Raw genomic sequence first — 72,089 nt, 5'->3', positions numbered from 1 at the left:
ATAGAATGTTTGAGCAACCTCGGCTTTCCCTTGCATGAGCAGCTTGGGAAAGATGCAACACTAAACTCGCTGTCTAAGTCTTATCTCCCATTTCTCACTCATTATAGAATGTCAAAGCCTAAAGTAAACTACCACGGGTTATTGGGGTTGCTTCAGAACTTTGAGAAGGATCACCAACTCCACAAGGAGTCGGTGAACTTAGTGGGAGGTTCATCTTCCGATTCTCGATCCTTTGATAAAGGGAAGAAGAACAAGAAGAAAAAAGTGAAGAAGGTACAAGTTCAGGCTGGGACATCTGTACAGGGTCAGACCAGAAAGATCAAGCCCGATAAGAGTCAAGCTGAATGCTTCTTTTGCAAGAAGTGGAGGCACTAGAAGAGAAACTGTCCTCAGTACATTGCCTCCCTGGATCCGAACAGGCAGAGAAAGAAGCAAACTGTTGCTGGGCAAGGTATTTAACTCCTTGCAATTTTTTTATTTGTGATATAACTGACTGGGTATTGGATACCAGTAGCCCTTACCATATTTGCAATTCGTTGCAGGGGTTGTAGGTCAGTAGGAGATTCGAGCAAGGCGAGAGGTTCCTGAATGTTGGAGATGGAAGATCAGTTTCAGTTCTAGCATTAGAAATCTAGAAACTTGTATTTGAGTCCCATACCATTATTCTTAATGATTATCATTTCTATCCCAGTTTTCTTTTAAATATTATTTCTGTAGGCCTTCTGGTCAAAAATAATTATAAAATTTCAATAAAGAAATAAGTTTGTAATATCATTATGAATAGTGTTACTATATTTTATGGATATTTGAACAATGGTGTGTATATGTTATCACAACCTGTTAATGTAGTATATTCTATTAGCAAGCACCCTAGATTAGATAGTGTATCAGATATCTATTTATGACACTGTAGGCTAGGTCATATAAACAAGAATAGGATAAATAGGTTGACTCAAGAGGAAATCTTCGAAGTCAGTGATTGTGAATCACTTTTAACCTGTGAGTCCTATCTTCTTGGTAAAATGACCAAGTCACCTTTTACTGAAAAAGGTGAGAAAGCTACTGAGCTCTTGGGCCTAGTACATACTGATGTATACGGGCCCATGAACACAAGTGCTAGAGGTGGATATTTCTACTTCATCACTTTCACGGATGATCTATCCAGATATTGATATGTCTATCTGATGAAACATAAGTCGGATTCATTTGAAACATTCAAACGATTTCGAAGTGAAGTAGAAAAATAAATTGGGAAGAGTATTAAAACTCTTCGATCTGATCGAGGAGGAGAATACCTTTCTGATGAGTTTCTCACATATCTAGGAGAGAATGAAATTCTCTCCCAATGGACTCCTCCAGGAACACCATAGCATAATGGTGTCTGAAAGGAAAAATTGGACTCTGTTAGACATAGTCTGATCCATGATGGGTTTTGCCAGCTTGCCGATATCCTTCTGGGGATATGCACTCGAATCGGCCTGTTATCTGTTAAATAGGATTCCAAATAAGTCTGTAATTAAGACTCCATATGAGATATGGATAGGGCGTAAGCTAGCACTTTCACACCTTAGGGTCTGGGGGTGCCCAGCCTATGTCAAACGGTTAGTTACAGATAAACTCAGACCTAGGTCTGACAAATGCACATTCATAGGGTACCCCAAAGAGACCAATGGATATTTTTTCTACCATACTAATGAACAAAAGGTGTTTGTCAGCCTTAAGATAATATTTTTAGAAAAGAAGTTCCTTAGTGAAGGAACCATTGCCTCTAAGGTGAAACTTGATGAAGTTCAATAGGTAGAAGGATCGACACTAATAGTTGAACCTAAGTCGTATTTGATTAGATCATATTCGGAGCCCAATTTACCTGCACCATTAAGGCGATCCGATAGAGTACTGCGTTAGTCGGACAGATACTATGATTTCTTAGTCTGAGATGGTGATCCCATCGAACTCGATGAGAATGATGAGGATCCGATTACCTATATGGATGCAATGCAGAGACCTAATTCTGAGAAATAGCTCGAAGCTATGAAATTCGAAATGAAGTCCATGTAGGTCAACGATGTATGGACATTGGTTGACCCACCTAAAGAGGTTAAACCCATTGGGTGTAAATAAATCTTCAAAAGAAAGAGGGGTGCAGACAGAAAGGTGGAGACCTATAAAGTCCGTCTGGTTGCCAAGGGGTATCGTCAACGTTATGGTATTGACTATGACAAGATATTTTCTCCTGTGACAATGTTCAAATCCATTCAGGTAATGCTTGCAATAGCTGTCCATCTGGATTATGAGATCTGGCAGATGGATGCAAAGATAGCTTTCCTGAATGGAGAGCTAACTGAAGAGGTGTATATGATACAACCTGAGGGGTTTACATCCACAGATGAGTCCAAGGTGTGCAAGCTTCAGAGATCCATTTAGGGATTGAAGCAAGCTTCTCGAAGTTGGAACATGCGTTTTGATAAGATGATCAAAACGTATGGCTTCGTTAAGAATGGAGAAGAGACAAATGGTCCAGTTGTGATATTCCTTGTTTTGTACGTGGATGATATTCTCTTAATCGGAAATGACATCCCAGCACTACAAGAAATAAAAGTTTGGTTGTCATCGCAGTTCTCCATGAAGGACTTGGGTGAAGCATCCTATATCCTAGGGATGAAGATCTATAGGGATAGATCTAAAAGGATGCTTGGGTTATCCCAATCCACGTACATAGACATTGTGCTGAAGAGGTTCAACATAGAGAATTTCAAGAAGGGCTATCTACCGATAGGCCATGTAATTTTTCTCTCTAAGAAGGATTGTCCGACAATTCCTAAAGAGAGAGAGCGTATGAGTAGAGTTTCATATGCTTCGACCATGGGATCTATCATGTACGCCATGACATGTACAAGGCTAGATGCGGCATACTCACTAGGAGTAGTGAGTAGATACCAATCTGATCCTGGAGAAAATCACTGAAAAGTAGTTAAAACCATCCTTAAGTATTTGAGAAATACTAAGGACCAATGGTTGGTTTATGGCGAGTCAGATCTGAAACTTATGGGATTCACAGACTCCAGCTTTCAATTTGACTATGATGACAGTAGAAGCATATCGAGTTATATCTTTACTCTGAATGATGGAGCCATCTGCTGGAAGAATTTCAAGTAGCATATTGTGGCAGACTCTGTTTGTGAGGTGGAGTACATCGCAGCATCGGATGCCACGAAGAAAGCTATGTGGCCGAGAAAATTCATTATCGAGCAAGGAGTAGCACCCTCCGTCAATGGTCCGATCCTGTTCTACTGTGACAACACTGGTGTCATAGCTCAAGCGAAGGAATCCAAAGTACACCAGCAGATGAAGCATATTTTGCATCGCTTCCACTTGGTCCGGGAGATCGTGGATTGAGGTGATGTCGACCTTCAGAAGATCGACGGAAAGGAGAACCTGACCGACCCCTTCACTAAAGCCCTGGCAATAAAGGAGTTCGACAACCACAAGTCAAAGATGGGTATTAGATACTGTGTCGAGTGGCTTTAGGACAAGTGGGAGTTGTTAAAAAATATGTCTCAAAAGTCAATCGTCAAGCTGTTGACGGTTGAGCAACCTTGTATTGTAATTGATTTATTTATAAATAAAATATATTTTTAGTATTTTCATCATAAGTTTTCATCTTCTAATGAACTCTATTGTTGTGATGAAGTCCTTAAGACTATTTAGGTTCAATAAAGAGAGAATTTATCGATTAGTCCTTAAAACTATTCACGACCAAATGATGGGCTGTTAAAAAGGATGACAGCTACTATCGAGCATAGGTCACTGTAGGCCATATGGGTTGGTTGTCCTCTTAACCAAAGAGTGTGGAGACAATGGTATGGCATACAGGTGAGATGTAAGGGTACATCATCATTGAACGTGACTAACTCCAGAGTATTTTGCTGTCGAAAATGTCTCTGATGGGATATAGGTATAAGTGTCCCTTAGACCTGAGATCACCTCAGTGACTTACAAGCAACTCACTGTGCTTTGGTACTGGACTAACTAAATTTTTAATTCAGTGATGGAAGGCTTTTGGGTATAGTCAAGTACTTGCAAAGTCAGAGTGTGATCAAGATGGGATTGACCACTCCAAGAGTTGGAGAAGAATGAATCACTGTATTTCAATTTAGCAAAATCTTGGTCAAAGTAATCCATCAGATGGATTTGATATTTTAAAATACAATGTGGACAACCTGATCAGAGTTGACAGTTGAACTCTGAGGTGTCCTATGAGCATTTTGGTCAATGAGATGAATTATATGGAAACTATATCCGTATGGGTTCTAAGCATGTTGTTCCACACATTCGACATATCCGACCATCGGGTTCCATTGCTAGATGGTCACTTCGACTGGTATAAAAATTTATTCCTGTACTACCGACTTAGGTTTAGACCTATGAGGTCACACACATTAGAGTTCAAGATCCGATCAGATGGTTGATCAATGATTAAGAATCATTCTAGGGTTAAACAATCAATATGATTGATATTTAACCTAGTGCAAGCGTTGCAAGAGGATCGATTAGCAATTCGATTGCTAATTGACTTAATATGATTAAGCCAATGGGTTAAGATTAAGTCTAATTGAATATGATTTAATTATATTTGGTTTGGGCTTGATTGGATCAAGTCCAATTGGTTTATTGGATAAGTCAAATACAAGGAAATAACTAGTCCTAGTTCAATTATGACTTGGGTCAACCTAATTTCTAATTTGATTAAAAAATTAAATCTAATTTAAATATAATTTAATCTGATTAAAATAGGTTTTTAATTAGGTTAATACCTATTTTAATTTGATTGATTTGGTTTTGGTTTGATTTGGTTTGAGAAACCAGATTGGAACAAGACATAGATTGAATCCTAGTAAGATTAGGATTCCACCTTGCGCCAATTTAGCCCCCACACCCACTCTCTCTTATCCCACACCCTCTCTCTCTTATTTTGTGTGACAAAACTTCTCTCCCAGGTCTTCACACATCCAAAATTTTTCTCTTTTTCTCTCTTATATGGAAAGTGGTTGTGAATCATGTCAAAGTAGGAATTAGTTTGGATTTCAAATTCTATGAGATAGAGTTTTAGGAAACCAAAACTCTTTCCTTATGGCACTGATTTTATCCAAATTTTTTTTAGAATTTTTACGACTTTTATGGCACATAATATGCACCTATTACTAGTGGTCCACACATAAAAAGAAAGAGGGAGCACCCTAGAGTTGGGTGGCCCTTGTCTTGCCATGTTTGGATAATCCTTGACTAGGTATTTGACCTAGACAAGGACTCTATCATATCTCTCTATTTAAAATAAATTTGTTCATAAAATTTTTGTATAAAATAAAGAAAAGAGAGACCTTTGGGGTGTGCAACATTAGAGATAAAGAAGGTTGGGGCATGGAGATACAATAGACACAAGACTAGGTGTCTAGGTGAGAGCAAAGAGAAGAAGAAGAGGATCTTCTTCTAGGGTTGCTGTGTTCACCTCTTTCCTTCCTCCATCTTGAGTTTTCTAAGAGTATCTCAGATCTAAAATTTCTTCTCCTACTTCTCATCTTTGGAAGTATCCTAATCAAGAAGAAGGAGGCATCTGATCAACCATCGAAGAAGGATGAGTGCAGTACTAGCATACTGTGCTGATTTTCTGGACCAGGACTTCTGATCATGATTCGTGGGCTCGTGTGATTGACTTCTAGAGGCTGGATGCATATGTGGCTCACAACATCATTCTCAAGCCTGAATCAGCAAAGTTAGAACATCTAACTTGCAAGGTAATAGATCTGATCTATTATATTTTACATATATTAGATGTAGTATGGAAACATATTGATATGATCAACATGTTGTTCTTGCTCTTTATATTTTAATTTTTGATTTAATACCATGTAATAATCATGTAATAGGATCTTAGATCTAGGGATTCTCTAATTTTATAAGATAAATTTTTATTTATTTTAGTCTTCCGCTACCTGATCTTGAAAAAGTTTCAAGATCTAATCCTGAAATCCTAGATCTGGTTCCTTCAAGAATAATATAGCAGACCCAATCACTATGGCCTTGTCATTGCAGCAGTTTGATCGCCATCTAGAATGCATGGATATCAAGTATAGGGGCAATTGGCTTTAGTACAAGTGGGAGATTGAAAGAATAATATCTTATAGGCCAATTGTATATGGGATGCGATGGGATATTTATCTATTATTTATTTTCCAAACTTATGTACTTGATATTGTTATTTAATAAAATAGACTTTTTGATTCATTACATGCTGTATCTTATTATTATTTTTAAGATGATAATGAATCCCATAGGTCTGGACAATAGTTTTAGGACCATGATGAGATCACGCCAGTAAAATCTAAATCTTTGATAGCCCTGACCTAAAATATTTCAGTCATTGATTCATTGAGTCAGAGATCAATGATATCGATAAGACTGGCATATCCTATGTATGCTCAGTGGTGAGGATGGTTGATTTCACAACCACTTATGTGGCGATACTAATACAAAGATGTGGGTTCTCATTAAAGAATGACTTTACTGAATAGACCTACGAGAGATCATCTGATAGAGTCTTATTTATATGTTAGTTGATTATTTTTTAGTGGGAGTTGTGCAAGTGATCTTTTGATCTGAGATCATCATGGTACCTTATGTACGTGAATTCATATTTTAGTTTACTTCCTAACTTGATTCTCTTATCCTTGTATGCGGTGTTCTGGGTGTGATGAGGTGTGCATGGAAGTTGTAAGTGGTCAATAAGGGATTAATCGCTCCTAATAAAGGGGGCAAACATCCTATGTGATCTCATAGGTTGATGATTCTGAAAATCTTCGACCAAAGCAGGACGATAAGTAGAAATTTTTTTTTAATATATCATCAACTAAATCATCATCTTCTGATCAAAATATATTTGGATAAGCAATTGGGCTTGACATGATTGCATGCCCACAGTTCATCTGAAATATTATTTGACTGAAAGATTGAATTACACAATAACTTAATACTGATGGATATTTTAATAATTTTTATTAAATTTTATATCTTTCATATAGTCAGACACGTTGTTAGATATCAATCTTGACTTATGAACTTGTTAGAATTAAAAAAAAATTAATTCAAAAATTAATTAGAAAGAGTCTTAGTTAATTGAGACTCTTGAGCTGACCTAATCTGATCGAATTAGGGTTAGGTCAAGTTTGTATCTACTGCTAGCTAGATTTGAAATCCAATAGGTCACACATTTTGACATTTGATCTTGATCTGATTTAGTTAGAATTTAATATAAATTCTATTAAAAATTATGTCCTAAAGTCAATCATGAGCCTGTTGACGATTATTCTCATATTTATAAATTATATATGAATTTTTAATTAATAAAAGTTATTTAGCCTTTTCATCATATTTTGTCCATCTTCTTTGAACTTCTGTGTAAGACTATATTTAATCGGTAAAGGAAGATTTATCGTATAGTTCTTAAAATATATTTACGACCAAATGATATGCTATTAATAGGATGATAGCGATATCAAGTATAGGTCGTTGTGTGCCAAATGAGTTGGTTGTCCTCTTAACCAAGGAGTGTGGAGATACTGGAATAGTATGCAGGTAAAATGTAAGAGTATATTCACACAAAATGTGATCAATTGTGGAGTACTCTGCTGTCAAGAGTAGCTCACAAAGGGTATGGGTATAAGTATCCTTTCGACCTGAGATCACCACAGTTACTTGAAAGCAACTCACTATACTTTGATATCGGGCCATCTGAATTTCTAATTCAGTGATGAAAGATTTTTGGATGCAGTCAAATACTTATCAAGTCGGTGTGTGAGTCAAGATGGGATTAACCCCTTTGAAAAAGTAGGAGTTAATGCATCAGTGTATTTCAATTTAGTAAAATCTTATCCTGGATAATCTATGTGATGGATTTAAATGGTTGAAATATAATATGGTTGACTATTTTAGCATTAACAATTAAACCCTAGGTCACCTTGAGCATTAGGGTCAAAGAGATGAATTATACGGTAATCATATGCCAATAGGTTCTAGAATATTGCTTTACAATCTTTCGACCTATTTGGATATTTGGATCTCATTGCTAGATGGTTACATCAATTAGTATAGAAAGTTATTCTTATACTAATGATTTAGGTTTGAACCTATAGGATCACACACTTTAGAAGATTCGATCTGATCGGATGGTTGAAGAGTCTCATTGGATTGGGACTCTAATGTAGAGTCCCACTGGGTTGGGACTCTGGAGGAGAGTCCGATTGGACTGAGACTCTACCATTAATAGAGAATTTATTAGCAATTAAATTGCTAATTGACTCAATTTAATTAATTAAAGAGGTTGGAATCAAGTTTAATTGAATTGGATTCAGTTTGACTTGGATTGATCTTGATTGGATCAAGTCTAATTGTAAGGAAAACTTATTTCTAATTTGATCAGGACTTAGATTTAGTTATTTCTTAATTAGATTCAAAATTTATTAAAGTGATTGTGTTTTTAATTAGATTAGATTCTTTTCTCTCATGGGATTCAAGCCAGATCTGATTTGATTTGAAATCAAATTGGAAACTAAGAGTCCTAGCCAACTGGGACTCTCTCTCTTGCGTAAGCCCTTGGTTCCACACCATCTCTTCAATACAAAAATATTATTTGCATGAGATTTTTGGCTATGAGAAAGGAGGGCACAGAGAGGGGTGGGCGGCACTCTTGATAAGTCATAGATCTTATCTCTTTCTTGATTTGAATTCAATTTAAATTAAAGATAAGGAGATAAGATGGAAAGAAATCGATTTTGTTTGGAAAGATGGGTGGCACCAAATGATTTGTTTTCTATGTGCGTTGAGGTGTTGGTTGGCATGAGAAAGATCTAATTTCTTTCTCATGCCATCACACAAATTAACAAAAAATGGGATGCCCCATATGGTGGTTGTTGCTCCTAGATTGATTTTGATGATTACAAAGCAGATTGAAGGGATACAAATAATTTTAAATTGAAAAAGTTCTTATACTCTTCAAAGGCAAAATCATAATTTTACTAAAATCCTGATTTGATAGTATCATTTGGTAGAACAAATGATTTGTAATCTATTGGTAAAAATTTCATTATTTTTGGACTTATATTTTTAAAGTTATGAAGGTTTGAAGTGCATGAGTCGACTCATGAGTCAACTCATGGCACTATGAGCTGATTGGCACGCAAAAAAAAATTCTCATGGCATGCTGGATTTTTGGCTTGGCACGACCTGTGAGTCGACTCATGAGTCGACCCACAAGGCATGAGTCGACTCATGAGTCGACCTCTGCTGATTTGGGCCAAAAAATCTAGAAATCCAAGTTTCTGGTCTATGCTTCAGGAGTCGACTCATGAGTCGACTCCTGAAGCATGAGTCGACTCATGAGTCGACCCCTGCGACGGAAATCGTCCGCAACGGCTAGTTTTTTGCCCATTTTAATTGCCTTTTATGCTTCCTAAAAATGCTCTAACGGCTCTTTTTCTGCCTAATATGTTTTCTCTTGCTTCTTAAGGTTATAAAAGGTTTCAAATGGTGAAAGAAACAGTAGATCAAACGAGAGATCAAATACAAAAGAGAGGATCCAAAATATACACGAAGTGATCAACGAGATATTCGAGAGAAAAAGAAAAGAGGATCCAAAATCCACACGAGAGATTGTGAAAGAGATTCAAGAGCATTCAAAGAGAGGATTTTTCACGCCTATTGTTTCAACCTTGATCTAGAGATCCTTCAAAGCCTTCAAGAAGTCTTCAATCAAAGATCATTCCCTTCTCAAGCATTCATTCAAGCATTCATCCACCTTGAGAAAATCCAAAAAGGGATTCTTCATTTGAGTAAAGTATTTTTATTGTTATATTCGCTCATTTAAGGAGCTGTTATTGTATTAATTTGTGCTCTAAGCTATTTTACTCTTTGTGAGTATTTGTTCTTATTTTTGGAGGATTTCCAAAACAAGGGAAGGTTGATCCGAACCTAAAATCGGAGTATTTTGGGTTGACTTGTACCCGGAAAATAAGTAGACTAGCTTGGGATAGCTAGTGTCAGAGTTTCTGACGTTTGTATTCAGGTTGAATACAAGTATAGTGGATTGAAATTCCCAAGTAGGAGCTTGGGGAGTGGATGTAGGTGCAAGGTTGGCACCGAACCACTATAAATTCTTATGTTTGTGGTGTGCTTTATTGTTTCTCTTTATTTCTTTATTATATCCTTGCATTCTTGCTTTAGAAAATTAATCTTAATTTAAAGTCTTTGTTCTCATTCATCATAAGTAATTAATTAAGCCTAAAATTTTTAGAAACCCAATTCACCCCCCCCCCTCTTGGGTTGCATAGCTGGGCAACAAGTGGTATCAGAGCCCGGTGCTCTAGCCCTTCTTTGATCTAACAATCAAAGAGCCAAAGATCTATGGCAACCCATGTCGGTACTTCTCTAGCCGAGGGGCAATCTACAAACCGACCTCCACTTTTCAATGGGTCTAATTACACCTATTGGAAAGCTCGGATGAAGATATTCATACAAGCACTCGACTATGATATGTGGAGTATCATAGTGAACGGTCCTCACACACCCACCAAGATTATAAATGATGAGGAGTCAACCAAACCCGAGAAAGAATGGGATGGGGTTGATAAGAAATTGGCACAATTAAATGCCAGAGCTATGAATGTTCTTTATTGTGCACTAGATGCAAATGAATTTAATCGCATTTCTACTTGTGCATCTGCTAAAGAAATATGGGATAGGTTAGAAGTAACCCATGAGGAAACAAATCAAGTAAAAGAGACTAAAATAAACATGCTAGTGCATAAATATGAATTGTTCAAAATAGAGCATGATGAGTCCATAACTGCTATGTTTACTCGTTTTACTGATATAATCAATGGTTTGAAGAGTCTTGGCAAATCTTATACTAACAGTGAGCTTGTAAGGAAGATTCTCAGGTCATTGCCTAGATCTTGGGAAGCCAAGGTGACTGCCATCCAAGAAGCAAAGGACTTGAACACTCTACCTCTAGAAGAGCTTCTTGGATCCTTGATGACTTATGAACTTAACATGAAGCAACATCAAGAGGATGAAGTCAAAAAGAAAAGAATCATTGCCCTCAAATCCATAACTTCGCCTGATTATGAAACGGATGACACTGAAGATGAAGAACAGGATGAAGAGATGGCACTCATCACCCGAAAATTTAAGAAGTTTCTAAGAAAAAGGAAACAGGGGATGAGAAAGAAGTTCACAAAAGGGGAACAAAGCAAAGAAAAAGAGAAAGATCAACCCCTTATATGCTACGAGTGCAAGAAGCCGGGATATTTCAGATCCGAATGTCCACAACTGAAGAAAGGTACCAAAAAGTTCAAAAAGAAAGCAATGATGGCGACTTGGAGTGCGAGTGATGACTCATGCTCCGACGAGGAAACCTCAACAGAACAAGCCAACCTGTGCCTGATGGCACACGAAAATGAGGTAACTTCTGAATCCACTAGTGAATTTACTTTTGAAGAATTGCATGAAGCATTCTATGATTCAATTGATGAATTAAAGAAACTAGGGAAGAAAAACAAAGAACTGAAATTGGAAAATCAGTCCTTAGTGAAACAAGCTGAAAACCTTTCAATTGAAAAATCCACCTTGATTCAAGAAAATCAAAACTTAAAGAATGAAATTAACAAGCTGAAACCTATAGTAGATAAGTTCACCTTAAGTTCAAACAAACTAAATATGATCCTTGATAATCAGAAAGCTATATATGATAAAGCTGGACTTGGCTATAAACCTCTGAAGAAACAAAAATTTCTGAAGGATATTTATGTAAATTATTCAAGTAACAAGTCTACAAATATTACTTGTTTCAAATGTGGAAGAATAGGACATAAATCATACACATGTCTTATTAACAAATATGCAAACACAAAGAAAATATGGGTTCCAAAAGGAACCATTTTGACTAACCTAAAAGGACCCAAGAAAGCTTGGGTACCTAAGACAGAAACTTGACCTTTGCTTGCAGGTGTGTCTAGCATCCCAAGAAGGAAACAGAAAATGGTATCTTGACAGTGGATGCTCGAGACACATGACTGGTGATGAATCACAATTCATCACGCTTGATGCTAAGGATGGAGGGATGGTCACCTTTGGAGATAATGGCAAAGGAAAGATCATCGGAATAGGTAACATTGGTATCACTCCTTCCAATTACATTGAGAATGTTTTATTAGTTAAAGGTTTAAAGCATAACTTACTTAGCATTAGTCAATTCTGTGATAAAGGGTATAAAGTAGTTTTTGAATCATCTGTTTGCATTGTGACTAGTCCTATTATCGATGGCATTAAATTTATAGGACATAGGCATGGCAATGTTTATATGGTAGATTTGAATGACTTAGCCAAATTAGACATGCAATGCCTAGTATCCTTGAATGCTAAAATTAATGAGACTAGTTGGCTGTGGCATCGTAGACTTGCACATATTAGCATGCATTCTCTTTCAAAATTAATTAAGAAAGATTTAGTTCTTGGTTTGCCAAAACTGAATTTTGAAAAGGATAGAATTTGTAATGCATGCCAATTAGGTAAACAAACTAGAGTTTCATTTAAATTCAAAAATACTGTTTCAACTACTAGACCCTTAGAGCTCTTACATATGGACTAATTTGGACCAACAAGAACCACTAGTCTAGGAGGAAAACGATATGGCTTTGTAATTATAGATGATTACTCTCGTTTTACTTGGGTTTTCTTTTTGGAACACAAAAATGAAACTTTTCATATTTTCACTAAATTTCACCGAAAAGTCACTAATGAAAAAGGGTTTTCAATTCAAAATATTAGAAGTGATCATGGAACTGAATTTGAAAATCAAGACTTTGAAAATTTTTGTGATGAAAATGGAATTGGTCATAACTTCTCTGCTCCTAGGACACCCCAACAGAATGGGGTAGTTGAAAGGAAAAACAGAATCTTAGAAGAAATGGCCCGTACCATGCTCTGTGAAAGCAACCTTCCAAGATATTTTTGGGCGGAAGCCATTAACATAGCATGTTACATTTTAAATCGTGCATTAATTAGACAATTTTTAAAGAAAACCCCCTATGAACTTTGGAAAGGAAGAAAATCAAATATTGCATATTTTCATGTTTTTGGTTGCCGATATTTTGTATTAAATAATGGTAAAGAAAGACTTAGTAAATTTGATGCAAAATCAGATGAAGCAATCTTTCTAGGTTACTCCTCCACTAGTAAAGCATTTAGAGTTTTCAACAAAAGAACTTTAGTAGTTGAGGAGTCCATACATGTTGTTTTTGATGAATCTAACGATCTTCCTTCAAGGAAGAATGAGGGTGTTGATGATGCAGATCCACTAATAGAAGGTATGAAGGAGATCAATCTGAAAGATTCAGCAACTCCAGAAGACAAGGATCAAGAAGACGAACAAGATGAGAGAGGTGAAGAAATTCAAGAACAACCTCAAGGTACAAATGACCTACCCAAGGAATGGAGGTATGTTCACAACCACCCTAAGGAGTTAATTATTGATGATCCTATGCATGGGGTAAAAACTCGTTCTTCACTTAGAGATGTAGTTAATCATTGTGCTTTTGTATCCCATCTTGAACCTAAAACTTTTGAAGAAGCTGAAAATGATCATAATTGGATTAATACAATGCAAGAGGAACTTAATCAATTTCAAAGAAATAATGTTTGGACCTTAGTATCAAGACCTAAAAATTATTCAATAATTGGCACAAAATGGGTCTTTAGAAACAAATTAGATGAGCATGGAAATGTAATTAGAAATAAAGCAAGACTGGTTGCTAAGGGATATAATCAAGAAGAAGGAATTGATTTTGATGAAACCTTTGCACCTGTTGCTAGATTAGAAGCTATTAGACTTCTACTTGCATATGCTTGCTTTATAAAATTCAAATTATTTCAAATGGATGTTAAAAGTATATTTTTAAATGGATATATCGCTGAAGAAGTATATGTAGAACAACTCCCTGGATTTGAAAATCATGCTTTATCCTAATCATGTCTTTAGATTAAATAAAGTCTTATATGGATTAAAACAAGCACCTAGAGCATGGTATGATAGGCTAAGCAAATTTTTACTAAATAATGGTTTTTCAAGAGATAATGTAGATACAACCCTCTTTATTAAAAGAAATCAAAATGATATGCTAGTTATACAAATTTATGTTGATGACATAATTTTTGGGTCTACTGATGAATCTCTTTGTCAAGACTTTGCTAAGCTTATGCAGGGGGAGTTCGAGATGAGCATGATGGGAGAACTCACCTTCTTCCTCGGACTCCAAATCAAACAATCAAAAGAGGGAATCTCCATCACCCAAAGCAAGTACACCAAGGAACTACTCAAAAGATTTGAAATGGAGAACTGCAGACCAATTGGCACACCAATGAGTCCCTCATGTAAGCTTGACAAGGATGATGAAGGTAAATGTGTAGACTTAAAATACTATAGAGGTATGATTGGCTCATTATTATATTTAACTGCAAGTAGGCCTGATATCATGTTTAGTGTATGTTTATGTGCTAGATATCAATCTAATCCTAAAGAATCTCATTTGAATGCTGTTAAAAGAATCCTTAGATACTTAAATGGTACTCAAACTCTAAGGTTATGGTACTCTAAGGACTCACAAATTAATTTATTAGGATATTCAGATGCTGATTTTGCTGGATGTAAATTAGATAGAAAAAGCACAAGTGAAACTTGCCAATTTCTTGGAGTTAACCTAATCTCATGGTTTAGCAAGAAACAAAATTCGGTGGCACTATCTACGGTTGAGGCCGAATACATTACAGCCGAAAGTTGTTGTGCTCAAATCTTATGGATTAAGCAACAACTCGAAGACTTTGGAATCAAACTTAATGAAACACCAATAAGATGTGACAACACAAGTGCCATAAATCTATCTAAAAATCCAATTCAACACTCAAGATCCAAACATATTGAAATAAGACATCATTTTATAAGAGAACATGTTCAAAACAGAAATATAATTCTTGAATATGTTTGCACTGAAAATCAATTAGCTGATATCTTTACAAAGGCCCTTAGTGAGGATAGATTCTGTGAAATTAGGAGAAATCTAGGAATTCTAGATCCATATGCCTAAAATTTCTCAATTTCCAAAGAATTGATGTCAAAAACTCTTAGAGCTCAATTTCCAACATCTATCCTGGTCCCAAAAGCTAAAATTTATCATCCTAAAAATTTATCATTGAGCAAAACTCCTTCTCCCAAAATTTCAAATTTTTTGGAATTTATTCATATTTTTCCTGATTTTTTAAACTTCATGAGTCGACCCCCATGAGTCGACTCAATGGCAAACTTATAAATCCCACCAACTTCCAACGGGCTCATTGTTTTTATATGGGTTACTGTTCGTGAGCCGACCCATCCTCTCATCTTCCTCCTTCCAAAAGCCGACTTCTCAAATTCCTTTTGCTCCAAATCCAAGGATCTAGTTCGAGGCATTTCTCCCTCCTCCTCTCCATCAAAAATCGCCTCCTTGAAAAGGGATTTTTTTGTGCTTTCTCACATTGTTTGGCGCGGTTGGAACGTGCCCTAGCACTTCACCGATCTTTCCAAATCCACTTCTTTTTTCCACCAAAATCCCTCTTCACTCTCTTGTGATCCCTCCTCCACTCAATTCAAGTCTCCTTGCCTGCTACTATATTGAATATGGCTCCAAAGATGAAACTTCCCCAAAGAAGGAAGTCAATCCGTGAGCCTGAAGAAATTATCCGAAAGAAAAGGCATGCTCAGTCTTCAACTGCTCCCACTCCAGTTTCAGTATCTGCTCAAGGTCCCTCTCAATCCTTCCCAAGCCACAGTGTGAATCCTCTTTCTGATAGAAAAGTCGAAACCGGGAAGAATATAGATTTTCGGTTCTTTGAGAAAGAAGGTTTTACTTTTGCAAGTAAGATTAAAAACCAAGGATGGGATTTCTACTGCTCCCTTAAGGAAGTCACCTATGTTGACCTAGTTAGAGAATTCTATCAGAACCTACATTATGAAAATGGGTCAGTGACTTCAACAGTCAAGGGAATTGATATCTGCTTGGATTCTAGGATATTGGGAGAAATACTTCAGTTGCCTAGTGAAGGTTACTCTTATATGGAACTTCCAGTAAAAGAAGAGGGGATCAAAATTATTTTAGGAGAAACTTATTCAGAAAGTTTAAACAAATTGGAAGCAAAGATTTTGTCCATTGAGATGAGGGTCCTGCATCAGATGGTAACAAAGCTCTTCTTTCCTAGGAGTGGTAGGCATGACTTACTTTTCAGCAGAGATGTATGTATCATGTTTCATGTCATCACTCAGACCCCCCTGAACCTCCCTGCCTTATGATAGAGGCCATGAGAGAAACTTTGAACAGATCCAAGGCACACTTGCCTTATGGTATGGCCCTTACTAGAGTATTTAGGAGGTTTGGAGTTAGCTGTGAGGGGGAGGCTTCTACTAAGCTCTCTCATGTGGACACTTTCAACCAACACACCCTGCACCGAATGGGATTTACAAAGACTGATGGTGGTTGGATCAAGGGATCTGAGGAGAGAACTGAAGAGAGAACTGAGGAGAGAGCTGAAGACAGAACTGAAGGCAGAGTAGAAGAAGAAGATCCATCATCTCCTGTCCATGACTTCAGGGTAGCATCACCACATATTCAGTTCATTCCTGATACAGAGGCTGGCCCTTCAGAGTTTACTAGAATGCCCACACCAGTGTATCAGCCAGAGAGTAGAGTACCTCATTCAGAGTTCAGACTGGCTGACGATCAGATTGAGCTTATATCACAGCATGTGGCTTCTCTGCTATCTAGTCAGTGGAGTAGTACTTCTTTTGCACCTGGAGCCACTTCTTCTGATCAGACCATTACTCCCCACATCTCCACTGTGTTTCAGATGATATCAGATCAGTCCATCCGGATCCAGCAGTTTGAGGACACAGTCTGGAGACTGACTGGCAGAGTTCTTGACTTGCAGGGGCAAGTCCTTGCTTTGGCCCATCCCAAGCCACAGGAGTCAACTATTGAGGTCACAGACCTCACTGCAGAGGCTGGCAGGCTCAGAGGAGCACTAGAAGGTGGATATGAATTACTGAGGAAAGAGATCCGAGGATCGAGTGAGCATGCTACCACTCAGTTCACTGCTCTACTACAGTCTGTTTCCAGAGCACTGAATGTACTTGATTCCATTAGACTCACCCTTTCTGTTCAGTCCTTAGCATCTCAGCGTACTCAGCCTCCCAGTTCATCTCGCTCTCCTGCTCGTGCCAGAGGCAGACGGGGTAGAGGACGCACTACTGATCCATCAGCTTCTCATCCCATATCTGATGACTCCGATCCATGACTTCTCATGATCTTTACTAGATCCTAGGTATTAGTGTCTTGTTCTAGGATCTGTATTTTGGGGCCATGTATTGACAATTAGCTGGTTGACTTTTATAATATGAACTATGTATTGAAACAATTATGGTTTTAATGGAATCATCTTTTACTTATATTTCTACCTTTTGTAATGATATCGATCATATTTTGGTTATATATATTCTCCTTGTTGAAATATTGTCTTCTCTTTGTTGTTGTTTGCTGTTGATAATTGCTATATTAAGGGGGAGCAAACATCTGTGATAAACTCTAAAGGGGGAGAAATTAAAGAATATTTCAAAAAAAAGAAGAGTTAACCATGTTTGATGATGTCAAAAAGGGGGAGAAATTAAACAAAAATTGGAGAAATTAAACAAAAATTTGAAAAATTTGGTATCAGACAGAAATTAAACAAAAAGCCATCCATCAAAAGCAAAATCATAAATTATGAGCAATTAAAGAAAAAGCAATCAAAACTACAAATTATGAGAAATTAATGAATGAATTGAAAATTTAAAGAACAATATCAAAAATACAATGCTAAGTATAATGCAAATAAGTAACTTTTAAATTACTTCTTTACATATGCTCTGATTTGCTTTAAAAATTTTAAATATGCTCTGATATACTTCAAAATTCCAACTTGCTCTAATATATCTTTTGAAATTTTATTTACCTTGATACATCTTAAGAAATTTACCTTACTCTGATACATCCTAAATTTTTTTTTAACTTGCTCTGATACATTATAAAATTTTCTCTGATACAATGTGAAATTTTCTCTGATACATCATAAAATTTGCTCTGATACAGTGTGAAATTTTCTCTGATACATTGAAAAATCTTTTCTGATAACATTGTAAAAATTATTTTTCTTGCTCTGATACATTGCAAAACTTATTTTTCTCTTGCTCTGATATATCTTAAACTCAAAATGATCTAATACTCTTTTCAAATCTTTATGAAAATGGACAAACTATTTTTGCATATGACCATTTATACCACATGCCAAAAGAATCATTTTTTTTCAAGCATATACACCTATAATGCATTCTTTTGAAATTAGTGTTTTCCATAAATGCTTTTGTTCAAATGTTTTGTCATCATCAAAAAGGGGGAGATTGTTGCTCCTAGATTGATTTTGATGATTACAAAGCAGATTGAAGGGATACAAATAATTTTAAATTGAAAAAGTTCTTATGCTCTTCAAGGGCAAAATCATAATTTTACTAAAATCCTGATTTGATAGTATCATTTGGTAGAACAAATGATTTGTAATCTATTGGTAAAAATTTCATTGTTTTTGGACTTATATTTTTGAAGTTATGAAGGTTTGAAGTGCATGAGTCGACTCATGAGTCAACTCATGGCACTATGAGCTGATTGGCACGCAAAAAAAATTCTCATGGCACGCTGGATTTTTGGCTTGGCACAACCTGTGAGTCGACTCATGAGTCGACCCACAAGGCATGAGTCGACTCATCAGTCGATCTCTACTGATTTGGGCCAAAAAATCCAGAAATCCAAGTTTCTGGTCTTTGCAACAGAAGTCGACTCATGAGTCGACTCCTGAAGCATGAGTCGACTCATGAGTCGACCCCTGCGACGGAAATCGTCCGCAACGGCTAGTTTTTTGCCCATTTTAATTGCCTTTTATGCTTCCTAAAAATGCTCTAACGGCTCTTTTTCTGCCTAATATGTTTTTTCTTGCTTCTTAAGGTTATAAAAGGTTTCAAATGGTGAAAGAAACAGTAGATCAAACGAGAGATCAAATACAAAAGAGAGGATCCAAAATATACACGAAGTGATCAACGAGATATTCGAGAGAAAAAGAAAAGAGGATCCAAAATCCACACGAGAGATTGTGAAAGAGATTCAAGAGCATTCAAAGAGAGGATTTTTCACGCCTATTGTTTCAACCTTGATCTAGAGATCCTTCAAAGCCTTCAAGAAGTCTTCAATCAAAGATCATTCCCTTCTCAAGCATTCATTCAAGCGTTCATCCACCTTGAGAAAATCCAAAAAGGGATTCTTCATTTGAGTAAAGTATTTTTATTGTTATATTCGCTCATTTTAGGAGCTGTTATTGTATTAATTTGTGCTCTAAGCTATTTTACTCTTTGTGAGTATTTGTTCTTATTTTTGGAAGATTTCCAAAATAAGGGAAGGTTGATCCGAACCTAAAATCGGAGTGTTTTGGGTTGATTTGTATCCGGAAAATAAGTAGACTAGCTTGGGATAGCTAGTGTCAGAGTTTCTGACGTTTGTATTCAGGTTGAATACAAGTATAGTGGATTGAAATTCCCAAGTAGGAGCTTGGGGAGTGGATGTAGGTGCAAGATTGGCACCGAACCACTATAAATCTTTGTGTTTGTGGTGTGCTTTATTGTTTCTCTTTATTTCTTTATTATATCCTTGCATTCTTGCTTTAGAAAATTAATCTTAATTTAAAGTCTTTGTTTTCATTCATCATAAGTAATTAATTAAGCCTAAAATTTTTAGAAACCCAATTCACCCCCCCCCCCTCTTGGGTTGCATAGCTGGGCAACAGTGGTTGGCGTGGAGATGTTTGGCACCTCCTCTTAGCCCTAAACCCTAACACCCATCTATAAAAAGGAGGTCCAATAGTTGGACCCCTATATGAGAATCAGTTAAAATTTGTTTCTTCTCCATAGCTCTCTCCTCTCTTTCATTCCTCTATTAATTCTTCTTCCTCTCTAGAGCATCTAAGAGATCAAGAAAAGAAGAAGAAGATCAGTCTTCAAAGATCCTTGCGAGCTAGCACTCCCGAGGAGTCTGATCAGCATCCATTCTTTGTGTAGATGATTTGTAGAGGTCGGACACCTTTGTGTAGCTACGAGTAACCTAAAGGAACTTCTATCCATGTGATATACTTATGAAGATTAATAACCCACACTTTGGTAATGAGTTCTGAACTCGTTAGATCATGTTTGATTAGATCTATGAGTTAGATCTAATCTAGAGCATCGATATGATCGATGTAGATTTTTATTTTTTCAGATCTTAATCTCATATCTAATCATATCATAGGTCTTGGCATGGTAGTTTATATTAGATCTTGTGCATGTAATATTGGTTAAATTGTTTAATCTATCAAGATCCACTGTAAAATTTTAAAATTGCATGCATAGAACTGTCAATGTTTCTTTCAATTGGTATCAAAGCTTTATTCAATATGATATGATTTCATATGTATTTAGATCTGATTTCATGTTGTTTAGATTAGATCTAAATAAATTTTATTTTTTTAGATCTGATATTTGATCAGTCCTATATGTATTAGATTAGATGATCTGAGTAGCAAAAGTACTCGAATTGGATGATCATCAGGCCATCCGGCTATAAAAGTAAGTAGGGTTATATGACCCTCTCCTCTCATTCAATGAGGTACTCTTATGACATGTAGGGGTGCCACTGTGAGATTTCATGAAGAAAAATATAAAAATGAGAACTTATTTTTCTGCAAAATCCTAGATCTTAAAATGTTAGGTTTTGTTATATGTGATACAAGTTGTAAGAAAAGTAACAACATCTAACCTTAACGATTAAAATTATTTTAATAAGATTTATGATCATAAAAAATTTAGATGTAATCTAAAAGATTTTATGATTCAATAAAAAAATATTTACATAAGAAATAGTTTCAAAACTTAACCTAAATCCATGTTGATGCTGAAACTTAATTGAGAATTAAGTGTAAAATCGATCAGATCTAAAATTATAATTTAAGATCTAATGATATTGCATAAAATATGGGGGCATGGGTTAGCTCAAATTAGATCCTCTTAATTGAGTTAGACCTAAGGTTAGAATTAAAGAGTTAATGGACTATATAAAAATATTGATTAAATCTAACCAAATATTGAATTAGATTAAATCAGGATTTCTCTAGAACCAATACAATAGTTGTAGATGGTCAAGTCTATGTCTTTGATTAGACCAAATAGACCTTGATTGTAGCTCAATGGTTGAACCTGAGTTATTAGGCTGGTTAAATTGAAACTAATTAATCAATTAGTGTCTAAGATAAGTCTGGCATTTTAACTGATAATTTTTAATTGAGAGCGACTTACTTGACTATTTTTTGATAGTGTCTAATGTAAGCTTAGCATATCCTTCCATCGATCTCACTTATCAGATCAATTTGATGGATTATATTTTGATTAGACTGCTAAATGATTCGAGTTGATCCATGCTATTAAGGTTGATCAGTGTGACTGATATAGGTGCCATTTCAACCAGCATAACATTAATGTAATTCAATGACTTGGTGAAGTCAGTAAGAAGATTGTGGTTTACTAATTGATCTCTTCTCTTCTCTAAATTTATCAATTGAATTCTCTAAATTATTAGATCTCTAAAATAAAATAGTTATGTTGATAACTAAATCATAGCCTCCTATTAAGTTGGGCGATAATGGATCCATTAGTGTGATAATCATTGGAGGCCCAAAGTCCTGGTCCTCATCTGCTATTGGAATTATCATTCATAATATGATGACTCAGTCGAGTCTCTCTAGCAAGTGGTAAGGTTAGCCGGCCAAAGTCAGATCTGATCATTTGATAGTTAGATTCTTAAATATGATTATATTAATGGTTGGACCTAACCAGGGCTTACAGAGAAGACCAAAGTCAACTGAAAAGTTATCTATGGCTAAATCAATTACAAAAAATTATTTGATAAAATAATTGATTAAAGAACCTACCCATAGATACACATGGATGAGCCAGCCAAAGTCGGACTCGTGTGCAATCTGTGTGGATTCTAGTACCCATTAAAGAACTAAGGTAATTCCTCAAATTGGAGGTAGAGGCTACCAATTCATATAATATAATAGGAGAATCTTTAGACTAAAATCTATATCTTTAGACTTAATTAATTTATATACTGATTAGGTTTTATTTTTCTTTGTGTAGTTATGGCCTCAAACTTGTCGCTCCGATCATTATTGGACAGTGAGAAATTGACGGGACCTAACTTTGATAATTGGTATCGAAAATTAAAAATAGTCCTAGAGCGTGAGCGGACTTGTACGTCCTTACAGATCTGGCACCTAAGGAGCCTACTCTTAATGCTTGTGGTGTGGTTTGAGATACTTACTTGAAGTGGTTCAATGACTGTACCATAGTGTGTTACATAATGTGAGCTACCATGAACGATGAGTTCAATCGAAAATTTAAGGAAGCTTAGCCAGAAAATATGCTTAAGGTGTTGAATGAGTCTTTTGGTACTCATGATGATATGGAGCAGCACAAGATCAGTTATGCCATTTTCAATGCTCGAATGAAGGAAAGAGAATCGATCATTGATCATGTATTGTACATGATCGAACGATTGAGCATCTGAGCAAGCTTGGTTTTCTCTTGCACGAATAGCTTAGGAAGAATGCGATCCTGAACTCCCTACCCAAATCCTATCTATCATGTCTCAGTCATTTTCGAATGACGAAGCCTGTAATAAACAACCACAGTCTGTTGGGGTTGTTACAAACTTTTGAGAAGGATCACTAGCTCTACAAAGAGACGGTGAATGTAGTGGGAGAATCTTCTTCGGGTGGACGTCATCCCTTTAAGAAAGAAAAGAAAAAGAAGAATAAAAAAGTGCAAAGTGCTGGGAGTCAGGCCCAGAAGTCCAAGTTCAAGGCTGACCAAAGTCAAATAGAATACTTCTATTATAAGAAGCAGGATCATTGGAAGAGGAACTGTCCTTAATATATAGTTTCTCTTGACCCAAACAGACCAAAGAAGAAGAAGCAATCAGTTGCTGGATGAGGTAATTATATAATAACACCTTGTAACTTCTCAATTTTTGATACTATAACCTGGATATTGGATACTGGTAGTCCTATTAACATTTGTAATTTATTGTAGGAACTTCAAGTCAGTAGGAGATTTAGAGACGGCCAAAAAATCCTGAACATTGGAGATGGAAGATCGGTTTTAGTTCTAGCTTTAGAAATTATCAAGCTTGTATTTGATTCTCACTCTATTATTCTTAGAGATTGTTATTTCTGTCTTAGTTTCTTATTGAATATTATTTCTATAGGCCTTTTAGCCAAAGCAAATTATGAGATTTTAATAAAAAAAAAATTTGTGATATCATTTTGAATGATGTTATTATGATGCATAGATAGTTGAACAATGATATTTATCTTGTATCATGACCTAATGTAATGTACATGTCTAATAAATGCCCTAGAATAGTTAATGTCTCGGATGTCTATCTTTGACATTGTAGGCTAGGTCATATTAACAAGAACAGGATAAACAGATTAGCTCAAGAAAAAATTCTTGATGAAAATGATTATAAATTGTTGTCTATCTGTGAGTCTTGTTTACTTGAAAAGATGAGCAAGTCATCTATTACTAGAAAAGATGAACGAGCTAGTGATATTCTGAGTCATGTACATACTGATGTATGTGGATCCATGAGCACTAGTACCAAAGGAGGATATCACTCTTTCATTACATTCACAGATGACATATCTTGGTATGGGTATGTCTATTTGATGAAACATAAATTTGAATCGTTTGAAATATTCAAATAATTTCATAATGAGGGAGAGAAATAAACTGAAAAGAATATTAAAACTCTTCAATCTAATTGAGGAGGTGAATATCTTTCTGATGAATTTCTAACATATCTAGAGGAGAATGGGATTCTCTCTTAATGGACACCTCCTGGAATGCCACAATATAATGGTGTGTCGGAAAGAAAAAATCAAACCCTATTGAACATGGTTCAATCTATGATGGACTTTTCTAGTATGTCGATCATCTTTTAGAGATATGCACTCAAGTCGGCTAGCTATGTACTTAATAGGGTTCTTAATAAATCTATAAGTAAAATACCATATGAGATGTGGACGAAACGTAAGCCAGTGCTCTCTCACCTTAAGGTTTGGGGGTGTCCAGCTTATGTCCAACATTTGAAAATGGATAAACTCAAAGTCAGGTCTAACAAATATATTTTTATAGGATATCCCAAAGAAACTAAGGGGTATTATTTCTATCTTGCTGATAAATGAAAGGTGCTTGTTAGCCATAGGACAGTCCTTTTGGAAAAGAAATTTTTTGGGAAAGAAATTAATGCCTCTAAAGTTGAACTTGAGAAAGTTCAACAGATAGAACTGACACAATCTAATGAACCCACAGAACTAAATTTGATGATATCAAATCTGAAGCCTATTGTAGAGGCACCATTAAGGAGATTCGATAGAGTATTATGTTAACAAAATAGATACTATGATTTCTTGATCCGGGATGTGGATCGTATTGAACTTAATGAGAATAATGAGAACCTGATCATCTATATGGATACAATGCAGAGGTCTGACTCTGATAAATGGCTTGAAGCCATAAAATTTGAAATGGAGTCTATAAAGGTCAATGATGTGTAGATATTAGTTGAGCCACCTAAAGGGGTTAAATCCATAGGATGTAAATGGATCTTCAAAAAGAAGAGGGGTGCAGATGAGATGGTGGAAATCTATAAAGTTCATTTGGTTGCCAAGAGTTATCATCAGTATTATGGTATTGACTATGACGAGATATTTTTTTTCTATGGTAATACTCAAATCCATTTAGATTATGCTTGCAATAGCAGCATATATGGACTATGAAATCTGGCAAATGGATGTAAAAATAGTTTTTTCAAATGGAGAGCTAAAAAAAAAAAGTGTATATGATACAGACTGAAGGTTTCACATCCATAGATGAGTCAAAAGTGTGCAAGCTTTAGAGATCCATCTATGGATTGAAGTAGGCATCTAAGAGTTGGAACATGTATTTTGATAAGGTTATTAGAACATATGACTTCATTAAGAACGGAGAAGAACTTTTTGTTTATAAATGGATAAATAACTCTATGATTGTATTTCTTATTCTATATGTAGATGATATTCTTTTAATCAAGAATGACATTCCTGTATTATAAAGAATAAAAGTCTGGTTATCATCTCAGTTCTCTATGAAAGACTTGGGAGATGCATCCTACATCTTTGAGATAAAGATCTATAGAGATAGATCGAAAAGATTACTTGGATTATCTCAATCCATGTATATAGATATCGTGCTGAAGTGATTCAGCATGAAAAATTTCAAGAAAAGCTATCTTTCGATAGGCCATGGAATTTCTCTCTCGAAGAAGGATTATCCGACAACTTCTTAAAAGAGAGAGCGTATCAGTAGAATTTTATATGCTTCAATAGTAGATTCTATAATGTATGCCATGATATATACAAGATCAGATGTGGCATACTCACTAGGGGTAGTGAGTAGATACCAGTCTGATCTAAGAGAAAACTACTGAAAGGTCGTAAAGACCATCCTTAAGTATTTTAGAAATACTAAGGACCAATGGCTTGTTTATAGTGAAACTGACTTGAAACTAGTGGGGTTCACTGACTCCAGCTTTCAATCAGACAATGATGATAGTAAGAGTGTATCAGGATATATTTTTATCCTAAACGATGGAGCAATCTACTGGAGAAGTTTCAAACAGTATACCGTGGCTGACTCTATTTGCAAGGCGGAGTATATCATGGCATCCGATGCTATGAAGGAAGCTATGTGGCTATGAAAATTTATTGGCAAGCTCGGAGTGGCATCCTCTGTTGATGGTCCTGTCCTATTATACTGTGACAATACCGGAGCCATTACTCAAGTCAAGAAGCTAAAGTCCCATTAGTGCATCAAGCATATTCTGCACCGCTACCACCTTATCCGGAAGATTGTAGATCGAGGTGACGTCAACCTTCATCAGATCGATGGAAAAGAGAATCTGGCCAACCCATTTACTAAAACTCTTGAAATCAAAAAATTCGATTATCACAAGCCGAAGATGGGCATACGATACTGTATCGATTGGCTTTAGTCCAAATGGGAGTTGTTGGAAATTGTGTCTCAAAGTCAATCATCAGTCTGTTGATGATTGTGCTCATACTTGTAAATTGTATATAAAATTTTAATTAATAAAAATTATTTGACTTTTTCATCACATTTTATCTATCTTCTTTAAACTCTTGTGTTGTGATAAAGTCCTTAGGACTATATTTAATTGATAAAGGAGGATTTGTCATTTAGTTCTTAAAATATGTTCATGACTAAATGATATGTTATTAATAAGATGATAGTGATATCAAGTATAGATCATTGTGTACCATATGAGTTAGTTGTCCTCTCAACCAAAGAGTGTGGAGACACTGGTATGGCATGCTGGTGAAATGTAGGAGTACATTCATACCAAACGTGATCAATTGCAGAGCACTCTACTATCAAGAGTGGCTCACGAAGGATATGCATATAAGTGTCCCTCCGACTTGAGATCACCACGATGTAAGCAACTTACTGTACTTTGATGTTAGACCATCTGAATTTCTAATTCAATGATGAAAGATTTTTGGATGCAGTCAAGTACTTATCAAGTCGGTGCATGAGTCAAAATGAGATTGATCCCTCTGAATAAGTAAGAGTTAATGCATCAGTGTATTTTAATTTAGTAAAATCTTGATCAGGATAATCTATGTGATGGATTTAAAAGATTGAAATATAATATGGTTGAATATTTAAGGGTTAACAGTTAAATCCTAGGTCATCTTGAGTATTAGAGTCAAATAGATGAATTATACAATAATCATACACCAGTAGGTTCTAGAATTTTGCTTTGCAATCTTTCAGCCTATCTGGACGTCGGATCCCGTTGCTAGATGGTTACATTGATTAGTATAGAAACTTATTCCTATGCTACCAGCTTAGGTTCGAACCTATGGGGTCACACATATTAGAAGATTTGATCTAATCAGATGACTGAAGAGTCCCATTGGATTGGGACTCTAGTGTAAAGTCTCAGTGGATTGGAACTCTAGAGGAGAGTCTCACTGGACTAAAACTCAATCATTAATGAAGGATTTATTAGCAATTAAATTGTTAATTGATTCAATTTGATTGAGCAAAGAGATTTGAATCAAGTTTAATTGAATTAGATTCAGTTTGGCTTGGATTGGGCTTGATTGGATCACGCCTAATTACTAGAAAAATTTATTCCTGATTTGATCAGAATTTAGATTCAGTTAATTCATAATTGGGCTAGAAATTTATTGAAGTGATTGTGTTCCTAATTAGATTAGGTTCTTTTCTCTCATGGAGTTCAAACTAGATCTGATTTGATTTGGAATCAAATTGAAAATGAAGAGTCCCAGCCAACTGGGACTCTCTCCCTTGCACAAGCCCTAGGTCCCATGCCATCTCTTCAATGCAAAAATATGTTTTACATGAGATTTTTGGGCCTGAAAAAGGAGGGTGCAGAGAGGGGTGGGCGGCACTCTTGATGAGTCATAGATCTTATCTCTTTCCTGATTTGAATTCGATCCGAATTAAAGATAAGGAGAGAAGATGGAAAGAGATCGATTTTGCTTGGAAGATGGGTGGCGCCAAATGATTTTTTCTCTTTGTGCGTTGAAGTGTTGGTTGGCATGAGAAAGATTTAATTTCTTTCTCATGCCATCACACAAATTAACAAAAAATGGGATGCCCCATATGGTGGTTGGCCTGAAGATGTTTGGTGCCTTCTCTTAGCCCTAAACCCTAACATCCATCTATAAAAAGGGGGTCTAATAGTTGGATGCCCCATATGAGAATCAGTTAAAATTTTTTTCTTCTCCATAGCTCTCTCCTCTCTTTCCTTCCTCCATTAATTCTTCTTCCTCTCTAGAGCATCTAAGAGATCAAAAGAAGAAGAAGATCAGCTTTCAAAGATCCTTGCGAGCTAGCACTCCTGAGGAGCCTGATCAGCATCTATTATTCGTGTGGATGATTTGTAGAGGCCAGACACCTTTGTGCGGCTATGAGCAACCTGAAGGAACTCCTATCCATGTGATACACTTATGAAGATCATCAACCTACGCTTCGGTAATGAGTTCTGAACTTGTTAGATCATGTTTGATTCGATCTAAGGGTTACATCTAATCTAGAGCATCGATATGATCGATGCAGATTTTTTTTTCAGATCTTAATCTCATATTTAATTATATCATAGATCTTGGTATGATAGTTTAGATTAGATCTTGTGTATATAATATAGATTAAATTATTTAATCTATTAAAATTTACTGTAAAATTTTAAAATAGTATGCATAGAACTATCAATATTTTCTTCAAATCATAGGGGTTAATTTGATTTGCTAGCATATTGTATTAACTCAAGCTTCTAATTAGGTTAAGTTCAAAGTGTTTGAGCTAAACTGAACCTGTTGCCTTTGACTTGATTGGATTAGGTCTATTTTATTTGGACTCCTACCCAACTTAGAAGAGTTTCAAGTGTGGAAGGACTCCTCTATGCCACCCAAGTATTCATGCCAAAAATAAATGCCTCCACCCACATTTGTGCATTAAGAAGCGAAAGAGTCATTCTTCCTTAAGATGCTTAACAATCTTATCAGTTTCCACTGTTTCCTTAATTATCACACATCAGAAGTAAATAAGAGAATTATGGGGTGCAAAAGAGGAAGAGTCCTTCTATGTGAAGCCTCCTCTATGTTGCTTAATTCATCAGAGAATTAATTTTTTCACGTGAGGATGTGGAGCGCCAAGAGTTAGCACCCCTTGGATCTCCTTGATGCCTCTTCATCACCTATTTAAATGGGGTGCCTCTTATGGGATAAGGGCTGGATTTTAGTAAAAAATTAGAGACCTTGGTGTGTGATAAAAAGAAAAAAAAAATTGAAAAAAAATTAGAAGAAAAGACAAGCAAAAATAGAGTGGAAAAAATAAAAAGAAGGGAGGTGGGAAAAATTGTAAGTGAGGTGTGCTTGTCCTAGGGTTTGATTTTTTCATATGTTGGAGTTCAAAATCAAATCCTAGGTTGTGAGACTTCTAAAGAGAATTCTCTTAGCATAATCCTAGTGCAGAAATTGAAGGCAATAGTGTATTGGTGCGATCATTCTTCAAGAAAGAAGCCAGCAGTGTTCTTGTAAAGAAAAGGCTACGGTGTTGCATCGGTTGGAAAAAATCTTGACCATCTTTCGTGTGGATCATCATTGGAGGACTTCTATTTTGGAGTCTCATAGAGATCATCTTCTTACCATACTGTTCATTTGAGAAAGTATAAGTTTCTAACTCTTTGTATACTTGAATTTTATTTTATTCGACATCTACAAGGTGATTCTAGGGTTTGAGTTTCGGTTTGACAGTTTTAATTATTAAAGCTTTCAATTTGTATGTCAAAAAAGTTTTTAAATTTTATATTTTGCTACATGACCAAAACTCAATAGAGACTCATGATAGAAGGACTGAATCACATAATAGCTGCACCTAGGGATTTATACTTTCATTCTACTAGGTTGCGACTATATACTGTAAGGTGTCACTATTAGATTATGGGACTCATCGATTATCATCTTGATGATCGATGATCCTCGAAGGGCAGAGTTGAAATTATTGTAATCCATCGAAAGAAGTTTCAATAATATTATGATGAAAATCAAAATATATCTCACTACCAGATATAATAGAACCTATGGGGTCATGCATTAAGGAATTTAATATTGAATTAACCAAATTGGGCTTGTGAAGTTACAATTAGATTAGGATTTATTGAAATCCCATTGGGTTTAGGACAACCATACTAGCACATGGTTAAACTCAATTCTTCTCTGGACTTGAACTCCTTATTAGATAATGATTGGATCAAGTCCATAGCCTAAAACCTAATCTAGATCCACTTTGATTTGGATTTAGAGGGGCACCTATTTGAGGATCCAAAAGGATTAGATCAAGCCAATGAGTTGGTAAACAAATCACTTTATTTTTCTCCCTTGATATTTCTTTTTTTGGTGAGGATTAATAGGAAAGAGAAGAGGAGAGGAGGTGCATGCCTACTTTTTATTTCTAGAAAGTCTAAAGGGTGCACTCCCCTTAGAGTTGGCAGAGAGAAAAGAGAGGGGCACGCCCCCTCCTTGCTTTGGCATTAAAGGAGAAAGAGAGAGGGTCAACACCCCCTCTCTTGTGCGCAAAAAAAACCCTAATGGGTACCAAAGGTTGGCGCCCCCTCTTCTTGCCTTATGGGATGAGGGCGACCCTTATCTTGCCTAATAAGGTGTGGATGCCCCCTCTACTTGCCATAAAAGGTGTGGGGCCTTTTCAATTAGGTCTGATTTGCTTGAGAAGAAAATCAATTTAAAAGGCAAGAGACCTTATGAGATAAGGACTACCTTTTTAGCCTAATTAGAAATTGATTTGGAATCAAGAAAAAGCTCTATTTAGGAGATGGTCTTCTAGGGTTTAAAAAGAAATTAAGAATTTAGATCTAAACCCCTCCCATCTCCACACCATCCTCTCCTTCTCCTCTCTCTTCAATGCCCAAGGGTTGGGCATCCCACCTTCCCAAGTGCCCATGTTATTGGGTGATCTCTTCTACATCAAGGAATAGGGAGAAAAGCTATAGTTCAAGTGTTGAGATTGTGGACAAAGATCAATAGTTGATCAAAGATCCAAAAAGTTGAGATTTATCTTGTAAAAGATGGATCTAAAATGAGAAGAAATATTCAAGATTTATCTCCATGGACACCTATAGAGGTCGGACGCATATGTGGCTTAAGAATCTTCAGATCTATAATCATCGATTGCGATGTATTTTGACCCGTGCAAGGTATTGAGATATGATCTCAATTTTTTATTTTATTTTCAGATTATATGCATAACTTAGATTCAGGATTTGAATAAATATAGATTAGATCTATTGCATGTGGGGTTAAAGGGTTTAACCTAGATCCATTTTTGTTACTATTTCAAAATTATTTTGAAATCTATGCACGATAGTCTATCCATTTTCTAACACCTGAGCCAGTCTTTATAACTTGATCAGTTAGTCAATTAGTTTTAAGTTTGTGAGGATTGAAAGTCGATTTTTAATTCTATCAGAGAATAGAAATTCTAGTTAAATATTTGTATGTGATTTTAAATTTATTCTAGGGACTTTTAAAAAAAATTTGCACCCACTATTTTCTCGAATCCCTCACACGTCTCGGATTGGAAAAAAAAAATTCTTCATGATAAGAATTTCTAGTGGATACTGTGGTCCTACCAATGTACGTGCACCTCACCTGATAGATATTGGTAGTATTTATACCAATGAGTGGACAACTCTTATCCAATGCTTCTCTAAGTATATTGCAGTAATTCGATCTTTAAGTCATATGGACTCATCTGACAAATATTGACCATACTTCTTAGTTATGTTAGATCTATTGTTCACCAGTAGGTGCAAAGTCGTCATTAGGTCCCTCACCTAATAGTTATTGAGCCCAACCTCATCTCTACCCCAGAGCATCTAATACTAATAAAATAGTTGTGTTCCGAATGTAACTGAGCCACTATGACTAGTCGAGAACAATTAACACTAGTAGCATGCCTGCACATTTATAATAGTGAAAAACCACTAGACTTAATATATTATGTGAGAAGATTTAATTTAGATCTTTTTAATTTAATTATTTATTTATATCTAAGGTAAATCCACAATCATAGATCTACTAGAGAGATCCTTAGTTCACCAAAATTGAATCAAAGCACAATTGCAACATACATGGGGAACCCAAACCTAGCACCCAATAAGAAATATAATCGAACAAATTGGCTAGATAAGTTCAAGATTGGTGGGAGGCTTCCCGAGCAAATGCAACGGTCCTAATTAAGTAACCACATTTTATCTCTTGCTTGAGACACCAATCGATCAATCAGTTCAAATTGATTTAGCCCTTTGGTTTATGTCAACAAAGATTACAAATTGCTAACCAAATAATCGTGCATTCATGATACAACTCTACTCTAAGGATTTGTAGTGATTCAAGGTGATCACTATATGTATCCATAAAAGACACGCGCATGACTATCACATAATCCTCATGATTATCTCATAATCTTTTATGTTCATGCTATAATTTCTTATGGTGTTACATCAATCTCTTTTCATCCTAGGATAATCATACAATATAATGATCTTTATTATACCAAGACAACCTTATGTTGGGATGAACTTAGATTGACTCAACTAATTTTATCTTCAACCAAATTATCCTAATTTGAATGCATCTATACTATCATTGATCATATCAAGGCAGATCTCTATCTATAAACATCATCTCATGCATGAACATGCAATAAAGATAAATTCAGATCTAATAAAATTCACATCACATGAAAATTAAATTAAGAATTTTAGATGCATGAACATTAAGATAAAATTCATATTTGAAAATTTTGATTAAGCAAGACATCATATGAATTTCACTAATCATTAATTTCAGATTTATCAACATAAAAAAATAAATTTTTAAATCTAAAAACTAATTTTTAGATCTGGAATACAATGTATGAATATAAATTAATCTAAATTTTAGATCTAAAAATAACTTTTTAGATCTCAAAATCCATCGCACGAATTTCAGCCATTGAAATTTTAGATCTAAAAATAGATTTTTAGATCATGAATTCCATCTCTTCAATCATAAACATTCTTAATTTCAAATCAAATTTTCAGATCTAAAATCATCTTCATGATTAATTAAAATTTAAATTTTTAGATCAAAAAATAATTTTCAAATCTGATATCATGATCTTAACCTCGCATAAATGAGATGACTCTGATACCACTATTAGATATCAACATCACATGGCGACAGACATGTGTACAAAAATTTTAAAAATTTTAAAAAACATATAGAGTATGCAGTGGAAATAAAAATTTCTATATTACTTCAATATCATTTTAGGATAACTGTTTAACATAATATTTTACCTTTATGTCAGGATAATCTTATGTCAGAATAATGTTAAAATAATTTTTTAATTAGATCTAATCTAATCTAGCATGCACAGAGATCAAATCTCATAACACAGACAGCATCATATATGTAAGATAAAATTTAAGAGAATCTAAATTTTATCTTTACGTGGATAGATCTTCACCGCAATCCGATGATCCAATGATCTGAGTCGTCAAGATCCTGTTGTAGCCACACAAGTACTAACTTCTCAGGTATCCACTGAGACTGATCTGATCAGAAGATCTCGATCTCACCGGAGTGTTAGCTCTCATTTAGAGATCGCTTCTTGGATTGTAGAATTGATTTAATCTTTTGATTCTCTTCTAAAGAAAATCAAATAGATTTGTAGGAGGAACTCAAAATTAGATCAAATCTGATTTTTTTTTCACTTTTCTCTTCTCAAGAGAAAAATTAAGATCTACAGAAGAATACAAGAGATCAAATCTCTTATTCTTTCTTCTTATCCAACCCTTGGACTAGATCTAAGGAGAGGAAGAGAAAAACCATCCATCTCATGGACTAAAAAAAATAAATCAGATCAAATCTAATTTTAATATCCAACTTTTAGATATCTTTAAAAGAGAGGAAGAAGGAGATATATCCAATTGTTGGACGAGGGATAGAAGTAGTTATCTATTACAACCAATCTTCGATGGTAAGAGAGAAGAGATTGAAAGAAGGGGGTGTCCCATCTGCGTTGAAGAAGCCTCACGCCATAGCCTTTTGGCATCCTCCACTTGATCCATGCCCATCCACCATCAATGCCCAACATCTCTATCTAATCCTCTAGGGAGGTGCCCCACAAGTTGATCTTATCACTTGATGGAGGTGCCCCCTTATCCCCTTATTCAAACCTAGGGTTTGTTAGGTAAAAGACTTAGAGTGGAGCTCTTCCAATGTACATGTTGCCACCCACCCTTAAACCCTTGTTTTTCTCCACACCAACTAATCCCACGCTCTCTCCCTTTTCTATGTGAAAACATGGGGCATGAAACCTTATGGGGCATGGGGCTTTAGGAGCTTGATCTCCTTATTTGATTTGGTCAAGGTCTAGTCCAAATCCAAGTGAAAAGTTGGAGTCTAATTTAGATTACATTTCATCATAAATTAAGTCCCATCCTATTAGACTAATGAAATCCAATCCAAGTCAAATTAAAATCTTATCTAATCAAATTAAATCTGATTTAATTTGACTAGGACTCAATCCAAATCAAATATTGCTAAATATTAGGTCAAATCTAATCTAGATAGATTTGGATTTAGTATCCATTAAATCTAATCCCATTAGATTAATGAAATCTAGTTTGAGTCAAACTCTAATCAAATCTAATCAAATTAAATCTAATTTAAATTGATTAGGATCCAATCTCATAATTTGATCAAATCAAATAATATTACAATAATTATAATTAAGTTCTCCTATAACTTACTAACTCCTAGTAAGTCCTCAATATAACTTTTATATTTAAGTTCAATCATCAATCAATCAAATTGATAATTAAAATCACTTATGATTTATAATTTAAAATCATGATTCAACGATTTGATCAGTCAAAATTTTTTTTATGTGTGACCCCATACGTTTTATTCTATTTGGTAGTGAGAAATATTTAGATCTCCATCAAAATTCAAAATATCATCGAAACTCTTTTCAATGTATTGAACAATTCTAACTCATGAATTGAGAATTATAGACTATCAAAATAATTTTTATTAGTCCCACAATCTATCAGTGATGCCTAGCAATATGTAGTGGAAACCCAGTAGAATAGAAGGATGAACCTCTAGGTGTAGTTACCATATGATTCAGTTCTTCTATCATAAGTTTCAACAAGATGGAGGTTATAAAAAATTTGTTAAACCCTATCATCTGTTATATATAAGATTTAATTAGCTCAAGATCAAATCATGAAATCTCATGAAAATTATTTTCCATAATTCATTATGTCATGGCCACGATCTTATGAACTTGACTTCATAAAATATATTGGATGTCGAAGCACGATCCTAGCTCCTCCCACGGACCTTGGATGCAGCAAAACCAGCAACGAACAAATCTGGAGACTTCTGGACTCGATCAAAGGCCCTTAACGAAATCAGCTTGGTTGCTATCTTCTTCGTCAGCCTTTCGTTCCAGATGAAGAACGCCTCTAAGATCACCTCTAAAAAATCTAAGATCTGGTACCCAACCAGATCAGGCCTGGACCAAAGTCTTTCAATTAGTAGATCTCGAATTGGGGCATCCTAGATAGAGAAGAAGGTAGATAGAACCAGACCTTGCAGATTTATCCTACTGCAGCCTTTCCTGTAGATCTGTTGATGGAGATCTCACCCATGCCTCAAATGACCTCAGATCAACTCCAGATCTGAGAGAAACTTATACCAACCTCATAGAAAGAGATTTCAAGTCATGGACCTAATGTTTGGGTGGCTGCAAGAGAGGGAGAGGCAATATGGTTGGCGGCACAAAGGGGGAGGGGCTCAAAATCCTAGCGCCTCCCCTGCTTTTCCTGCCTTCTATGGACCTGGCGGCAAGAAACCCTAGGGTTTCTTGCTCTTGGGGTGTGGAGAATAGCTGAAGAGAGAGAGAGAAGAGAGAGAGAGACTTGGGAGAAAGGATTTTCGTATTCCTTGTCTTAATCAAACCTATACAGTGCATGTATATATAAACACAGGGTCAAGTGACCCAAACCCAAAACTCCCTTGACCAACTCTATGGGAGATTAGGTTAACCCAAGCCCATGTACACCCATGACTCAACCTAATCTCACCTATCCTGGGCCCAAACCTGGCCCATAAAGAGTTGGTCCCTTGAGGCCTACATAACCTAGACCTCAAGAACCCGAAAGGCCCACAGCCTTTCAACCTAGGGCCCAACTAGCCCTAGAGCCTCCATGAAGCCCTCATGAATGATGGACCTTGGCCTTAGCCTTGGTCCCCTGGGCCTTGGGCACACCACCTGGATCACAACAATCTCCACCTTGGTGTCCCAAGGCCTCAACCAGCTCCACTCTGTCCATCAGCCGAATCAGCTCAACACATCTCTAAAAGCTGTCCTGTGGAAGTACCTTCATAAGTGCATCAGCTGGGTTCTCCTTGGTGTGTACCTTTACCAGCTCCACCTCGCCATCCTCCACAAGCTCCCTGATCCGATGATACCGAATGTCAATGTGCTTTGTCCTTGCATGATAGACTGAGTTCTGTGCTAATAGAAGTGCACTCTGGCTGTCACAGTGCACTCTAATGGCCTCCTGAGTAAGGCCCATCTCTGTCAACAAACCCATCAGCCAAATTGCCTCCTTAGCTACTTCTATCAGCCTGATGTATTCCGCCTCTATAGTGGATAGGGCCGTGATAGACTGCAGACTTGATCTCCAAGAAATAGGACCTCCATACAGGCTAAAGATGAAGCCTGTCACAGACCTCCGGGTATCCACATCTCCATCGAAGTCTGCATCTACATAACCGCCAATCAGTCCCTGAGCCTCTCTGGACATGTCAGAGTATCCCACTGCACCTCCTCGCTGTTCGTAGCAGATGCTAACTCCAACTGAACCCGTCAGGTAGCTGAATATCCACTTCAGAGCTCTTTGGTGCTCCCTGCCAGGCTGCACCATGAACCTGCTAATCTGACTCACTGCATGAGCGATGTCTGGCCTACAACAGACCATCGCATACATCAAGCTCCTAACTCTTGAAGCATAAGGGACCGTCTCCATCTCCTGAGCCTCCATCTCAGTCTGTGGCGCCATGGTCTTTGAGAGTCTGAAGTGACCGACAAGTGGCAGCTCTGCCGGCTTTGCTCCCTTCATCCCGAACCTCTCTAAGACCTTCTGTATGTAGCCTCCCTGAGATAGATGCAGCACCCTCCAGGTTCGGTCTCTGAAAATCTCCATGCCTAGGATCTTCCTTGCAGGGTCCAAATCCTTCATCTCAAACTCTCGAGATAAGGATGCCTTCAGATCCTGCACAACCTTCCTACTCTTGCATGCTATAAGCATGTCATCCACATACAAGAGTAGGAACACCCTAGAACCATCCTCAAGAGATTGAACATAAACACAGGGATCAAACTCGCACCTGGAAAGTCCAATGCTGCGCATATAGGAGTCGAACCATTTGTACCATTGCCTCGATGACTGTTTCAGCCCGTACAGTGACTTCTGCAACAAACAAACCTTTCCCTCTGATCCTGGATCTCTGAAATCGGATGGCTGCTCTATGTAAATCCTCTCCTCTAAATGCCCATGGAGGAATGCTGTCTTGACATCTATCTGCTCTAGCTCTAAATCCTGAGCTGCTATAATGCTTAGCAACACTCTGATGGAAGTATGTCTGACGACAGGAGAGAAGACCTCGCTGAAGTCGATGCCTTCCTTCTGGGAGTATCCCTTGGCCACTAACCTCATCTTGAATCTGATACCTTCCTGCTCTGAAGGCCCTTCCTTGCGACTGTAGATCCATTTGCAGCCAATAGGCCTCTTCCCCTGTGGCAACTGCACCAATCGCCATGTCTGGTTCTGGTGGAGAGACTGCATCTCCTCGAACATCGCCTGGACCCACCGCTCTCTGTCCTGGCTCTCAATAGCCTCCTAATACATATATGGGTCTCCATTCACTATCACCAGGGTATATGACAGCGTCTCCTCGAAGCCATATCGGTCCGGTTGCCTGATGGTCCTCTTGGGCTTGTGTAGGGCAACACCGATATCAGTACTTGGTCCAGCTTGCTCTTGCTGGACCTCTTCACCTCGATCATCTGTCTGAGTCCTCTCCACCTATGGAGACACCTTAGGTAGGTGCTCTACCTGAATGTCATGTCCTCCAGTAGTACCTGCAAGAGGCAAAATTAAAGAGGTAAGTTGTCCAGCAGCGCCCTGCTGGACCTCCTTCTGCTCCTGCTGCTCCTCCATGCCTGCTCGCCTCCGTAGGACTGACTCCTCATCAAAAGTCACATCCCGACTAATGATGACCTTCTTTTCTAAGGGATCCCACAGCCTGTATCTCTTAACTCCTCGCGGATAGCTTAGAAACACCATCTTGCGTGATCTGGCATCTAGCTTGCTCTGCTCACAAGCTTCAATGTGCACATAGGCCATGCACCCAAATATCCATAGATGGCCCAGCCCAACTGTCCTCCCAGACCACACCTCCTCTAGAAACCTGCCATCCAACTGGATATGAGGTGATCGATTGACCAAGTAACCCGCTGCGTCAACTGTGTCAACCCAGAACGCCTTTGGAAGCCCTGCCTGCAGCCTCATGCATCATGCCTTTTCCAGAAGTGTTCTGTTCATCCTCTCGGCCACCCCATTCTGCTGTGGAGTCTCCTTAACTGAGAAGTGTCTCCTGATCCCACACTCCTCACAGTAGTCCTAGAACTCTCTGCTGGTGTACTCCCCACCATTGTCTGACCTCAGACACTTCACGCTCCTCCCCTGCTCCTTCTCCACCTCAACTCTCCAGATTTTGAATTTGGTGAAGACCTCAGACTTCTCTCTCATGAAGTAAATCTAGAGTTTCTTTGAGAAATCATCAATCAGGGTCATGAAGTATCTGACCCCATTCCTAGCTGAAACTGGGGCTGGTCCCCACACATCCGTGTGTACTAACTCCAGAGGGGCTGCACTACGGGTTGTACTGATGTTGAACTAAACTCTCCTCTACTTTTCCATCTGGCAAGGCTCACAGATCTCCCCTGTAGCACCATCCTCCAGATCAGAGATAAGTTTTCTCCTGCTCAACTCCCTCAGCCCCTTGTCACCCATGTGGCCTAGGCGGTAGTGCCACATCCTGTAAGCCCCCTGCTGGTCCTGTGCTGCAACTGCTACATCAGACTCTTCGATCACCACAGATCCCTCCATGCGATAGAGATTATTGTCCAACCTCCTGCCTCTCATCACCACCATAGCTCCATTGGAGATGTTTAATACTCCGCTTTTAGCCCTACTACTGAAGCTGTATCCACTATGCTCCAAGTAGCCTAGTGACACTAGATTCTTTTCCAGCTCTGGGACGTGCTTTACATTTGTCAATATCCTCACAATCCCATCAAACATCCTCACCCTGACTGTCCCTATCCCAACTACCTTGCAAGGATGATTGTTGCCTAGAGTCACTGATCCCTTATCTGTCTTGGTGTATGTCGCAAACCAAGACCTGTGTGGTGTGTAGTGATGTGAGCACGCAGAGTCTAGTGTCCCCTCCTCTGTGTAACGCCTGTGACCATCTGATACCATAAGTAGATCATCCTCCACATGTTCCCCAATAATTACACTCACTGATTCTGAGCCACTTCTTTCTCCCTTCTTGCTCTTCCATAGTGGATATTCTCGCTTGAAGTGCCCGAACTCATTGCACTTGAAGCATTTCATCTCTTTCTTTCCCTTCCTGGACTTGGACCGCCCCCTGGACTTGCTTCTGCCTCTGCCTCTACCTGTCCTCTCCCCTACTGTCAAACCCTCATGGGGAGCTCGATCTCTGGTCAACTTTTATCTTTGCTCATTAGACCTCAGCACCGAGACCATGTCCTCATATTTCAGAGTCTCCTTGCCGTAGAGCAGTGTAGTCACCAAAGAGTCATATAATCCTGGCAGCGAACACAAAAGCAACAGAGACTTGTCCTCCTCATCCAGCTTCACCCCGATATTCATCAACTCCATGCACAATTGGTCGAACCTCTGAATGTGGCCAATCACATCAGATCCTTCCTGCATCCGAAGACTGTACAATCTCTTCTTCAGCATTAGCTTGTTGCACATATTCTTCCCCATATACATGGAGTGCAACTTCGACCAAAGGCCCTCGGGATCTTTTCTTCCAGCACTGAATACAACACCGCATCCACCAAACATCTTCTGATCATCGAGCATGCTTTCTTCTCCCACGATGCCCACTGTCTATCTGTCATTCCCTCAGGCTTCTCATCCAAAGCCTGATCCAGATCTGCTTGCACCAGAAGATCCTCCACCCAAATTTTTCATATGAAAAAATTTTCCTTGCCATCAAACTTCTCAAAATCGGCCTTCATATTGCTGCCCATGACTGGATCCAAGCCAAACAAGTAATATAAAATCAAGAAGTATAGAATATACCTTGATGGTACCTTGCTGAAAATTTTCAGCACTTGGGATTTTTAACTTCTCATGCTTGGAACTGCTTCCTCACCATCGTGGCTCTGATACCAACTATTGGAACATGATCCTGGCTCCTCCCACGGACCTTGGGTGCAGCAGAACCAGCAACGAACAAATCTAGAGACTTCTGGACTCGATCGAAGGCCCTTGACGAAATCAGTCTAGTTGCTGTCTTCTTCGTCAGCCTTTTGTTCCAGATGAAGAATGCCTCTAAGATCACCTCTAAAAAATCCAAGATCTGATATCCAACTAGATCAGGCCTGGACCAAGGTCTTTCAATTTATAAATTTTGAATTGGGATATTCTAGATAGGGAAGAAGGTAGATAGAACCAGACCTTACACATTTATCCTGCTGCAGCCTTTCCTGTAGATCTGTTGATAGCGATCTCACCCGTACCTCAAACGACCACAGATCAACTCCAGATCTGAGAGAAACTTGTACCAACCTCATAGCAAGAGATTTCAAGTCTTGGACCTGATGTTTGGATGGCTGCAAGAGAGGGAGAGGCAATATGGTTGGCGGCACAAAGGGGGAGGGGCTCAAAACCCTAGCGCTTCCCCTGCTTTTCCTGCCTTCTATGGACCTGGCGGCAAGAAACCCTAGGGTTTCTTGCTCCTGGGGCATGGAGAATAGCTAGAAAGAGAGGGAGAAGAGAGAGAGAGACTTGGGAGAAAGGGTTTTCATATTCTTTGGCTTAATCAAACCTATACAGTGCATGTATATATAAACACAGGGTCAAGTGACCCAAACCCAAAACTCCCTTGACCAACTCTATAGGAGATTAGATTAACCCAAGCCCATGTACACCCATGACTCAACCTAATCTCACCTATCCTGGATTAAGACCTGACCCATAAAGAGTTGGTCCCTTGAGGCCCACATAACCTAGACCTCAAGAACCCGAAAGGCCCACAGCCTTTCAACCTAGGGCCCAACTAGCCCTAGAGCCTCCATGAAGCCCTCATGAATGATGGACCTTGGCCTTAGCCTTGGTCTCCTGGGCCTTGGGCACACCACCTGGATCACAACATTGGACTACTCCTTAACTATTAAGGTCAATAGATCCCTTTTAAGTATGTTCCCTACCCCTACAGCGAATCTACTATAGCCAGCATATACAGCGAGGACTCAAATGGCTAGAAAATCAAGTATATGTGCAGTTAAACTATAGCAATCTCACTGTGAGTAGCTAAGGCATCGTAGGTTTAAGAATCAATCACACAACTATAGTATCAGGAATATCACTGACAAGTGAGTAAACATCCAAATGACTCTCGTATTGATCATGCTCAATACCGTTGTTCTCTAACAACCACCTGCACTCTCGATCTAGTGTCTCCACACTATAGACTTGAGACTCATCATCTTAAGAAAAATAATTCATGCATCGATCGAATCAATCACCATCTCCGTAATGATCCATCGATCGAGAGTAATTTAAAAATTAACCATCAATGACATATGTCTCAAATTCTCAACTCTTGAGAATATATGTCATCATCTTCTTAATTCTCATAATGATTCATAGACACATACACTACATGAATAAAATTAATTATCTTAATTAATTAGATCAAGTATAAAATTATATCCTAGAAAGAATTAATGTGTCAGCCCGATTGGCTTCTAAGGCATACATCTAGCAACTGGGGTTAATAAATACGGTGGAATTTAAAAATTTTATGATCATAAACACAGTAGAAAATAATATTTTTTAGATAATATAATGTGAGATCTCATCTCAAATCTACCCAGGATCTCTCATAGTTGCTAAGGTTAAGATTAATAAAATAAGATTGGATCTTCACCTTTGTGCTAGTAGCTCTTCACTACAATTTGATGATCGTAGATGTCTTCTCGGTTCCTATGAAGCCACACAAGTGTCTGACCTATATAAATATCCATATAGGAATGACCAAGGATCCTTCCCAAGTAGATTTGATTTTCTTTACAAGAAAATCAGTATGTAGAATTTTTCTTCGTAGCCTTTGATCACGTACCAACTCTTGGCCGTCAGATGCAAGGAGGGAGAAGGATTTTATCTCAAACCACCCAACTCCTTGTGTATCACATCTTGGGCATGAGAGAGAGAGAAGAGGGGCATGAGGCATGGAGAATTTTTTTCAAAAATCAGATTTCTTTCTTTCCCCTCAATGCCATATGTTGAATCTCTTTTAATAGCCAACAATCCTTCACGCCCTAAAACTCTTGGGCATCCAAGAGTTTAATCAAAGTTAAACTCCTTATCTAATAAGGAGATAGGATGTCAGATGGAGTCCCCATAAGCATGGACTCCTACCAAAATCAGTTCATAGCACGTGTGAAGTTGGGGCGACAATATATTGGCATGAAGACTGAAGAGGAGGCACTAGGAGTCCTTCTAAAATAAGACTCCTTGGTGCCCCTCTTATTCCATGCTAAAACCCTCTTAGAAATGATATTATGGCACACAAAAAAGAGATTAGAATAAGGTGGCATTGAGCTTTATTATGAAATCAAATCTCATAAGGAAAATGAGTCATAATTCTACAAGGGATTGACTAAATCAAATATTTTGATTTAGTCCAATTCTTTTAATTCCTTAAATCCTTATTTAAAAAGGACTCAAGCTCATCATGCCCTCTCTCTCTCACTATCTCGACAAAATTAATAATTGGGTGTGTGCTCAAATTAAAATCATAATCAAAATTCTTATCACACAAGGACTCCTAATGATATGGAAAATCTAGAGTTTAATCATGTGCTAGCATGGTATTCAAAAATTCTTTAGGATTTCATAAATCCTAATCTAATTAAGACTTCTCAAGCCTAATCTTAAATTCTTGACCTATTTCTTTTGTGTGTGATCCTATAAATTTTATTCTATCTGATAGTGAGATATATTATGATCTTCATCACAAATATCATCGAAATCACTTTCAATAGATTTAAATAATTCCAACTCACTTAATAAAAATTATTGATAATCAAAATAATTTTTATGAATCTCACAATCTACCAATGACATCTAGCAGCATGTAGTGGCATGCCAGCAGAATAGAATAGATGAACCTCCAGGTGTAGTTACTATGTGATATAGTCCTTTTATCATAAGTTTTGATAAGACGAAGGTCATGAAATTTTTCATCAAATCCTATCATCTGTCATATATCAAATTTATTCGACTTGAGTTCTTGATAAACTATAAAAACTTTTTTCATCATTCATACTGCTCTGACCAAGGTCTTCTAAACTCAGTCTCATAAATCATGTAGGACTAATTCTCTTATCTACCAAGGATAATAGATTCTATCTAGGTATACATCCTACTCCTATAATTAACCTACTGTAGCCAACATGCACCACAAAGACCTATATGACTAGGAGATCAAGTATTTATGTTGTCAAACTACAGTAACCTCATTGTCAATAGTCAAGGCATCATAGGTCTAAGGACTAGTCATACTACTACAACATCGAGCAAGTCACTGATGAGTGAGTAGATATCCAAGTGACTTCTCATATTGGTCACACTTGGTATCCTTGTTCTCTAACAATCACTTATACTCTCGCTTTAATATCCCCACATGTAGACTTAAGACTCATCTATCTTAAAAAGAAAGCGATCCATGTACTAATCAATCTGGATCAATCACCATCATTATGATGATCCATCGATCAAGAGTATTTAAAGATTAATCATCAATGACACATATCTCAAATTCTCAACTCTTGAGAATATGTGTCATCATCTCATTAATTTTTTGGATGATTCATGGACACATGCACAACATGAATAGAATAAATAATCTAATTTTATTAATAATAATAAATATCAAATATAAAATTATATCTTAGAGCAAAAATATATGTCAGCCTCAACGACTTCTAGGGTATACATCTAACACATGCCTGTTAGATGTATGCCCTAAAAATCAATATGGCAGATATATTGTAATAATTTTAAGATATATTTTTATATTTAAATAATTGATTTATCAATAAAGTAGATAATTTTTATCTATTTTTGTGCTATATGTTCAAGAATCATCTAAAAAATTAATAACTTAAAGATACATATTCTAAAGAGTTTAGATTTGAGATGTGTAATTAATTCTGAAATTACTTTCTATCAATAGACCATCATAGAGATGGTGATTGATCTGATTAGATTAGTATACAGATTACTTTTTTCGAGGTAGATGAGTCTCGAGTCTACAGTATAGAGACACTGAGTGAGAGTGTGGATAGTTGTTAGAGAATATTGATACTAAGTATGACTATACAAGAGATCATATGGATGTCCACTCATTCGTGAGTGATCTTCTCAATACTGTAGTTGTGTGAGTGGTTCCTTAATCTGCAGTGCCTCGGCTGCTCATAATAGGGTTGCTGTAGTTTAGCTGCACATAAACATGATCTCCTAATCATTTGGATCTTTGTAGTATATGTTGGCTACAGTAGGTTCATTGTAAGAGTATGATGCGCACTTATAAAGTATCTATCTATCTTAATAGATAAAGAGTAGTCCTATGGGATTTGAGAAGTCAAGTCCATAAGTCTATGGCCATAGCTAGGTGATTGATGGAAAGGAGATTTCATGAGTATCACATTTGGACTTGGGCTAATCTAATCTTTTATATGACAAATATTAAGGTTTGATGAGTTTTTATAACCTCTATTTTGTCAGGACTCATGATAGAGAAACTGAATCATATGATAACTACACCTAAGGGTCCTATTTTTTATTCTACTAGATTATCATCACATGATGCTAGGCATCACTAGTGGATTGTGAGAACTGACTAGGATCATTTTGGATCGATAATTCTTCTTAGATATGAGTTAGAATTGTTCTATCCCTTCGAAAGGTGTTTCGATGATACTATGATGGAGATCATGATACATCTCACCATCAGACAGAATAGAATCTATGAGGTTACATACAAAAAAGATTCTTGACTGATTAAATGATTGAGTTATGATTATGAATCATAATAGGATTTAATTATCAATATGATTGATAATGTAAAAGTTGCAATTAACTAATTTGCTAGGTGTTAGTGAATTATAGAAGAATCATTAGCAATTAAATTGCTATCTGGCTCAATCGGATTGATCTATGGGGATCAAATTAGACCTAATTAAATTAGATTTAAGTTAGTTTGATTTGAGTTTGATTAGATCAAATTTAATTGGATTATGCGATAACCTAATTACATAAATGAGATAACCTAGTTTGACTAGATCTTGATTCAATCAATTTTCTAATTAGATTAAGATTGAATTTAAATTTAATTGAGTTCTTAATTAGACTCAAAATTAACTTAATTTGGATGCAACTTAATCCTAAATTAGTTAGGATTAAATCAAATTTAAATCAGCCCTTTAAGAAATCCTAGTTAGACTGAGATTCTATCTCCTTGCACCACCCGATGTTCATGCCTAGAAAGGGATCGCCCCCCTAGTTTTTGCACCACAAAAGGACCATGCCAAAGCCCTCACATGTCCTCTCTCATATTCTTTTGGATTAGGATTAGGTCTGATTTGATTTGAATTTAAATTAATTTAAATTTGAATTGAAACTAGAGTCCTAGTTTGATAAGGTGTTTGACCTTGTCAAAACCTAGTCTTATCCCAACTCTTGGATGCCACATTATAAAAGGAGGGGCTTTGGGATGTGGAAAATAATTTGAAAATACCTTTGGGGTGTGGGATATTGGGCATAAGTCTCCTTTTGGGTGTTGGGTTTTAGAGAGAAGAGAGAAGAGAGAAGGGAAAAAAAAAGGGTTCTCATAGTTTCTTCTTCCTCATCTTCTTCCTTTTAGTCTTCTTCTTCTTTGAGAGAGTCTTGGAGATTGAAGAAGATCCTAATTATCCATCAAGAAAGTGATCTCTACAAGGGAGCTAGCATCCTGGAGAGATCAAAGAGCCTTCAATCAGATTAGGCATCGTGTGGATATCTGTAGAGATTGGACACATGCGTGGCTACACCGAAACCAGAGATATCCTCAGATCTGGATCTGAAGAAGGAGTTCAGTGATTTAGATATATAATTCAATTATAAAATTATTTTATTCTCTAAAATCAGATGCTCTTAATCTTATTTATCATCATATGAATTAGATCCATAAGTATTTGATTTAGATCTATGCATGCGTAGGATTAAATCTAATTTAATCTAATCTTTTGCTATCTGTTTTTCAAAGTTATTTTGAAATCTGCATGCAAAATACCTAAAATCCAATAATACCATTTGTTAATTAGAGATGGAGTCAAAAGGTTGTAATTCCTCCTGGACTTTCTCTATAAATTAGAGGGGAAGCCTAAGCCTCCTATCCGAACTTCTTCCACCCTATGTGAAGATCTCGGAGGCAAAACCGTCAACATGGCTCCAGTTGGTGAGATGGTAGTTGTTTGTGCTCACCGTGGGATAGTGGAGTTCTCCCTATCCTTTGGCAATCCGCAAGGTCTCCTTAGGTAGATATGAGAGATGTTCGTGGAGGCCGCTACTCTGACTATGGGATCATGGTTGGGGCGGAATGTAAAGGTTTCAACTATTCCAACATTGGGCTGCTAATCCAACCACTCCAACATAGAGAGGATATGGTCGATGTCAGCCTATGTTAGCCATTAGTTCCAGCAAGGAGATTACAGCATGTTGAGGTGCCTCCCCTTTCTCGAGCTCTTCTATAAGGCTTTGGGCCTTTTAGTTGAGTTTGCATGCCTCTTGGGCCACCTTCCTCAGCTTTCTGTCAATGGATGCTTAGGGGGTGAGCATGGCTGATCACACCTCACTTCATTCCCAAAATCCCTTGACTCTGCTTGAGTGGGATGCCTCTTCAAAGTCTGGTGTGGGAGGTTTTTCCCCCCACTCCCATGATCATGTACTCTAGGTTGGCATGCTTTATAGCCGAGTCCTTGAGTCAAAGTCTTATAATTTTGATTTCAAAGGAATAAAGAAAATTTTACTTGGATTTCTCTTTATTTTGCTGTGGATGAATACCTTTGGACTGTAGTGTCACAACATAAGGAGTGATCTTCTCTTGGACCCTTTGTTTTTCTGCTGTAGGAACTAGATCTAGGGTTTCAGAGTTAGATCTTGAAACTTTTTCAAGATCATACAGTGAAAGACTAAAATAAATCAAAATTTATTTTCTAAAATCAGAGAATCTCTAGATCTAAGATCATATTACATGATTATTACATAGCATTAAATCAAAAATTAAAATATATAAATATAGCATGAACTACATGTTGATCATATCAACATGTTTCTATACCACATCTAATGTATGTATTAAACAATAGATCAGATCTATTACCTTGCAAGTTAGACGCTCTAACCTCGCTGATCCGGGCTTGAGGATGATGTTGCAAGCCGCACATGCATCCGGCCTCTAGGAGTCGTCCACACAAGCCCACGAATCTCGATCAGAAGTCCTGCTTCAGGAAATCAGCACAGTATGCTAGTACTGCGCTGATCCTTCTTTGATGGTTGATCAGGTGCCTCCTTCTTCTTGATTTGGACTCTTCCAAAGATGGAAAGTAAAAAGAGAAGTTTCAAATCTGAGACGCTCTTAGGAAACTCAAGATGGAGGGAGGAAAGATATGAAAACAAAAAAACCTAGAAGAAGACCCTCTTCTTCTTCACGTTTTTCTCTCTAGATACCCTAACTTGCATCTTTTATATCTCCACGACCCAAAGGTCTTTCTCTCTAATTTTTGGATGGCACAAATATCTCTCAAATCTCTATCTTCTCCTAAAATTTCATAAATAAACTCATTTTATACAGAGAGATATGATAGAGTCCTTTTCTAGGTCAAATACCTAGTCAAGGCTTATCCAAACATGGCAAGTTAAGGGGCGCCCAACTCTTGAGCACCTCCTCCATATTTTCATGCATGGATTACTAGAAAAGGGTGTACAATATGTATCCTAAAATCTACAAAAATTCCAAAAAAGATTTGGATAAATTCGGTGCAAAATTGAAAGAGTTTTGGATTTCTAAAACTCTATCTCATAGAATTCAAAATCCAAACTTATTCCTTTTTGATTTGATCCAAATCACCTTCCATGTAAGAAAGAAGAGAGGAAACCTTTTGTGAACATGGGAGAGACCTGAGAGAGGGCTTTTGTCACACAAAATAAGTGGAGATTGGCATTGAATAAGAGAGAGGGCGTGGGGAAGGCTTATGTGGCGCAAGGTGGAATCCTAGTCTTACTAGGATTCTATCTTATGACTTGTTTTAATTTGGTTTTCCAAATCAAATCAAATCAAAATTAGATCAACCTAATTCAAATAAGTCTTAACCCAATTAAGAACCTAATTTAATCAGATTAAATTAGATTTAAATCTGATTTAATTTTCTAATCAAATTAGAAATTAGATTGACCCAAGTCCTAGTTGAACTAGGACTAGTTTTTCCTTGCACTTGGCTAATCCAATAAACCAATTGGACTTGATCTAATCAAGTCCAAAATAAATCTAATTAAATTATATTTAATTAGACTTAATCTCAGCCCATTGACTTAATCAAATTAAGCCAATTAGCAATCGAATTGCTAATCGATCCTCCTGCAACACTTGCACTGGGTTAAATGTCAATCGTATTGATCATTTAACCCTAGAACGATTCTTAATCGTTGATCAACCATCCGATCGGATCATGAACTCTAATGTGTGTGACCTCATAGGTCCGAACCTAAGTTGGTAGCACAGGAATAAATTTTTGTACCAATCGATGTGACCATCTAACAATGGTACCCGACGATCGGATAGGTCGAATGTGTAGAACAACATCCTTAGAACCCATGCAGATATAGTTTTCATATAATTCATCCTCTTGACCAAAATGATCATAGGACACCCCAGAGTTCAACTATCAACTCTGATCAGGTTGTCCACATTGTATTTCAAAATATCAAATCCATCTGATGGATTACCCTGGCCAAGGTTTTGCTAAATTGAAATACAGCGACTCATTCTTCTCCAACTCTTGGAGTGGTCAATCCCATCTCGATCACACTCTGACTTCACAAGTACTTGACTGTGCCCAAAAGCCTTCCGTCTCTGAATTAGAAATTCAGTTAGTCCAGTACCAAAGCACAGTGAGTTGCTTGCAAGTCACTGAGGCGATCTCAATTCTAAGGGACACTTATACCTATATCCCATCAGAGACATTCTCGACAGTAGAATACTCTGGAGTTGGTCACGTTCAATGATGATGTACCCTTACATCTCACCTGTATGCCATACCAGTGTCTCCACACTCCTTGGTTAAGAGGACAACCAACCCATATGGCCTACAGCGACCTATGCTCGATAGAAGCTGTCGTCCTTATTAACAGCCTATCATTTGGTCGTGAACAGTTTTAAGGACTAATCGATAAATCCTCTCTTTATCGAACTTAAATAGTCCTAAGGACTTCATCATAACAATGGAGTTCATTAGAAGATGAAAGCTTATGATGAAGATGCCAAATATATTTTATTTATTAACAAATCAATTACAATACTTGGTTGCTCAACCGTCAATAGCTTGACGATTGGCTTTTTGAAACACATTTTCCAACAACTCCCACTTGTCCTAAAGTCACTCGGCACAGTATCTAATACCCATCTTCGACTTGTGGTTGTCGAACTCCTTTATCGCCAGGGCTTTAGTGAAGGGGTCGGCTAGGTTTTCCTTTTCGTCGATCTTCTGAAGGTCGACGTCACCTCGATCCATGATCTCTCAGACCAGGTGAAAGCGATGCAAGATGTGCTTCGTCTGCTGATGTGCTTTGGGTTCCTTCGCCTGAGCTATGGCACCAATGCTGTCGCGGTAGAGCAGGACTGGACCATCGAGGGAGGGTGCTACTCCGAGCTCAGTGATGGATTTTCTCAGCCACACAGCTTCCTTCGCGGCATCCGATGCTGCGATGTACTCTGCTTCACAAACAGAGTCTGCCACAGTATGCTGCTTGGAACTCTTCCAGCAGATGGCTCCATCATTCAGAGTAAAGATATAACCCGACATGCTCCTGCTGTCATCATGGTCAGATTGAAAGCTAGAGTCTGTGAACCCCACAAGTTTCAGATCTGACTCGCCATAAACCAACCATTGGTCCTTAGTATTTCTCAAATACTTAAGGATGGCTTTAACAACTTTTCAGTGATTTTCTCCAGGATCAGATTGGTATCTACTCACTACTTCTAGTGAGTATGCCACATCTGGTCTTATACATGTCATGGCGTACATGATAGATCCCACGGCTGAAGCATATGGGACTCTACTCATACGTTCTCTCTCTTTTGGAGTTGTCGGACAATCCTTCTTAGAGAGAGAAATTGCTTGGCCTATTGGTAGATAGCCCTTCTTGGAATTCTCCATGCTGAACCTCTTTAGCACAGTGTCTATGTACATGGACTGGGATAACCCAAGCATCCTTTTAGATCTATCCCTATAGATCTTCATCTCTAGGATGTAGGATGCTTCATCCAAGTCCTTCACGGAGAACTGTGATGACAACCAAACTTTTATTCCCTGTAGTGCGGAGATGTCATTCCCGATTAAGAGAATATCATCCACGTACAAGACAAGGAATACCACAACTGGACCATTTGCCCATTTATAGATGCAGGGCTCTTCTCCATTCTTAATGAAGCCATACGTTTTGATCACCTTATCAAAACACATGTTCCAACTTCGAGAAGCTTGCTTCAATCCATAAATAGATCTCTAAAGCTTGCACACCTTGGACTCATCTGTGGATTTAAACCCCTCAGGTTGTATCATATACATCTCTTCGGTCAACTCTCCATTCAGGAAGCTGTCTTTACATCCATCTGTCAGATCTCATAATCCAGATGGGCAGTTATTGCAAGCATTATCCGAATGGATTTGAGCATTGCCACAGGGAAAAATATCTCATCATAGTCAATACCACGTTGATGATACCCCTTGGCGACCAGACGGGCTTTATAGGTCTCCACCTTTCCGTCTGCGCCCCTCTTCCTTTTGAAGACCCATTTACACCCAATAGGTTTAACCCCTTCAGGTGGGTCAGCCAATGTCTATACATCATTGACCTTCATGGACTCCATTTCAGATTTCATGGCTTCAAACCATTTCTCGGAATCAGGTCTCTGCATTGCATCCATATAGGTGATCAGATCCTCATTATTCTAATCAAATTCGATGGGATCACCATCTCGGACCAAGAAATCATAGTATCTGTCCGTCTGACGCTGTACTCTACCGGATCATCTTAATGGTGCAGGTACATTGGGCTTCAGATCTGATCTAATCATATCCGACTCAGGTTCAGCTATTGGTGTCGGTCCTTTCTACCTGTTGAACTTCATCAAGCTCAACCTTAGAGGCAACGGTTCCTTCACCAAGAAACTCCTTTTCTAAAAAGATTGCCTTAAGGCTGACGAACACCTTTTGTTCATCAGCATGGTAGAAAAAATATCCTTTTGTCTCTTTGGGGTACCCTATGAATGAGCATTTGTCAGACCTAGGTCCAAGTTTGTCTGTGACTAATCGTTTGACATAGGCCGGGCACCCCCAGACCCTAAGGTGTGAAAGTGCTGGCTTACGTCCCATCCATATCTCATATGGAGTCTTAATTACAGACTTACTTGAAACCCTATTTAATAGATAACAGGCCGATTCAAGTGCATATCCCCAGAAGGATATCGGCAAGCTAGCAAAAATCCATCATAGATCGGACCATGTCTAACAGAGTCCGATTCCTCCTTTAGACACACCATTATGCTGTGGTGTTCCTGGAGGAGTCCATTGGGAGAGAATCTCATTCTCTCTTAGATATGTGAGAAACTCACTAGAAAGGTATTCTCCTCCTCGATCAGATTGAAGAGTTTTAATACTCTTCCCAGTTTGTTTTTCTACTTCACTTCGGAATCGTTTGAACATTTCAAATGAATCCGACTTATGTTTCATCAGATAGACATATCCATATCTGGATAGGTCATCCATAAAAGTTATGAAGTAAAAATATCCATCTCTAGCACTTGTGCTCATGGGCCCGCATACATCAGTATGTATTAGGCCCAAGAGCTCAGTAGCTCTCTCACCTTTTCCAGTAAAAGGTGACTTGGTCATTTTACCAAGAAGACAGGACTCACAGGTTGGAAGTGATTCACAATCACTAACTTCGAGGATTTCCTCTTGAGTCAACATGTTTATTCTGTTCTTGTTTATATGACCTAGCCTACAGTGCCATAAGTAGATATCTGACACACTATCTAATCTAGGGTGCTTGCCAGTAGAATAGACTCTTATCAGGCTTGATCTTTTTGGTCTGGCTCTGCACAGATGTCCCAGCCTGAACTTGCACCTTCTTGACTTTCTTCTTCTTGTTCTTCTTCCCTTTTTCAAAAGGTCAAGAACCAGAAGACGAACCTCCCACTAAGTTCACCGACTCCTTGTAAAGTTGGTGATCCTTCTCAAAGTTCTGAAGCAACCCCAGTAACCCGTGGTAGTTCTCTTCAGGCTTTGTCATTCTATAATGAGTGAGGAATGGGAGATAAGACTTGGGCAGCGAGTTCAGTATTGCATCTTTTCCATGCTGCTCATGCAAGGGAAAGCCGAGCTTGCTCAATCTTTCCATCAGCTCGATCATGTACAATACATGATCAGTGACAGAGGCACCATCCCGTATTTTGGCGTTGAAGATGGCACAACTAGTCTTGTGCCTCTCTACGTCATCGGGTGTGCCAAAGGTATCCTCCAACACTTGAAGCATGTCCTTTGGCTGAGCCGTCTCGAATCTGCAACTGAACTCGTCGCTCATGATAGCCAGCATGATACAGCACACCGTGGTCCGATCACTGAGCCACTTCTGGTAAGTATCTCTGACTGTTCCACGTGCATTGGCAGTTGGCTCCTCAGGTGCAGGATCCATTATCACATATAGGATCCGTTCATGCTCCAGAACTATCTTCAACTTTCGGTACCAGCTACCGAAGTTGGGTCCCACTAACTTATCATTGTCCAACAATGATCGGAGCGATAGGGAAGTGGCCATATTTGCACAAAGGAGAACCATAACCTAATTAGTAATTGATTCATTAAACCTAAAGATTTGGACTTTAATCAAAAGGTTTCTCCCACTATTTTATTCGAATTGGTAGCCTCTACCTCCAACTCGAGGAATTATCCTAATTCCTTAGCGGGTACTAGAATCCACTTAGACTGCACACAAGCCCAACTTTGGTTGGTCAACCCATGTACATCTAAGGGTAGGTTCATAACCAATTATTTCTCTAAACAATTTCTAGTAATTTTAATTTTGCCCCAGAAACCTAATCAGTAGGCTTTGGCCTCCACTGTAAGGATCCGGTTAGGTCCAACCATTAACATGATCATACTTGGTGTATCTAACCAACGAATGATTAAGCCCAACTTTGGTTGGCTCACCTAACCACCATTAGAGAGACACTTCCAAGTCGTCATATGATGAGTGATAATTCCATTAGTCAACAAGCACCAGGCCTTTGGGTCTGCAATGATTATTGAGTTAATGGACTCATTATCAAACACCTTAATGGGAGGCTACGACTCAGTTATCTCCATAACTTTATCATTTTAAGGACCTAATAATTTTAGAGGATTTAAATAATTTAGAGGATGAGGTCAGATGAACCAGCTTATCATGATCCTCCCACTGACTTCACCAAGTCAGCTTAAGGGAGACCATTAAAAGGGCTGGTCTAGGAGCACCTAAATCAGTCACACTGATTTACCTAGCTGACATGGGTCAGCTCGAATAGTCAAGTGATCCGATCAAAACATAATTTCACCAAGAGGCCAGGTAAGTTCGATCAGTGGGAGGGTCTGCCAAAGCTTGCCTTAGACACCATCAGAAATGGCCAGGTAAGCGGGCTCCCAATTAAAAACCACCGGTCTGGTTTACCTTAGACACCAACTGGTTTAATTAGTTTCGATTAGATCAACCTAACAGTTTGTGCTAGATCGCTTAGCCAAGAATCAAGTCCATTTGGTTCTCATTAAAGACATGGACTTGACCAACTACAACTATTGTAATTGATCTAGAGAATCCTTGACCTAATCTAAGACAATAATTGATTAGATTTAGTCAATTCTCTAATTAAGTCCATCTTTAATCTAACCATAGGTCTAACCCAATTAATGGACCTAATTCCCACTAACCCATTAACCCAATGTGTTATGATTTGTGTCTTAGGTTCTTCAATTCACAATCCTAGAACCTAATCAAATAACTTCTTAATTCTTAATTAAGTTTTGGGCTGAGGGTTGGGTTTGGCTTTTCAAAAAATAATTTTCATATTTGTAAAATAATTTTACAATATGATTCTACCAACCATATTGCATGTTTGATTCATAATCAAGATACAAGTGAAATAAACATGAAACTACTTTAGATCTAATCTAAACAGGTTCATGTAATTGAAACAATTTCAACTTTAAACAAATTCTTTGCACAAAAATTATTAACAAAGAGATTTTATTTCAGATTTAAATATCTTTTAAATCTAATAAATTATAAATTTAATCTAAATCATATCTAACAAATTTATGATTAAAGATAGATCTACACAAACTAGGACAACCTTTGCACTGTAAGGGGTAAACCTTACAGCAGGACAACCTTGCAGTTTGTGATTGATCTAAAATTTTAATTTTAGATTTAATAATCAGATTATAAATTAGATCTAATCTAAAAAATAATCTAAGAATGTATAAATAATCATGTAATAAAGAACCTTGCTCTAATACCAATTGTAGGAACCAGATCTAGGGTTTCAGAGTTAGATCTTGAAACTTTTTCAAGATCATACAGTGGAAGACTAAAATAAATCAAAATTTATTTTCTAAAACCAGAGAATCCCTAGATCTAAGATCCTATTACATGATTATTACATATAATTAAATCAAAAATTAAAATATATAAATATAGCATGAACTACATGTTGATCATATCAACATGTTTCTATACCACATCTAATGTATGTATTAAACAATAGATCAGATCTATTACCTTGCAAGTTAGATGCTCTAACCTCGCTGATCCGGGCTTAAGGATGATGTTGCAAGCCGCACATGCATCCGGCCTCTAGGAGTCATCCACACGAGCCCACGAATCTCGATCAGAAGTCCTGCTTCAGGAAATCAGCACAGTATGCTAGTACTGCGCTGATCCTTCTTTGATGGTTGATCAGGTGCCTCCTTCTTCTTGATTTGGACTCTTCTAAAGATGAAAAGTAAAAGAAAAAGTTTCAAATCTGAGACACTCTCAGGAAACTCAAGATGGAGGGAGGAAAGATATGAAAACAAAAAACCTAGAAGAAGACCCTCTTCTTCTTCACGTTTTTCTCTCTAGACACCCTAACTTGCATCTTTTATATCTCCATGACCCAAAGGTCTTTCTCTTTAATTTTTGGATGACACAAAGGTCTCTCAAATATCTATCGTCTCCTAAAAGTTTATAAAGAAACTCATTTTATACAGAGATATATGATAGAGTCCTTGTCTAGGTCAAATACCTAGTCAAGGCTTATCCAAACATGGCAAGTTAAGGGGCGCCCAACTCTTGAGCACCTCCTCCATATTTTTGTGCATGGATCACCAGAAAAGGGTGCACAATATGTACCCTAAAAGCCACAAAAATTTTAAAAAAGATTTGGATAAATCAGTGCAAAATTGAAAGAGTTTTGGATTTCTAAAACTCTATCTCATAGAATTCGAAATCCAAACTTATTCCTTTTTGATTTGATCCAAATCACCTTCCATGTAAGAAAGAAGAGAGGAAACCTTTTGTGAACGTGGGAGAGACCTGAGAGAGGGCTTTTGTCACACAAAATAAGTGGAGATTGGCGTTGAATAAGAGAGAGGGCGTGGGGAAGGCTTATGTGGCGCAAGGTGGAATCCTAGTCTTACTAGGATTCTATCTTATGACTTGTTTTAATTTGGTTTCCCAAATCAAATCAAATCAAAATTAGATCAACCTAATTAAAATAAGTCTTAACTCAATTAAAAACCTAATTTAATCAGATTAAATTAGATTTAAATATGATTTAATTTTCTAATCAAATTAGAAATTAGATTGACCCAAGTCCTAGTTGAACTAGGACTAGTTTTTCCTTGCACTTGGCTTATCCAATAAACCAATTGGACTTGATCCAATCAAGCCTAAAATAAATTTAATTAAATCATATTTAATTAAACTTAATCTCAGCCCATTGACTTAATCAAATTAAGTCAATTAGCAATCGAATTGCTAATCGATCCTCCTGCAACACTTGCACTGGGTTAAATGTCAATCGTATTGATCATTTAACCCTAGAACGATTCTTAATCATTGATCAACCATTCGATCGAATCATGAACTCTAATATGTGTGACCTCATAGGTCCGAACCTAAGTCGGTAGCATAGAAATAAATTCTTGTACCAATCGATGTGACCATCTAGCAATGGTACCCGACGATCGGATAGGTCGAATGTGTAGAACAATATCCTTAGAACCCATGCAGATATAGTTTTCATATAATTCATCCCCTTGACCATAATGATCATAGGACACCCCAGAGTTCAACTGTCAACTCTGATCAGGTTGTCCACATTGTATTTCAAAATATCAAATCCATCTGATGGATTACCCTGGCCAAGGTTTTGCTAAATTGAAATACAGCGACTCATTCTTCTCCAACTCTTGGAGTGGTCAATCCCATCTCGATCACACTCTGACTTAGCAAGTACTTGACTGTGCTCAGAAGCCTTCCGTCTCTGAATTAGAAATTCAGTTAGTCCAGTACCAAAGCATAGTGAGTTGCTTGCAAGTCACTGAGGCGATCTCAAGTCTAAGGGACACTTATACCTATATCCCATCAGAGACATTCTCGATAGCAGAATACTCTGGAGTTGGTCACGTTCAATGATGATGTACCCTTACATCTCACCTGTATGCCATACCAGTGTCTCCACACTCCTTGGTTAAGAGGACAACCAACCCATATGGCCTACAGCGACCTATGCTCGATAGAAGCTGTCGTCCTTATTAACAGCCTATCATTTGGTCGTGAACAGTTTTAAGGACTAATCGATAAATCCTCTCTTTTCGAACTTAAATAGTCCTAAGGACTTCATCATAACAATGGAGTTCATTAGAAGATGAAAGCTTATGATGAAGATGCCAAATATATTTTATTTATTAACAAATCAATTACAATACTTGGTTGCTCAACCGTCAATAGCTTGACGATTGGCTTTTTGGGACACATTTCCCAACACCTGCTTCAGCTAACTTCTTCTGAGAACTTGCCTCCCTTGCTTCAGTAAGGGGTGTGTGTAGGCTTGGTGGTGTGAAAGCTTCTGGCAAAAACTTTTTCCTCTTACAAATCTTGAGGCTTGGAAAAGGGGTCCTTTGATCATCCACACTACAGAAGCTGAGGTTTCCACTCTCCTCTAGACCTAGAGGGGGGAAGCCTTCAATCAGTTGAGGTTGGTGCTCTATCTCCCTTCATGCTTGATGGGCTTTGAGGAGAAGGTCACCAAAGACTTAGGTATCCTTTGCCTCGGACCCTAAGTAGTACTTGGTCTAAAGCTAGAGTGCGTGGCAATCTCCAACAGTTGGGAAAGGCAAGTATGGTGGCTTGGCCTATGGAGTGTTAGTTCAATCTAGGGCTTTCTTGAGGTTCTTGAGCCTGCATGCACTTACTATCACCTAAGGCTCAGAGTCTTTTACTTTTGAAGATGAGGTGGCCAAAAATTTCGGACATCACTATAAGAAATTAAGGTATAAGCGATGGTATTTTTGTCGTCACTAATAGGGATATTAGCGACGACATTACCGATGGAAACCTTTCCATCGATAATAATTCATTAAATTTATTAAATTATTTATTAAATTTATTAGTGATAGTAGAAAGATTATTAGTGATGGTGATTGTCATGCTAATAATCATTAGTGACGGTACTATTAGTGATGGATCTAGCCATCGTAAAAAAAAAATTATTTATTAAACTTATCAGCGACTGTCAGAAGAGTATTAGTGATGGTTATCATCATCTTTAATAATTTTTTTTTATTTATTAAGCTTATTAGCAATGGTAGGAAGTGTATTAGCAACGCATTGTAGGAATCAGATCTAGGATTTCAGGGTTAGATCTTGAAATTTTTTCAAGATCAGGCAGCGGAAGATTAAAATAAATTAAAATTTATTTTTTAAAATCAGAGAATTTCTAGATCTAAGATTTTATTACATAATTATTACATATCATTAAATCAAAAATTAAAATATATAGAGCATGAACTATATGTTGATCATATCAACATATTTCTACACTTCATCTAATGTATGTATTAAACAATAGATCAGATCTATTATCTTGCAAGTTAGATGTTTCAACCTTGCTGATCCGAGTTTGAGGATAATGTTACAAATCACATATGCATCCGGTCTCTAGGAGTCATCCACACGAGCCTACGAATCTCGATCAAAAGTTCTGCTTCAGGAAATCAGCACAGTATGCTAATACTGCGCTGATCCTTCTTCAATGGTTGATCAAGTGCCTCCTTCTTCTTGATTTGGGCTCTTCCAAAGATGAGAAGTAGAAGGAGGAGTTTTAGATTTGAGACACTCTCAGAAAACTCAAGATGGAGGAAGAAAAGAGATGAAACTAACAACCCTAGAAGAAGACCCTCTTCTTCTTCTCTTTACTCTCTCCTAGACATCCTGTCTTGTGTCTATTATATCTTCATAACTCAAAAGTTTTTCTTTTTAATTTTTGAATGCCCCAAAGGTCTCTCAAATCTCTATGTTCATCAAAAATTTTATGAAGAAACACATTTTATAGAGAGAGATATGATAGAGTCATTGTCTAGGTCAAATACCTAGTCAAGGCTTATCCAAACATAACAAGATAAGGGGCGCCCAACTCTTGGGTGCCTCCTCCTTATTTTTGTGCATGGACCATCAAAAAAGGGTGCACAATGTGTGCCCTAAAAGTCACAAAAATTTCAAAAAGAATCTAGATAAATTTGGTGCAAAAAGGAAAGAGTTTTGAATTTCGAAAACTCTATCTTATAGAATTTGAAATCCAAACTTATTCCTACTTTGATTTGATCCACAACCACTTTCCATGTATGAAAGAAGAGAGAAAATCTTTTGGATATGGGAAAAACCTGGGAGAGGGCTTTCATCACACAAAATAAGAGGGGATTGGCGTGGAATAAGAGAGAGAGCGTGGGGGGGCTTATGTGGCACAAGGTGGAATCCTAATCTTACTAGGATTCTATCTTTGACTTGTTTTAATTTGGTTTTTCAAACCAAATCAAACCAAAATTAGATCAATCCAATTAAAATAGGTCTTAATCTAATTAAGAATCTAATTTAATTAGATTTAAATCTAATTTAATTTTTTAATCAAATTAAAAATTATGTTGACCTAAGTCCTAATTGAACTAGGATTAGGTTTTTTCTTGCGCTTGGCTTATCCAATAAATCAATTGGACTTGATCCAATCAAGTCTAAACTAAATTTAATTAAATTATATTTAATTAGACTTAATCTCAGCCCATTGGCTTAATCAAATTAAGTCAATTAACAATCGAATTGCTAATCGATCCTCCTACAATACTTGCACTAGGTTAAATGTCAATCGTATTGATCATTTAACCCTAGAACGATTCTTAATCATTGATCAACCATCCGATCGGATCATGAACTCTAATGTGTGTGACCTCATAAGTCTAAACCTAAGCTGATAGTACAGAAATAAATTTTTATACCAATCAAAGTGACCATCTAGCAATGATATCCGACGACCGGATAGGTCGAATGTGTAGAACAACATCCTTAGAACCCATGCGGATATAGTTTCTATATAATTCATTCTCTTGACCAAAATGATCATAGGACACCTCAGAGTTCAATTGTCGACTTTGATCAGGTTGTCCACATTATATTTCAAAATATCAAATCCATCTGATGGATTATCCTGGCCAAGGTTTTGCTAAATTGAAATATAGTGACTCATTCTTCTCCAACTCTTGGAGTGGTCAATCCCATCTCGATCACACTCTGATTTCGCAAGTACTTGACTATGTCCAAAAGCCTTCTATTTTCTGAATTAGAAATTCAATTAGTCTAGTATCAAAGCACAGTGAGTTGCTTGCAAGTCACTGAGGTGATCTCAGGTCTAAGGGACACTTATACCTATATCCCATCAGAGACATTCTCAACAGCAGAATGCTCTGAAATTGATCATGTTCAATGACGATGTATCCTTACATCTCATCTGTATGTCATACCAATATCTCCACACTCCTTGGTTAAGAGGACAACCAACCCATATGGCCTACAGTAACCTATGCTCGATAGAAGCTGTCGTCCTTATTAACAGCCTATCATTTGGTCATGAACAGTTTTTAAGGACTAATCGATAAATCTTCTCTTTATCGAATCTAAATAGTCCTAAGAACTTTATCATAACAACGAAGTTTATTAGAAGATGAATGCTTATGATGAAAATACTAAATATATTTTATTTATTAATAAATCAATTATCATACATGATTGTTCAACCATTAACAGGCTAACGATTGATTTTTGATACACATTTCCCAACAGCATTTGCCAGTGCTAATAATCTATAATTTTTTTTTATTTTTTTAAATATAGTATAATTTTAAAATTTAAAATCTATCTTCACCATTCGTTATCTAAATAATTATCGTTAGAGTATCATCACAAAAGACCACATCAATCTGGTCGCCCTAGCTATATCGATCAATAAAATTTGATTTCAATGATCACGAATGATTGCATGATGATCTGATAGATAGAGATCTTCGATGGATCTAAAAATTTATAAAAATAATCTTGATAATATTTATAGCATACTATCAAAATTTTACTTCAATCAGACATCATTTTCATGATCAATTTAGCATGATATGATTTGGACTGTTAAATAAAAAATGAATGATCAAAAGGCCAAATAGCATTCGATTATAAGATGATTTTTTAGATAAATGATCTTTACTATTATTTTGATCATTTGTATAGTGGTAATCATAAAATACAAATCATGAAACTATATATCTCTTGATACACAATCTTAAAGTTCTTAAGTAATTATACTTGTACTTTTGTAAGATCTACTTAACGTGGATGGTTCATATATGCATGATTTAGATTTTACGATCATCACTGTATAAATAATTAAAGTAGTAGCAAAGATCATTTATCTAAAAAATCACCTGAATCAAAACATCATTTAGCCTTTTGATCACCACTTTTCATTTAACGGTTGAAATTATTTCATGCTAAATTGACTATGATAATGATGTTCGATTGAAGTAAAATTTGGATAGTGTGCTATAAATATCATCGAAATTATCATTGTAAATTTTTAGAGCCATCGATAGTCTCTATCTATTATATTATTATACAGTCATTCGTGATCGTTGAAATTAAATTTTATTAATCAACATAGCTAGGACTATCAGACCGAGACAGTCATTTATGATGATACTCTAATGATAATTATTTAGATAATAAATAGTAAAGATGAGTTTTAAATTTTAAAATTATATCATATTCAGAGAAAAATAGTGACAAAATTTTTATTAATTTGGCCTACGATTATTAGCGATAGATTTTTTTATTATTAACAATGGTGTTTAGCCATTGCTAGTAACTTTTCCCCATCTTGCCTATCATCTTCCCCGCACGTTCTCATTTTCCCCCACCCCCTATCTTGTGCACCATGGTTTTCCCCCACCCCCTTCCCCACGTGCGTATCATCTTCCTCGAGCTCTCCTCATGCCGTCGACCACCTCCTCCTTCTCCCTCTGCCACTTCCCTTGCTAGATCAACCCCTCGTTGCCTTCTCTTACCGAATCAGCTCCATGCCACCTTCCCTTGCCAGATCGGGTTGTCGATCACCTCCCCCTTCTCCTCCCTTCGCTCTCCTTGCCAAATCAGCCCTCCGTCGCCTCCTGTTGCTGAATCGACCCACCACCTCTCTCTTTTCAGATCGGGCTCCCTGCCACCTCCCTCTTGCCAGATCAGGCCCCCCACCACCTCTCCCCATTGCTCTCCTTGTCAGATCAGCCCCTCACCGCCTCCCCTTATCAGAATGGCCTCATGTCCCTCTCCTTATCGAATCGAGCCCCCTACCACCTCCTCCTTGTCAGATCGGCCCCCTAGCCACCTGCCGCCTCCCCTAGCCCTTAGTCATAAGCCCCCAGTCGCCTCCCCAAGCCCCCAACCATCAGCCTACTCCTCGAGCCTCTGACCATGAGCCCCCAGCCGCCTCTTTGAGCCCTCGATCATGGAAACCCGGTCGCCTCCTTAAGCCCTCAGCCGCCTCCCACCTCCTTGAGCTCTCGACTGTGAGCCCTCGATCGCCTCCCGCCTCTCCAAGCCCCTGACTGTAAGACCCCGGCCACCTCCTGCCTCCTCAAGTCCCAGGCCACCTCCCCGAGTCCCCAGCTGCCTCCCACCTCTCTGAGCCCCCGACCGTGAGCCCTTGGCAGCCTCCCACCTCCCCAAGCCCCCGACCACCTCCTACCTCTCCGAGTCCCAATCACGATCCTACTAAGATAATTGCAAACATCTCTGAGATCAAGGACTTCAGGGATTTTATGTTTACGCTCTTGATGACACCACCAATGGTTGCATGTCTACTGATAGCGAGCTCTTATTTTGAGATTCAACATTGTCTGTGATTGAAGTGCTTGATTTATGGGTTATTCTAATATTCTTTTCAAATACAGGGCCGTATTTTAATCCTGCTAAGAAGAAACATGGGGCATCTAAAGATGAGAACTGCCATGCTGGTGATCTTAAAAATGTGTCTGCTGGTGAAGATGGTATGATCTATTTGTTATGACCACTTTATTATGCTACATTATTATTTCTATAATATTTAAAAATGATAATCTAGTGTTAGAAGTGATGTTTTACTTATGCTGGAGTAGGTTTACTGAAGCATTATGCACAGCTGGTTACTGAAATACTAGATGTTTGTGTGATTTTGGTTTGAGATTTCAAGGACTGTTAATTTTAGTATTGTTGACAAGCAAGTTATTTATTTTTTTCTTATATTTAATATATTTTTAATGAGATATTATCTTTCTACCTTTTAAACTCTTTCATGTTTATTCTTTTTTGCAGATTCCTCTCAATGGACCAAATCCCATTATTGGAAGGGCTGTTGTTGTCCATACTAATCTTGATGACCTCGAAAAGGATAAAATTTACTCCTCAAATATTCATGGTAACTTCATGTTTCATTAATTTTAGATATTAATATTGGATAATGTTAGATGATGTGTTGAATATCAATTTGCATATATGTTATTTTTTATTCTTTTTATTTTTTATTTATTACATCAAAAGCATGCATGAGCTAGCAAGTCATTAAAATCTCCACTCTATTAATAATGCTAGCATCTAATGATTTTCTTATTTCTTTTTTATATGTTGAAACTATGTTATAGTTTTTATAATCATCCTAATTAGTTTATGTCACTCAGTACCATTTTATTATCTTGACTGCATGCCTATATATAATTTTTCTAGTATATTTTATTCTTGTACCTATTTTTTAGATTTTAATTTGTTAAGATGCTCACTCATAGAGACGCTACATCCATATACTACCTATTTTTTTATATGTATATAATTTTTAAACTTATAAAGTAGATTTATAAAATTATATAATTTATATTTTTAATATAATATAATTAATTTTTTATTTAAAATTATGTTAAATAATTATTATTTTATTTATAACAAATTTTAGAAAATAATTATAAAAAATATTTAATTATGATTTTTTTTAAAAAATAAAAATTATTAATAACGGCATTACTGTTGCTAATAGTTTTTTTAAAATTTTAATTAAAAAAATAAAAAAATATTAATGATGGTATTAGTAATAGTTTAATAATTTTTTAAAAATTTTAATTAAAAAATTAAAAAAAATATTAATGATGGCACTGTCGTTGTTAATTTTATCATCACTAATAATGATAATTAGCGAGTAGAATATTTTTATCAAATTTTTAGTGACAGCAAACTAACTATTAGCGATGATAATTAGCCATTACTAATAGTCAATTTTCTTGTAGTGTATAGTGACTCAGCTTAGGGAGGTTTGGCTTAACCCAAGGCTTTCAAGAGGTATGGTGGCTTAGTATGACTTGAGGCTTTTCTCAAGGTTCTTTAGCCAAAAATCAGCTTACCATTATCCGAGGCTCAAAGCCATCTACTTGTGAGAGCGAGGTAGCCAAGACTTTTGGGCATGGTGACCTAGCCTGGAGAGGTTTGGCTCAACCCAAGGCTTCCAAGAGGCACAATGGCCCAACCTAACTTGAGGCTTTTCTCAAGGTTCTTCAGCCAACATGGGCTTCCTATTACCTGAGATTTGAAGTCTTTTGCTTTTGAGGCTGAGGCTTTCTGGCATGGTGATCCGGCCTATGGAGGTTTGGATGGACTCGGGGCTTTCGAGAGGCACGATGGCCTGACCTGACTTGAGGCCTCATTATTTTAGTCTACTTCACTTGACAATATTTTTTTTGTTATAAAAAAAATGAAATTTTATTGTGAAGTCAGCTTTTACAAGATCTCCCTCATTGGTATTAGGTTTGGTGGAGTTTCAAGTTCGAGGTAGAGGTGTCCCATCCAACTATTCCGAATGGCAGGCACCGAGATATATTGCCTTGATGATACGATACGATTTTTCTCAGTTGGGTAAGAGCTTTCTTTGTTCTATGGGTTGGCTAACTTTAGCCTTCCTAAGCATAAGGTCTTCAAGTCAGAAGCACTTCTCTTTCACTTTGGAATTGTGGTAGCACATGATGCATTATCGATACGCTGCCATCTGAACCCATGCCTTCTCCCAAACTTCCTCTATAAGATCCAAGTTTGCCAGTAATTTTTTTAGTTCTTTTGTATGTTGGAGGTCTCTATCTGGTGCAAAGGTAGGCCTATCTCCACAGAGATGACTGCCTCAATCTCGAAAGTGAGGTTCAATGGTATTTCATCTGTCGAAAGCCAATGCATGGTGCGGTCGGCCCAAAAAATGCTATACAGTTCATCCACCCAGAATCCCTTGGCCTTGTCCAGCCAGTTCTCAAACCTTGAAAAATGGTTTGGTTGGTTACTTCAGCCTCTTCATTAGTTTGGTGGTGCTTAACGGAGGTGAAGCTGGGATGGATGTGGAGTTCATGGTGGAACTCACGATAAGAAGTGTTATTGAGCTATCGGCCATTATTGGTTTTAATGATCTGAGGTATATCAAAGCAACAAATGATATTCTTCCAGGTGAAGTCTCGGGCATTCATCTCAGTGATACAGACAAGTGAATCAGCTTCAACCTACTTGGTGAAGTAGTTGTTTGCCACTATAAGAAACTTTCTTTGCTCGATGGCCTATAGAAATGGATTGAGGATGTCTGTCCCCCACTAAGCAAATAGTCATGGAGAATTGATTAGAGAAAAGGGGCCACTAGCAGGTGCTAGATACTCGAGTCGTTGGCACTGATCGTAGTGCTTCACGAACTAGATGGCATCTTTGTGAATGCTCGACCAGTAGTATCCTTGTCAGAGGATCTTATTGTTACATGTATGCTCTAGAAGCCAAATTGACTGACACTTATAAAACTTTTTTAGAACATATTTTGTATTATTGATTTTTATATTAATAAAATTTAGATTTTTATCCATTCATATCTAGATTTATTGTATCTGTGAATCATCCTTTGAGTTAATGGGCATGATAACATATATTCTCAAGAGTTAAGAATTTGAGACATTTGTTATTATTAGTTAACTCATAAATAGCTTCAGATTATAGGATCATCATAGGAATGGTGAGTGATCCAAAAAGATTGGTGCATAATCACTTTCTTAGGATAGATGAGTCTTGAATCTACAGTATGGAGATACTAAAGTGAAAGTGCAAGTACTTGTAAAGAATAAGGATACTGAGCATGATCAATTATGAGTAGTCACTAGGATATCTACCTTCTCATTGGTGACATACTCATAGCTGCAGTAGTATATTTAGTTCTCTGACCTGAGATGCATCGATCATTCATCTTGAGGGTATTGTAGTTTGACTACACCATAACTCAGTCTTCTAGTCATATGGAGTCTTAAGGTGTATGTTGGTTGCAGTATGTTCATTATAGAAATTAGATTGCACCAAGATGGGATCTATCAATCTCAATAGAAGAAGAATAGTCCTATATAGATCATGAGATTGAGTCATGGCCATGGCAATGTGAATGATGGAAAGGTATTTTCATAAGGTTTCACATCGAACTCAAATCAATTGATTCTAACATATAACAGGAATGATGTTTGATAAGTTATTCTTGACCTCTATCCTCTTGGGCCTTATGATAGAAGAACCAAATCACACAATAATTGTACTTTGAGGTTTATCTCTTTAGTTCTGCTAGCTTACCACTACATATTACTAGATGTCACTGATGGATTGTGAGAGCTTACTAGAATCATTCTGGATCGATGATCCTCGATAGATATGAGTTGAAATTATTTCAGTCTATTGAAAAGAGTTTTAATAATACTATGATGAAGATCATGGTATATCTCACTATCAGATAGAATTGAATCTATGAGATCATGCATTAAGGGATTTAATCTTGGATTGATCAATTGGACTTGTGAAGTCACAATAGGATTAGGATTTGGTGAAATCCTATTTGGTTTAGGTGCACCATGCTAGCACATGATTAAACCCAATTCTTGTTTGAACTTGATTCCTTATTGGATAAGATTTTAGATTAAAGCAATTCATTTGCCTTATTTCTCATCTAAATCCATTTTGATTTATTTTTAGAGGGCACCTAATTAGGTGCCTAAGAGGATTGGATCAAATCAATTAGGAAGCACAAGCCCTCCTCCTTTTTCTCCTTTGACTTTTCCTTCTTGGTGCAGTTTTTTTTTGGAAGGTAGAGTGGGGTGCATGCCACCTATGGATGAGATCTAGAAGGAGAGCATGCCCCCTCTTCTTTTGGCAAGTTTCAGGGATGCACAACCTTTGAAAACCGTATGGGGAATGAAACACTACAACAAAATAGGTTATTAGCGATGAAAACTTTTCATCGCTAATAAATGATTTTCATCGTTAATATATATTAGTGACGAAATTTTGATCGCTAATATTTTATCACAAATAATTCCATCATTGATAATATTTTATGATGAAAAAAATAATTTCATCGCTAATAAAAGATATTTACGATGAATATTTTTCATCATTTAAAAAAAAGGATAAAAAAATTTAATCTAAAAAAAGGTATTTGTGATGAAAAAAATTGTTGGTGATAAATAAAAAATTAATAGCGATGAAATTATTTTCATCACTATTATTTTAAAAAGTTTTTATGACAAAAAATTTACATCGCAAAAAAAGTTTTTTGCAATAAAAATAATTCATCACTATTAGTTTAATAAAAAATAAATAAAATTGAATAATATTAGCGATGAAAACTTTCATCATAAATCAGATAATTTTTGATGAAAATTTATGTCGCAAATAATTATTTACAATGAATAATTTTTCATCACTGTTAATTATATATTTATTGATAAATTAAATTATGTTAGTAAAATATTTTTGGTGATAAATATTTTATCAAAAATAATTTCATTGCTAATAATTTAGTCATATTTTTCAAAAAAATTTATGAATACATATTTTAAATTTATATATACTATATATTATAAATTAAAAAAATAAAAATAAAAATTTACATAATAAATTGATAAATAAATTTTATTATTTTATTATATTAAATTAAAATTATAAGATATTTGAAATAAAAAAAAAGTACATCAATAAGCCATCAAATATCGACATCTAAAGAACAAGCTGGGGATGGAGAGCGCTCGATGAAGCTCAGACCGATAATGGAGCTCGGATCGACCTACTACTGCCTCATCAACTGTATCGTTTGCTCCATCTACATCATTCGCTTCATCATTTGGATCTGAAAGTGTTGATAGTCATTGATGCATGCAGCCAACTTCTGAGCTCGTCGTCGATCCTCGACAGCCTGTCTCTGCACCTCCGTCAGTCGAGTCTAACATGCAAAATAGATCTCAACCCTAGATGATCATGAGGATGAGGGAGTAGTGATCCCATATCCTAGACCCCTAATATTACAGGATCTCTTACCAAGCACTCGATCATAGATCTCATCATCTGTGGATGTGGTCGAACCTTCAGAGGTAGACTGAGATCTCATGTTGGTCATACGATCCTGAAAATAAAATAAAAATTATTTTAATTTTTTAATAAAAATCAAATTATGAATGAAAAAATAATTTAAAAAACTTATAAAGAGCTCCTGGCTCTCCATCGTCCACTCCCCAGACCATCGCTGGTGGGTCTGCTGGTAGATATCGATCTTATCAGAAAGCTCGTCACTCTTAGTATCTCTCTATAATTTGAGAATTAATTAAAAAAATTAAATAATTAAAAAAATATATCCTAATTAGAAATTAAAAAAATACCTATCATGTGCTCCATGTGGTAAGCAAACGATCTCAAACTCCCACAATGCAGCATGATCTGTCTCACCCAGTTCATCATATTCTTGGCACATTGTCTTTGTAAAATTAGCAATAAAATTAATAGATAATAAATTTAATTTAAGAATAAATGATTAAGTCATTAAAGTCTAAAAAAAATTTAGATGTGTAACCTGATATGTCGGATCCTCGTAACGCTGGCATATGGTAGTCCAATCATCGATGGTGATGCTGTCATAGGACTGTAGCTGCACGCCTCCTGCCTATGAGCCTGCACCACCCAGTACCAATACTGATGCATATGATGGTGATAATCCCTAAAATGCAAGGATAGATGGGTGTCGATCACTTGCCTCACACGATCATCCTCAAAATTGATGATGTCAAATACACCCTATGAATAACAAATATTAGAAGAATACTATGCAAATTAAATATTCATAATATAATTTATTTTATCTGTAAGTGGATGTAGATAACCTCTCTCTGAGCTAGAAAAATGTGACACCAATTGAAGAGCATCACGGAGGCATAGCTATGGCATATGATATCCAGCTCGATCTCCCATGGCTCACACCATCCCCTAATGGGTCCGATATAGCCGGTCGGTATCTTGATCCGGAGATGCTGTCTCGGGTGCTCACGTCTCTAACGCTCTAAAGCAAGGTTCTTTGATGGACCTCACCCTTGTCTGACCACCGATGTAGACTGATCTAAAACAATAATAAATAAATCATTAGTATGATCCAAATAAAATAATCAAATTTTATTATATATAAAGTGTAATAATTAATACTACTGGGACCAGCCTCATTTGGGACCCACCTCATTCATACTTGGCTCACTGAGACCTGCCAGTGCAGGATCCTCTAACACTGGAGCTGGTGAGGCAACAGAGATCGATGAAGGTGCCTCAACCTCCGAGCTATCTGCAAGTAATTATGAATGCGACCATCGTCGTCTGTCTCCTAGTGCCATATCTACAGAAATTGAGATGTAAATAAAAATAATATTAAATAATAATAAAAAAATTTAAATAATATTCTAATGAATATAATTATATTGCATACCATTATTGCAATAAAAAATTGAACGAAGAATAAAGATCTACTCATCAATATTCGTATCTTCCTCAATGTGTAGATCTTCATCCGAATCACAGTAATCGATATATGTATCATCTTCTATCTTGTCGTCATTTATGAACTGATCGTCGTCCTCCGACTCATCTAGATTAAATACAAAATCAGCTTCAACTTCATTGGACAGGAGATCAGCCCTATTCAAAGGTGTCATTACAAGTTCTTTACCAACCAAAAACTCGACTAATGTTTGTTCTTCTTACTAAAAAGCTTCCTCTTCATGTAAATCCAAAATTTTATCTATCTCTAATCGAGTTGGTATGTCATATACGCCTCTAAATGTTATTTTTTGTACGACATGTCAATTACCTCAATACTTTAGATCCTTCAAATATATTACTTGTTTCGCTTGAGTTGCTAATATATACGGCTTATTTTGGTACCATGTTCGTGCAAGATTTACACTGATAAATTATAAATCGATATGAATCTTGAACTTTTTATTACTAATATCCCACCATTCACACTGAAACAAAAATACAGAATTACTAAGCAGTTCTATGATATCTACTAGTACACCATAATAATCAATCTCTTCTTCTCCTTCATATCCTGTTGTAGTAATTTTACTATTCTGGATCCGTCATTGCATCTCAAGCTCTTTTGTGTGAAATCTCATTCTTCCAATGATATAGGATGTGTAGTAATTAACCCTTCGATTGGGACCACATGCTAAATAATGCAACCAATCGGTTGCACCTGCTTCTTTATTGAAATACTTATGTTTCATCTGCATCATAAGATAAAAAATTATGTTGGTTGAAATAATAATATTTATAAATAAATAAATAACGTATCACTAATGTAACTTATAAGATCACTAAACTATTTTGCAAATTCTCTCCTATGTCGATCATCAACATCAGTATTATTCTCTCTACATAGTATACTCTTGTGCTCACTGCAAGAAGTTATAATTTTTAATTTTACACTGACATAAAAAAATTTTTTGATCATTAAACAGTATCGTAAGATGATACTTACTTAATAAAATTTTTAATTTTTTCATAATTATTTAGAACATAAAAGTGTATCTTGGATAGCTCGTTCACATCCATAAATTTTAATTTTCTTGCACCAATAGGTCAAACCATTTGTTTAAATATAGACAACTTCAGCTCATTGTCACCCCATTCATGATCTGCAATACAATCTGTATGATTGAATTTTATTTTGATATCATCAAGATATATCAAGCAAAATATGAGACACTCGGTAGCTATATATGCTTCCACTATAGACCCTTCAGGCCTTACTTTATTATGCACATACATTTTTAAGGTATACAAGAATCTGCAAACAAAAATAAATTTAAATTTTAGAAATATATTTACATCTTATAATTGATATGACAAAATACGTATAACTTCTTTACCTTTCAATAGGATACATCCATTGATATTGTATCAATTCGATCAAAAGAGCTTCCTTTGGAAGATGGATAGCTAGATGCACCATAACATCAAAAAATGATGGTAAATTTTTTTTTTTCTAACTTATAAACAATGAGTACGATATCTTTCTCCAATTTTTCAAGTAAGTTAATCTTCAATTTTCAGCAACATAGTTCTCGAAAGAACACTCCCAGCTCAATCAATGCAATTTGAACATTACCACCCAAATAGCCACGCATGACCATAGGAAGTAAATATTACATCATCACATGGGAGTCATGACTTTTCATACTAGAGATATTGCCATCATTATTTCCAACACATCATGATATGTTTGAAGCGTATGCATCAGAAAACTTTATGATTTTGAACCATCCATAGAAATTCTTTTTTTTCTCTCCAAACAGCGAATAACATGCGGGTGACATAAAAAATCTCTCACCTCGATGAACTAAATGCAACTCCGACTGAATTCTCATTTCCTATAAATCAAGATGAGCTTTTGTACCATCTTTTATTTTTTTTGAAATATTCAATATAGTACCGATGATATTATTACAAATATTTTTTTCAATGTGC

This window comes from Elaeis guineensis, chromosome 10 (assembly GCF_000442705.2).
Source record: "Elaeis guineensis isolate ETL-2024a chromosome 10, EG11, whole genome shotgun sequence".
NCBI lineage: Eukaryota > Viridiplantae > Streptophyta > Magnoliopsida > Arecales > Arecaceae > Elaeis > Elaeis guineensis.
The sequence above is the reverse complement of the archived record's forward strand: the minus strand, read 5'-3'. Positions refer to the sequence as shown.